The 72089-nt window shown below is 35.6% G+C and overlaps 4 protein-coding genes and 1 pseudogene across 4 annotated transcripts; 4 read left to right on the plus strand and 1 right to left on the minus strand.

Annotated features, from left to right (window-relative positions):
• The first annotated feature begins 12536 nt into the window (after positions 1-12536).
• LOC124082660 (olfactory receptor 10K1) lies at positions 12537-13478 on the plus strand. The gene has a single exon (XM_046429147.1). The coding sequence runs from the start codon at positions 12537-12539 to the stop codon at positions 13476-13478; it is 942 nt and encodes a 313-aa protein (XP_046285103.1).
• A 10335-nt stretch (positions 13479-23813) lies between these two features.
• Positions 23814-31944, plus strand: LOC124082488 (olfactory receptor 10R2). The gene is made up of 2 exons (XM_046428887.1): positions 23814-23840; positions 31003-31944. Exons 1-2 carry the CDS (start codon positions 23814-23816, stop codon positions 31942-31944), a joined length of 969 nt encoding a protein of 322 aa, XP_046284843.1.
• A 9326-nt stretch (positions 31945-41270) lies between these two features.
• LOC124082489 (olfactory receptor 10R2-like) lies at positions 41271-42189 on the plus strand (annotated as a pseudogene).
• Positions 42190-56006: 13817 nt separating this feature from the next.
• Positions 56007-59414, plus strand: LOC124082490 (olfactory receptor 10R2-like). The gene is made up of 2 exons (XM_046428888.1): positions 56007-56081; positions 58449-59414. The coding sequence occupies exons 1-2, from the start codon at positions 56007-56009 to the stop codon at positions 59412-59414; spliced, it is 1041 nt and encodes a 346-aa protein (XP_046284844.1).
• Positions 59415-68829: 9415 nt separating this feature from the next.
• Positions 68830-69798, minus strand: LOC124082649 (olfactory receptor 6Y1). Its single transcript, XM_046429129.1, has one exon. It carries the CDS (start codon positions 69796-69798, stop codon positions 68830-68832), a length of 969 nt encoding a protein of 322 aa, XP_046285085.1.
• Between the last annotated feature and the right edge of the window lie 2291 nt (positions 69799-72089).

Genomic DNA, 72089 nt, shown 5'->3' on the forward strand with positions numbered 1-72089 from the left:
GAGGTCAAATTATCTCTGTTTGGTGATGACATGATCTTATATTTAGAAGACCCACAAAACTCTACCAGACTTCTAGAGCTTATAAACAAATTTAGTAAAGTAGCAGGATCCAAGATCAACATAAATAAATCAATCCTCTTCCTATACTCCAATAATGAATCTGCAAAAAAAATAATAATATGAAAAACATCCCATTCATAATAATATCAAAAAAAGTACTTTGGAATTAATCTAATGAAGGAGACAAAGGGCCTCCTTATAGATACTGAGATTCATATGTGATACTTGCACATAAACTATTGTCAAATGAATAGCAACCTGGTTTTTGCTTCATAAAAGCTCAAATAGCATTGAGCAAGAAAGTCAGTGTCTAGAATAATGTAAAAGGTGTGAGTTTGTAGAATATGTGCTTCACAAGAGGAGAGTTTCTGTTTTATTTCTTGATGTGTTCTGAACACCTCACGGAATAGATAAAGCTTAATGTGTGCCCAATGAATCTGTTAACTTGAAAGAATTCTTAGGAACCTGATTTGGGAGAAAATGACTTGAACCATCAGAGGAACTGCCTAGGCAAGACATGGCTGTCATGACATGGCTCACTGAGTGCTCAGTGAACTACATGAAATTCTATTGATTAAAACATGGGGATCCAATCTGACAGAAGGAAAGAAGACTGTGGATTGCCACATTAAATTTCTTTTCTTTTCTTTTTTTTGCTATGAAATTTGAGACTTATAAAGTTTTCAGGGATCATTATAGAATTCGAGTAAGAAGGTACTTGGTTAAATGTACATTGTAATGTCCCCAGGACTGCCACTTATCAGCTAAATTGTTTATAAACCAATTCTCAGCTGTTCCTTGTCCTCAACACCATGCCTTCTTGTATCCATGGTGCCCAATTAACTCTGTATAATAATCTCCAATTGCCCTTCCCAAGAACAGGAGAAGAAATTTTAAATATACATGTAATTTCCTGCCTTAATTGTTCTCTTCTAAATTCTCCCTTCAGCCTTGATGATTAACGAGGAAATAAAACTGTAAATAAAGAGTGTCATGAAACATTTATTTTTCTTTTCAGAAACACTTATCTTCTTCAGATTCTATAGTTCTTCCTCTAGAGAAGAATCATTTGTGACAAAAACACTAGATATGGGAATCAGGGAGCCAGAAGAGGTAAAGAAAGTTTATCATCCATTAAGATGAGGCTGACTCAGTTGTTCAGCCCATTGATTTGTGTATTCCAGATCCATAGCTCCATTTGCAAGTCAAAGTAATAAATAAATATTAGTTGCAATCTAGCATTTATGTGTACATCTGCATACAAAACACAGAAAGATGCTCTTGAAGTAAATACTAGTATAATTTATCATTAACACAATGGTTCCAGGATAACTGGTGCTAGTCTCTGCACTTTACCTATGCTTTTGCATTTTATGCTCATGAAAGCCCACCTTCTAGATGGGAAAATTATATCAGAGAGGTTAATACTGCTCCCAGGTCACACAGTCACCCAATAGAAGAATAAGTACCCAAATGAAAGTCACCTGCCTCTGGTTCATAGTCTTCTTCTAGTTCAAGTACCACTATCTCTCTTAGCCCCATATTTTCATCTTGTGTTATGACTTACAAATTATCTTTCTATAAGTACATGTTTGTGTGTAAATCGGTTATAGTGAGGTAATTTCATACAGTGAAATTACTGGGATAAGGTGGATGAATATATTCAAGGAACACAATATATTTTCCCCATTTTTTGGTATAGGGGATTGAACCCAGTGATGCTCTATCACTGAGCTAAACATTCATATATATATATATATATATATATATATATATATATATATATATATTTTTTTTTTTTTTTTTTTTTTTTTTTGAGACAGATTCTTGCTAAGTTGTCCAGATAGCCTCAAACTTGTGATCCTTCTGCCTCAGCCTCCCAAGCATCTGAGATTACAGGTGTGTGTTTCTGATCCAGCTTGCTGAATTTCTTTGTGCAAATTTACAACTAATTTATAATCTTGTTAGTGAATATTTTTGTTGGTGGTCATTTAACCCAAATCACTGCTTCTAGTTTGATGAGTGTACATGATCTCAATTTGATTTTAAATGAAGTGAAATGAATTTTTATTTTGGGTGTATTTTATCCATATGTGCTTGCAACTAGTTTTAGTTTTAGATCCTTAGTGATCTTCTCCATCTTTTTGTAATATATTTGTTATTAACATTATAACAATAATTTTTGGTAATTTTCCATTGGTTGTTTGCTTTCTAACAGAGCAGATTGTACTTTTGTTGCAAATATGTGTCCTATTTCATATAGTCAAGTTGGTGCTTATTTACTGCTCATGCTATTTCATCATATTTAAGTTCCATTTTTAAAATTTTTGTCAGTGATACTTTTTCAAATCCTTTGAATTTTTTATATTTTAATAACAAAATAGTTTTTAACATTCTATGAGTTGAACATCTGATTTTTTAATATTTATTAAAAATGAGTTACTATAAAATGTCAGAAATAGTTTAGATGGCATTGAGATGATATATTTTGAAAACTGTCACTAAATTTTTTGCTCATGTAAAAATTAAGGTATAAATGTTCTTTAATCACTCCTTTAAATTTGGCTATATATTATAAATTGTGGATTATAATTGACATTATTTTCTACAACTCATTTCATTTTTACCTATTATTTTCCATTTGACTCAACAGGCATTTTACAGGTCTCTGGTAGCAAGACCTTCTTATATTATTGTCCAGTATTATAATGTCTATCGTATTCAATTAGAAAATCCTATCTACCTTTTCCGCTTTGTGACATGGTTGAAGTTTCTGTTGTAAGAGTCAACAATCACAAATATTTCATGTTGCTTGTGAACAGAATGTATACTCTTTCTGTAAAAAAAAAGTTAAGTTTCCATACATAACTAGAAGATATGCATTACTGATTCTGTTGTTCAGGTTTTCGGAATCCTTTTATTTTTTCCTTCATCCTTTATTCTTACCAAATTTGATATAAGGTAATTTTACTCATTGGAATTCTAAGTGGCTAAAATTATTCTGTGCTGCTAATTATCATCTTTATTTCCTTATGCTAAAAAATCAAAACTAATTTATATTTCCCTGCCCTTTTTCTACAGAAAATATTGTGTCAAGTCCCCAAACTCAGTTTCAACTTCTTTCATACCCTAGTGACCCATTTACCATTTTTTCTTCTAGATTTAATTTGTTTAACAAAAATCAGTAACTCTAGAACTGATAGATCCTGTTTTGCTCTAGCTATGGTGAAGTCTCAGTGCATCTGTAGTTAGAGGTGTGAGATGATAGATGGGTGAAGCAAGTGAAGGAGAAAGAGACAGGACCATTTCAAACACTTCAGAAAATAGTTATTCTGCACATAAATATAGAAAATTAAGCAAAAAAAATATTTTGCTGTTTTTTCTTGAATGTTGATGAATTTCATTGTTCAAGGGGGGTGAAAATTGAACAAGTTATGATTCACAGCGTAGCTAAATCCATTTGTATGTAATTTAATAGGACCTATCAGATTTCCCAAAGTGACTATTTTCCATCATTCTCTGTTCAGGGATGTGACCTTTTCTTTGAATGTATTTATGGCTACTTTAATTGGGAGTTAGGTATATGAGTAGGCATCACTTTTGTGATAAATGTTATAAGACTGAAAATCAAATAATGAAAAACTTAGTTATTTTACAAATAATTTCTGAAGATCTGTGAATTTTTTTCCAGAAATGTTCCTAGACAAAGACAACTGGGGCAACTTTTAAATGAAAAGTAATGCACCAATCATTTCCATCTATAGTTTAAAATGAACATGTATGCAAAAATTTAGATAATCAAAAATATGTTTGTGTGTGTGTGTGTACATACCCATGTAGTTGTGGTCAATTGAGTTTCAAAAGATAACCAAGGTATTTTAGAGATAAAAATACTTTGCTTTCAACATATAGTGTTCGTAATATTAGATATGCATATAAAAATATATTTAAAAAGAAGGAAACCTTTCTAAACTCATTCTGTGATTCTAGCATCACCATAATTCCAAAACCAGACAAAGAAACATCAAGGAAATAAAAATTCAAGCCAATATCCCTTATAAACATAGATGCAAAAATTCTCAATAAAATTCTGGCAAATCACATACAAAAACAGATTAAAAAGATAGCATACACGATCAAGTGGGGCTCCACCCAGTAAGGCAAACTGGTTCAACATATGGAAATCAATAAATATAACTCACCACATCAATAGATTTAAACACAAGAATCACATGATTCTGTCAATAGATGCAGAATAGAATTTGACAAAACTCTGCATCGATTCATGTTCAAAATACTAGAAAACTAGAGAGAGTAGGAACATCCCTCAACATTGTAAAAGCTGTTTATACTAAACCCAAGGCCAACAGCATTCTAAATGAAGAAAAATTGAAAACATTTCCTCTAAAAACTGGAACAAGATAGGAATGTCCTCCTTCACCACTTCTATTCAACACAGTCCTTGAAAACCTAGCCAGAACAATTAGACAAAGGAAAGAAATTAAACGAATATGAGTAGGAAAAGAAAAACTAAACTACCCCTATTTAATGACAACATGATTCTATATTTAGAAGACCCTAAAATTCCACCAAAAAAGCTTGTTGAAATCTTAAACAAATTCAGCAAACTAGAAGGATATAAAATTAACACCCATAAAGCAATTGTGTTTCTATAGAGCAATGATGAATCCACAGAAAGAAAAATTAGAAAAAGTATCCCATTCACAATAGCCTCAAAAAAAATACTTGGGAATCAAGTTAATCAAGCAAGTAAAGGACCTCTACAATGAAAACTACAGAACATTAAAGGAAGAAATTGAGGAAGACGTTAGAAGATGAAAAGACCTCCCATGTTCTTGGATAGGAAGAATTAATATTGTCAAAATGTTTATACTACCAAAAGCACTATACAGATTCAATGCAATTTCTATTAAAATTCCAATGACATTCTTCATAAAAATATAAAAAGGAGTCATGAAATTAATTTGGAAAACCAAGAGTCCCAGAATAGACAAAGCAATCCTTAGTAAGAAAAATAAAGCAGGAGGCATCACAATTCCAGGCCTAAAGTATACTACAGAGCTATGGTAACAAACAAAACATGGTATTGTCACCAAAAGAGACAACACAACCAATGGAACAGAATAGAAGACACAGAGACACACCCACATAAATACAGTTTTCAAATGCTAGATAAAGGCGACATGAACATGAATTGAAGAAAAGATAGCCTCTTCAACAAAGGATGCTGGGAAAACTGGAAATCCATATGTAGTAGGTTGAAATTGAACCCTTATCTCTCACCCTGCACAAAACTCAACTCAAAGTGGATCAAGGACCTAAGCATTAAGCCAGAGACCCTATGCCTACTAGAAGAAAAAGTAGAGCAAAGTCTTCATCATGTCAGATCAGGAGCCAACTTCTTCAACAAGAATCCTAAAATGCAAGAAGTAAAATCAATAATCAATAAATGGGAGGATATCAAACTAAAAATCTTCACAGCAAAGGAAACAATCAAGAACATGAACAGAGAGCCTACAGAATGAGAGAAAGTCTTTGCCAACTACACCTCAGAGCGATCATTAATCTTCAGGATATACAAAGAACTCAAAAAACATAACACAAAGAAAATAAATGACCCAATCAATAAATGGGCAAAGATATGAACAGACAATTCACAGAAGAAGAAATACAAATGGCCAAAAAATATATGAAAAAACATTCAACATCTCCAGCAATCAAAGAAATGCAAACTAAAACTACACTGAGATTCCATCTCACTGCAGTCAGAATGACAATTATCAAGAATACACAATATTAATACCAAGATACATGCTGGTAAGAATGTGGAGAAAGAGTTTCATTTATACATTTCTGGTGGACACAAACAGGTGCAACCATCTGGAAAGCAAAATGGAGATTCCTTAGAAAATTTGGAATGGAGCCACTTTTTGTCCCAGCTATCCCACCCAAAGGACTTAAAATCAGCCTACTACATTGACATAGCCAAATTAATGATTATAGCAGCTCAGTTAACAATAGCTATGCTATGGAACCAACCTCGGTGCCTTTCAACAGATAAATGGATAAAGAAAATGTGGTATACATACACAATGAAATATCAGCCATAAAAAAAATGAAATTATGGCATTTGCTGATAAATGTATGGAACTGGAGACTATTGTGCTAAGTGAAATAAGCCAGTCCCTAAAAAAACCAAAGTCCTGACGTTCTTTGTAGTATGTGGATGCTAACACACAGTAAAGGGTTGGAGAGGGAAGAATAGAAATTCATTGAATTAGACAAAGAGGAACGAAGGGAAGGGAGGAGGAATGAGAATGGGAAAGATAGTAGAATGAATCAGACATAACTTTCCTATGTTTGTATATGAGTACACAATGAAGAAAAGGAAAAAAATGATATAAGTAGAACATTACCAAAGGATAGTTGTCTGATAAATTTATGTAAAATATTCTCTCACTAATAAAGAAATGGAAAAGGAGTCAATTTTTATCATTTTTCGTGGACTAGAACATAGACAATTAAAAATAGCATTATATATGCCATAAAAAAATCAGCATCTTCACATAAAATTACTGAGAGCACAAATTTGTATTGCCTTTGAGGAAACTGTTCGCCAATATAATGCATGTAATAATTTGAAATGTTTTGTGAGTGATGAATTTTTGATCAAAGAACAATTGCATTTTGTTGTTTACAATTCTAAAACTCTGGGATATCTAATAAAATGGGATTTATAACATTGTTGCACATATGGACAATACAATAGAAAGTTTCTGATCTTTTGCAAAGTTTGAGGTAGGATTAAATAGAATTGCTTTCTGAGAGTAAATCAGAAACCTCTCTAGGTATGTATAGTCATAGGAGTTTCAGGGAAGAATTAGACTTGCATATGTGTTGAAATGCTAACATCATCAATGTCAAGAAGGATGTGCTTGACATTCAGAATTTGGGGAATCATAGGAAGCTCCCAAAGATGGTTTTGGCTATTGCAACACTGATGGGAGATTCTCAGGGAATTTTCACATCAAGGGCAAAAGCTGTATCTGTCATGGGACAAGTGTCAGGCAGAAAACTCTGGTTTTCTTATTCTTCTATCATACAAATGGCTCATGTAAGCCCTCAGTTGTGAAACTCTCCTGGCAAGGGAATCTGGAGAAATAAACAAACAAGTAAAGACCCATGGATTACTAGGATCTTTATTCCTCCAGAGCAGTGCCAAAAAGAATCTAGAAACATCAATATGATGTGAAAAATCAAAAAATATGGAGAGAGCAGAGTTTTCCTTTTTGGATACCCAGCACCCACATACACCTTGGTTCATCTTTAATTCCTAAGTAATAATAATGAATATAATATAAATATGCCTTTTACAGTGAAGTGCCCCCATCCATCTCCAAAACATGGAAGTCACAGAGTTCCACCAGTGAACTGGTTATTCTTCACAAGATTTTTCTTTAAAGAGGGAATTATAATGCTTATTATCAACCAACAACACACTTTATTTATACAAAACAGGGATATGGTTAACACATACAAGTATATACAGGATAACAAAAGTGAGAAACTAAAATACAGTCTCTGCCAATCTCATTTCTGTAAGTAATTATATGAATATAATTGATATTTGTGGATTTTTTTCTTCCACCTTTTCAGTATTCCTTGAACTCAGCCAGGGCTCTACATTCTCAAAGATCTGAGCCATTAGTGATTTTGTTCATATTAGGCTATGTCCATCTTGCATTAAGTTTTGCTTTTTCAGAAAAAGTAATAAGAAATTCTCTAAAAGATCTACATTTCAGGTGGACTCTTCTCTGCCCTTGCACTGTAGCCATGTCTCTGACTGGTGAAATGAACTCTGTCTGTAGAACAAAATAGATTGAAGTGGCCAAGGCCCAATCTCATTTTCCATTTTTGTGTTTTCTGGTGGAACGTACACATGGAGCAATTTCCAAATTCTCCTTTTTATCACTTTTACACTATTGACACTTTCCTGCACTAGTTTCCTGATCTTTTCATTATTGAGACATCTCACTACCAGGAAAAGGAGTCCCTGTATCACTTGTCCTTTTTCAAAATGGTGTTTTCCTTAAAAGTAAATTTATAAAAACAATTGTTGCTTGACTTCACAATTTATTTTGGTATTTTAATAGAATTATACTGACTTCACAGATTAGTTTGGATGGTAGTGACAACTATACTGTATATCATTATCTAAGCAAATGTATTCATACAAAAACAAGCATTTAATGATATATCACAACCAGATTTTAGATATTTGATAAAGATTTAGGTTTTTGAAGAATAAATCAAATCCAATGAGAATTTCTGGGGGCAAAATGATAAATTTGTGATAAAGCATATTTTGAATTTTTTGCAAAACCTAAAGTTGAAAGCCACTGTACAAATCTACCAGTCTCCTGGCTTAAAATTCAACAAACATTTTCTACTTGGTCAGCTGCTCTACAGTCTTAACTGTGGTTTAGAATCCCTGACAGATGGACTCAACTTCCTTAATTATACTCATGGCTCCTTGTCCCCAGGCTCTTCAACTAAGGCCACTTTTGAGAAACTGATGACATTATTTTTCCAAAATAAGCCTGATTTCTAATTAACCCCAAGACAATGTCTCCAGGGCAGTGGAACTAGCCTCAGGAGCCCAGTGATCACAGTACACACCTCTAATAACCACGAAGCATGCTGGTCAACCCCTCTGAAGATAGAGACTCATCTGGAGGAGCCAAGAGTCCCGATGGATGGAGGAGCCTCACTCCCGTGGTGCATCTGAGAGCCTCTGTCCTAGGGCAGATTCTCTTTGTTCTGCTCTTCTTTCAGGCTCTGATCTGTTGCTTACATTTTATTTTCCAAAGAATCCCTGATACTGAATAGCTGCTTGTCTTTGAAGGTCCTTGCTGAGCATTGGGGACATTGGAGGGACTTTGTGAGGCCTGGACACAAGTGATGGGTTGGACATGAGAACACTCTTCCTCTGCCCCTTAAAGGAATTTCTGGTAAGTGACAGGGATAAAAAGGAAAATCAGTGCCCACTTTTCTAGGTACAAAGAATGATTGGGAATGGGCTGTGCATTTCTCAGAGTTTTTTTTCTAGACGATTACACTGGATCATTTTGGCTCCCAGCTAGATTTTCCTCCTTGCTTTCCCTCTTCTTTCCTTTCCTTCCCCGCCCCCCATCAAGGGTTGACTCATAGATTAATGGAACAGGTGCCCCAGCTCTCTCCTTTTTAGTGTTCTCTGTTGTCTACTCAAGAATGTATATTTTTCACTATAATTGAAATATGATACTTACATTCAATTTTAATTAGGCAATTTGGCGAAATTAATTTTTTTCATGTGTATTTTAAAAGACAAAAATTCCACTTCATACACTCTGAGGCTATGTCATAATTTCTTCTACTAATTAGTTGATGGTTTTGTTAAGATAAATATTAGAATTTCTCAAAATTTTCACATATGAAAGCTCAGTAGATTGCTCCTTTTTTGAGTACATCCAGCTCACTTATGTATTGAGCTTTTATTTAAGTTCAGATTACATATGACCCTGTGGAACATCTGAGATTTGGGAACAAAAATAGGGAACTATCATCTGCAAGGATCACAACCTGAATTCTATACATGCATTCTAGAATATCATAATAAGGGAAATTTTAAGCATCTAAACAGAGAACTTTAGACTGTCTGAATCAAAAAATCTCAAGGGCTTTATATACTTACCTACTACCCGATGTTAAACATTTCTGCAAACTGTCATTCATGGACCCTCTGCTTTGGACCTTCCATGAATCTAACATTTTATTTCAGTTCTTGCTTCATTTGTTCACTTTAACATAAGAAGATTGAATATCTATGTTAAGTCCTTCTTCCTGAGTCACACTAAAACAAATCTAAAAATCTAGACATTCTTACTCTATATTGAAGGATTTTTTTCTTATTTATGTTATAACCTGTAGCTATTTGGCTGAAAGACCATTCTCATTTTTATTCTACCATAGTATTGATGATAAAATATTATGCGTGGTCCCTGATGTCCTCTTGAGCAGATGGGGCTGACTTCTCAGATGAACTGTGATGCTAGGTCTCTATATATCATGAAAAGTAAAAATAAATCATTTACACAATTCATTCAAGCTTGGGGGCTGTATTAATAACTATGCAAAAACCCACATCACTGAGATCGGCTGACTGACTGAGCCTGAGTGACAAATAATCAAACTTGATTTTCTTTGGTAGATACAAGTACTCTTTCAGAATCAGAGAATTTCAGCTTCTTTGCTCTACTTATTTCCATCATATTCATCACAGGCTATAGTGGGCATTAGAAGTGTATGAGTGCTTAGGAGACAAGATGAAAGTCTTCTGGGACAGCAGTGAGTCAAAATAAGCAAGGATCATAAGTTTTCCTCAGTGATTTGAAATGGACAGAAATTTGTTGTCCTAGGAGGTGGATGTTACGGGGGAAACCTTTTGATTTTCTTGGTATAGAAAAGACATGACTACTATGCGTATACAAACACACAATCATTCACTCTGCTCTCTTATACACATTCTTACGTTGAAGTTATAAATGTCATAGACCTTTTTATATTTATATGTATTACTAATAATGATAGGTGTTAATAGTGGAAAGGTAATAGTAAATAATAACAGTAACTAATAAGTTTTAGTTATGTCCTTACAGAGAGAGGTCAGAGACCATGTTTAGGGCCAGTTTTTAGTAAGGAAAAAATTATATTATCTCTAAATTCTAAGCAAAGATGCAATGAGTTTCAGAAATGTTCATAACTTAACTTAGGATCTATAAATAGAAGTATTGGTTTAAAAGATGCAAAAAAATTCCAATAGAAGATGAGAAAAGGGCTGGGGATATAGCTCAGTTGGTAGAGTGCTTGCCTCGCATGCACAAGGCCCTGGGTTCAATTCTCAGCACTGCAAAAAAATAAAATAAGTAAAATTGACTTTGGGCTGGGGATGTGCCTCAAGTGGTAGCGCACTCGCCTGGCATGTGTGCGACCCGGGTTTGATCCTCAGCACCACATACAAACAAAGATGTTGTGTCCGCCAAAAACTAAAAAATAAATATTAAAAATTCTCTCTCTCTCTCTCTTAAAAAAAACTCATAAAATTGAAAAAAAAGATGAGAAAAATTTCTCAGCATGAAATGATTTAAAAGTCTCATATGAAAATAAATGAAGACTGTATCCAGTTAATATATAGTAGATGATTTTTCTACTCAAAGAAAATTTCTTATTATTAGGTCAAACAGTTGGAAAATGCACACATGGAAAAATTATCTCATTTAAAGTCTGAAAATTATTTTAGAAAAAATTCTTTCTGGAACTTTGCAAACTAGTTTTAGTAGCAAAATGTTCCAAAGCATTCTTACTGGCCTATCAGTACATAAGAACTGATGGTTTCAAGCAGGAATGAATAACCTGTCAAATGGCAATTGTCCTACTGTCTTTCGTATTCTGTGGCAAGATGTGAGCCACTTCTGAAAAGCTCTATTTCTATAAGTTTCTCTGTGGAAACACAGAATGGAAAAACTGACATGTGCAAAAAAAAAAAAAAGTCACCAAGTTAGTCTCTCTCTACCACCTGGTGACTTATCTTTCCTGAATAAGAAAAAATATATTGCCTTTAATGCTATCTTCTGCCCCACTTTTTATTTGATGTACTAGTTTCTGGAACCTCAAGCAGTGTTTCCAGTTGGCTTCTTATTAGTCAGTCTGTTGTAAGTAAAGCTAATTTCTTTTTTCTTATTGTTTTGTGGACTATGTTAAGGTAATTGTAATGAACATATCAGCATATTCATAAAATCCAATATAATTTGTTTCCTTTCAAATGCAAGTACTTCCCATTACCTTTCTTTGAGTCCTACCTGTTCTAATCCACAGATTTCCCTTCTGTTTGATTCATTGTTTGTTTGTATATTTAGTTATTGAAATATGTGCATCATAATTAGAAAAAAAGAAGTATAATTCCTTCTGATGCATTCTTAGGTTCATGTAGCACAATATGATCAGTTTCACAATTCTTTCATTTTGCATTCTGATCAGGATCAGATTGTTCAAGCTAACAATGTTTACTCACAGAGACCTACAGTCCTTGGGTTTATATTAAACAAGAAAAACAAATAATGCACATAAAACAAAAAAGGGAAATCTTTTAGACATTGGTATAATGCTTGGCAAAAATGAGGAGCTGTTTTTCAAATTACAAAAAGCCTCCAAACTGGAGTCAGTTATTCTTTGGAATATTTAGCACCAATTCTTCTTTTAGCAGACATTTTAAAGATGGAATGAAAGAACTCTACCAAATATCCAGGAATACCTGTCACCTACAAGCTTCACGCTGAGTATCCTGTACTTTTCTGCTCTTCTTCCTGGGTCCTGGCCTCCACCTCTGTCCCTGGCACTCCTGTGTAGAACTGCTGTCTATGGAGTGGGTCAACGGGACCTGGGTGAGAGAATTTGTCTTCCTGGGCTTCTCAGCTCTGGCCAGCCTCCAGAGACTGCTGTTCATGGTCTTCCTGCTCCTCTACCTCTTCACACTGGGCACCAATGCCATCATAATGTCCACCATTGTGCTGGACAGAGCCCTTCATACCCCCATGTACTTCTTCCTCTCAGTTCTCTCCTGCTCTGAGACCAGCTACACATTTGTCATTGTGCCCAAGATGCTGGTGGACCTGCTGGCTCAGAAGAAGACCATCTCCTTCCTGGGTTGTGCCATCCAGATGTTCACCTTCCTCTTCCTGGGCTGCTCTCACTCCTTCCTGCTGGCAGCCATGGGCTATGATCGCTACGTGGCCATCTGCAACCCGCTACGCTACACAGTGCTCATGGGCCATGGGGTGTGCTTGGGATTAGTGGCTGCTGCCTGTGCCTGTGGCTTCACTGTCTCTTTGGTCACTACCTCCCTGGTATTTCACCTGCCCTTCCACTCTTCCAACCAACTGCATCACTTCTTCTGTGACATCTCCCCTGTCCTCAAACTGGCATCTCACCACTCCCACCTCAGTCAGTTGGTCATCTTCATGCTGGGTGTATTGGTCTTAGTTATCCCACTGCTACTCATCCTGGTGTCCTATGTCCGCATCATCTCTGCCATTCTAAAGATCCCATCCTCTGTTGGAAGATACAAAGCCTTCTCCACCTGTGCCTCCCATCTCATTGTGGTAACTGTCCACTATGGCTGTGCCTCCTTCATCTACTTAAGACCCAAGTCCAATTACTCTTCCAGCAAAGACACCCTAATATCTGTGTCTTATACCATCCTCACCCCATTGTTCAATCCAATGATATATAGTCTGAGAAATAAGGAATTCAAATCGGCCCTTCAAAGAACAATGAGCAAGACTTGGTTTTCTCTTAGCTAAAGAATCAATTTTAAACTCTTCATGGCTATTAATTGCCAAGAAAATCTGTTCTTGCATCAATTTTCTCATTTAATTATCCAAATACAGTACAACATAAAAATATTTTCTACATATAAAGTTTGATTTTCTCCTATTAGTGCTTCTCTAACAAGTTTAAGAATATATGGCATTTGCAGGTAAATGGATGGAGTTTGGGAATATCATGCTAAGTGAAACAAGCCAATCCCCCAAACCAAAGGCCGAATGTTTTTTTTTTTTTTTCTTTCTGATAAATGGATGCTAATCCATAATGAGGAGGGCATGGGATGAGTGGAGGAACTTTGAATGGGCAAAGGGGAGGGAAGGGATAGGAGGGAGCATGGGGATAGGAAAGATAGTGGAATAAGACAGATATCATTACCCAAGGTACGTGTATGATTGCAGGAATGGTGGGACTCTACTTCATGTACAACCAGAGAAGTGAAAAATTGTGCTCCATTTGTGTACAATGAACCAAAGAACATTTTTCTGTCATGGATAACTAATTATAAAAAATAAATTATTTTTTAAAAAAATAATATATTAAAAGGTTTTACTCAGTTCCAGGAAAAATTAACTACACCTTATTGCACAACATATTGTCATTCAAATGAAAGCAAAGGTACATTTATGAGAGCAAAGGTACATTCAAGCTGTTAAGAGCAATTGAGCAGAGCAAAGATGGTATCTCAACTGTCAATTCCATTGAACAGAAGCCGGTTATCTAACTGACTTCTCCTTTCCTTGAAGAAAATGCACAACATTGGCCCCTTCAATTCTGCAGCAAATATTAGTGACTTTTTTGCAACCTCATTCATCACCTTAAACTACACATTGACCTGCCTTTACCTGCACATGGGGATGTTGTGTGCTTGCTTTGAGACTGGAACTTCCTGATGGAATTTCTGTTCTGTTCATATGTATATCCTTCCTGGCTCTCCTTGTCAGCCCCTACCTACTCCCTGGATAACATACTTCTTCTATTAAAAGAAGCTACTAGTGTTGAATCAATTGCTAAAATTTCTCAAATAACTTCAAGGAAAGGGTTTGAATTAATATTAATGCAGAAAAACATCAGGAGTCTTAGAATGGCCAGAAAGTCCATGGAAAACACATCCAATAACTTCTTTGATCAAATGAGGTGAAACCAAGCATTCTTCATTAGTCTGAGTCTCTCCTGTGGTCTCTGCCTACCTCTCCAATATTATTATTTCTGAGGTTATCATTATGCATTTCCCTTCAGTGCCTAGTTGTGCATTCGGAAGTTCACCAAAATTTTGCTGGGCCTCTAATTGACATGATTGTATTTTCTCAAGTGTTGCTGGTTCTTTCTGGGAAAGCTCCTATTGTTTAACTTAGACATACAATCTTACATTTCAAGACTATCTCAACCATTCTTTCTTTCAAAACCTTCTTTATCATCTGCTGCCACCCACTGATGGGATTAAGCTCTACTTTATTTTAAGGCATGCAGGATATACTTTTTGTGTTTCTTATTTCAACAATTTATCTTACTTCCTTAATATACACCAGATGCTCTCTTAGCTACTGGATATATGTGATGAAAAAAATATGTGTGATCTCTGATCATAAATCTTATGTTCTGTTTCAAACCAATCCCAATATGCAGATAAATTCAGGGAAAACACTTTAGAACCAGTGTAAGTCTAGTTTATATAGAGAGTGCATGCACAATCTAGAATAGGGGAGACTAAAAGAAAATTTAATTTATTTTGATTATGGGACTAGCTTACCAAAGGAATAGACCTTTAAAATTTTTATTGATGCTTTATAATTATACATAATAACAGGATTCATTGTGACATGTAAATAGATGCACATAACGAAATTTGGTTCATTTTAGTCCCCAGTGCTCCCTTCCCATTCCCCCCACTCCCCCAATGTGCTTGCTGTGCTCTGCTGCTTTCCTATTAGAGGCTGACATTTCACCTAAACTCTGAAGTGTAAGAATAAGTCACCAGATAAAGTGGGTCATTGGTGGGAGAATTTCTTTAGATAGGGCAACATATCCAGAAGCCCTGAAACAAGAAAGAGCTGGATAATTTAGAGGTAAACAAAGTAGGCCAATATAAATTCTTATTTAGAGGTAATTTTTTTTGCAGTTTCTTTAATTTTTTTATTGATTTTATTTTTTTAAATACACGACAGTGGAATGAATTACAATCTTATACATATAGAGCACAATTTTTTATATCTTTGGTTTTTTATTTGAAAAAAAAAATATATATATATATTCATTGTATATGACATGCCGTTTTAATGTAAGTATACATTAAGTCATGGTTAAATGAATATATCAGCATATGTATTACCTCATACATATTTTTTTGCATAGGATAAAAACATCTGAAATTTACTATTAACAATTTTCAAACATGCAATATGTTGTTATTAACTATAGTCACCATGATGCACAACAGATCTCTTTAACATATTATTCCCATCTAACAAAAATTTTGTAGATTTTGACCAACATTTCTGCAACCCACCCAACCTCTATCCCTACCCATATCCCTCCAGTAAACATCCTTCTATTCTATGATTCTATTATTTAACTTTTTAAAATTTTATATATATATATATAATATATATATATATATATATATATATATATTATATATATAATGTTATATATACAATATTATGTGGAATTTTTCTTTCTGTAATTAGCTTATTTAACTTAGCATAATGTCCTCTAGGTTTATCTATGTTGCCATAAATGACAGGATTTCCTCCTTTTTAAATAGATGAATAGTATTATGTGTATATGTGCCATATTTAATTTATTTAATTCATTGATGGACCCATAGATTGATTTCATATCTTAGCTATTGTGAAGAGTATTACAATGAACATGAAAGTACAGATATCTTTTAACATAGTGATTTTATATCTTTTGGATATATACCCAGTAGAAAAATTACTGAATCACTTGGTAGTTCTATTTTTACTTGTTTTAAAAGCATGCAAAGCAAAATAAACCAATCCTGAAAAACCAAAGGCCCAATGTTTCCTTTGATTTGCAGATGTTAATTCACTATAAGGGGGGGGCTGCTAAGGAAAAATAGAGGTACTTTGGGTTAGACAGAGAGGACTGAAGGGAAGGGAGTGGGTATGAAGGAAGGAAGGATAGTAGAATGAACTGTATATTATTACCCTATATAAATGTATTATTACATGACTGCTGTGATTCTACCTTATGCACAACCAAAGAATGAGAAATTATACTCGATTTATGTATGATGTGTCAAAATGCATTCTACTGTCATGTATAACTAATTAGCTCAAATAAATTTTTAAGCAATTAAAAAATAATTACCATCATAGTTATAAAAAGCATCTATACTGCTTTCCATATTTGCAATATTAATTCATAACTCCATCAATAGTACATAATAGTTTCCTTTTCTCCACAATCTCTCTGTATTATCTATTTTGTATTGCTACAACAATACAAAATATAGGCAGACTATACCATATAAAGAAAAATTGCTTTAGAATTTCAAGGACATGGTACTGCCATCAGCTCAGCTTTGGAGAGGGGCTTCTTGGTTGCATCGTTTCATGGCAATGACAATGAAAGGTACACCTCTGGGAGGAAGAAATCACATTTACAAACAGGAGGCCAGAGGTAGAGTAGAGTCCCAAGACCCCTTCTGAGCACACTCCCTCAAATCACCTAAGTATGTCTCACTAGGCCCCAACACTTAGAGGCTCAACAGCAATTCCCAACACCAGCATCCTGAGGACCAAGCTCAAGATGAACCTTTGGAGGATGTTCAAACTGTATCAACCATAGCACTCCTCAACCCATGTCTTTTGTTTTTTTTTATAATAGCCATTCTAACAGATGTGAGGTTTTCACTTGAATTTCCCCGATAGTTAGTGCTGTTTTTTTTTTTTTTTAATATTCATGTTTGCTGTTTCTGTCTTCTTTTGAGAAATATGTGCTCAGGTCACTTTCCCATTTTTAATATGGTTGTTTCCTTATTATTGAGCTCTTTGAATCCTTATGTATTTTGAATAGTAAGTCTTATTGACTATGGTTACCAAATATATATTCTCTCCATTTGATGATTATTGACTTTGCTATGCAGAATGTTTTTTATTTTGACATATTCTGTGTATCTATATTTGTTTTTATTACTTGTGTTTTGGAGCATAACTAATTTTTTCTTATCTCTTGTTACAATAAATTTGAAGTTTCTCCTATATGTATTTGTGTATTGACCACAACCTTGTTATAATCCAGGTTCTTTTGTAATTTCTGCCGTGACAGAGATTCTAGTCATATCAATGATCTTCCCATCCAACTCTCAGCTTCTTCTGCTATCTTCATGCCCAAGCTTGGGGAAAATTCACTCCACCACACACAGTGAAGACACACAGGTGGATGTTGTCTTCACTACTGTTTTGAAATCTCTTATACCACAAATCAAATTAGTCATTAATTCCTGATGATTCTATGGGTAGAAATTTCTTTAACCATATTCCCGTTCTATGAAATTATCCTGTATCCTTTGCATTACTGCAAGAATGAGTCTGTTTGTCCCCAAACTAGTTTTCTCACTGAGACCAAAAAGGCATGAGAGTTATCCTGAAGATTGAATCAGATAAAACATGATGAGCACTTAGAACAGTGTCTTCCTATCCAAAGCACTATTTATGTGTTTCATGTTACCATCATCATCTTTCTAAATTGAAAATATTGTTAGATAATTTCCCAGATTATAAACTCTATCAGATATGAAGGTAAATTTTAACTTTCATCATCACAATTCACACCAAAGTGCTTGCTTTTCCAAATGATGGCACATTGTTTCATGCCACTTAAACGTTGCACACATTATTCTGAAATGTATTTTTCCTATATTTTGTCTGCATACTATTCAGACTGCAAAGCTTCACACAAGCACAGCTTCTTCTAAGAAGTTGTTAACCTTAATAATCAAATTCATAATTATTTTTCTTTCTCTGATAGTGACACGATGCATTTCTCTCTCTTATAACCCTCTCAGGGCATTCTGCAGTCAGTGCTTTCTCTTGCCTCATCCATCAGAGGTTAAATTTCTTAAGGTGGAGACTATCAATCCTGGTAACCCAATTCATAAGAGAAACTGGCACTCAATATAGGTAGGCTTTGAAATTAAAAGATAAATAAAGTGGTTCTGGGTCCTGCATCTGAGTGTTCCCACGTGATGTTGCATCTCCCAGATTTGCTCTTTGCTGTGCTCAGTGTGGATCTTTCAGGCACCTACAGATCATTGCTCTGTCTTTTCTCAAACTTATTCCTTCCCTTGAAATACAGGATAGAATTCAGAAGTAGAAAAGCGAGAACATCATGCCTCCAGCCAAAGGATAAAAATCAGGAACCATAGGAGGAAGGCCAGGGAGAGGATTACCAGGACTTTTCTGTTGACAGTGACCAGCAGTCTCACTATAGAGTAAGTCATCACTCCAGTGGGTCCCAAACAGGAAACCAAATAATTCCCTAAGTCTCTACTCCATAGTTTATCATTTAGCAAATGGAAGTTGTTGATATTTCCTTAAAACTGGGCCCTCAGGCACAGGGGAGTGAAGGAATGCAGGGCGGTGACAGGAATAATAGCTGGATAGTGCCCAGGAAGAGGTCTTCAGGTAAAGAAGAAAGAACAACTTTGGAGATGCTGCAGAATGGTCTCAGGAGCTTCCCTATTATCCATATTACAATAAGAGAAGGAAGAAAGAAAACATTTTCAATTTGTTCTAATTAGTTACACATGACAGCAGAATGCATTTTGATTCATTGTACATAAATGGCGCACAACTTTTAATTTCTCTGGTTGTACATGATGTAGTGTCACACCACATGTGCAGTCATACATGTACTTAGGGTAATGATGTTCATCTTGTTCCACCATCTTTCCTGCCCCCATGGCCCCTCCTTGGACCTCCCTCCCCTTTGCCCAAAGTTCCTCCATCTACCCACACCATCCTCCCATTATGGATCAGCATCCACTTATCAGAGAGAACATTCAGCCTTTGTTTTTTTTGAGATTAGCTTACTTTGCTTAGCATGATATTCTCCACCGATTTACCTGAAAATTCCATAATTTTATTCTCTTTTAATGCTGAGTAATATTCCATTGTGTATATATACCACAGTTTCTTTATTCATTCATCTGTTGAAGGGCAACTAGGTTGGTTCCACAGTTTAGCTATTGTGAATTGAGCTGCTATAAACATTGATGTGACTGCATAACTACAGTATGCTGATTTTAAGTCTTTTATGTATAGACCAGGGAGTGGGATAGCTGGATCAAATGGTGGTTCTATTTCAAGTTTTCCAAGGAATCTCCATACTGTTTTCCAAATTGGTTGCACCAATTTGCTGTCCCATCAGCAATGTATGAGTGTGCCTTTCCCCCCACATCCTCACCAACACTTATTATTGCTTATATTCTTGATAAATGCCATTCTGACTGAGGTGAGATGAAATCTTAAAGTAGTTTTGATTTTCATTGAAAGAAAATATTTAATTAGGGCCTCTCATGTATCACTTTGGGCAATATTTTTTTAAATTATGTTGTCTCTTAATCCTCATAATACCTCAAATTTTAGAACAGAAAACTAAGATCCAGAAAGATTAGGTTATTTGCCTAAAGAAAATGCTGAAATAAAAATGTGAATTTATACCTTTTTCTTCTATCTCTAGTGATTCCTTCAGAATATACATCAGAATATACATCTTTATATTTTATCTGGTCACAGGAAGTACCTTTACCACCAATATGAGAAATGCCTAAAAATCAGTTTAATGATTTATACCTGATGTATTGATTTGTTTAGTCCTTGTTTTTGCAGTTAGACTTTGAGAATTTGCCAGTTAGCATGAAGTCTGATGCTGTTGGACTAAGTGAGATGTGTATGAATGCATGGTACTTGCACATAAATATTTGTCAAATGAAAAGTAACTTGGCTTTTGCTTTTCAGAGCTCAGATAGCACTGGGCAAGAAAGATCAACATCTAGAATAATGCAAAATGTGAGCATTTGTAAAGTATGTGCTTCAGGAGGGCAGAGACTCTGTTTTGTTTCTTGACGTGTTCTGAACACCTCATGGAGTAGATAAAGCTTAATGTGTGTCCAGTGAATCTTTGTTAACTTGAAAGAGTTCTTGGGAACCTGATTTTGGGAAAATGATTTGAACCATCAGAGGATCTGCCTAGACAGAGACATCACTGTCATGACATGGCTCATTGAGGGCTCAGTGAATACATGAAGTTCCATCCATCAAAACACAGGGATCCAATCTGGTAGCTGGAAGAGAAGGGTGTGGAAGCCTTTGCTTTTCTCCTCATTTCTTGCTGCAGAATTTGAAATCATAAGGATTTCAGAAATCATTTTTGGACTATAAGTAAGAAGGTGCTTGGTTAAATGTACATTTTAAGTCCCCAGGACTGCCACTTCTCAGCTGAAAATTTACAACACCCACTTTGCTATTTATTCTATCTCTGCCATCTTCTCAGCTGTTCTTTGCCCACAATACCATTCCTTTTTGTGTACCAGCTGCCCAAATAACTCTGGAAAATAATCTCCAATTGCCCTTCCCAGGTCAACCTAAGAAGAGGTTTTAAAATGTTGGTAGCTTCCTGCCTTAATTTTTCTCTTCTAATTTTCTCCTATCAGCCCTGATGATTGAGGAGGAAACACAAACAATATTGAAAATAAAGTGTGTGACACTCCTCATAGAAATAGAAAAAGCAGTCATGAAATTCATCTGGAAAAAATAAGAGACCCAGAATAGCTAAAGCAATCCTTAGCAGGAAGAATGAAGCAGGTGGCATAACTATACTAGACCTTAAACTACACTACAGAGCAATAATAACAAAAACAGCATGGTTTTGGCACCAAAACAGACTGATTGGCCAATGGTACAGAATAGAGGACACAGAGACTAACACACAAAATTAGTGCAAATACATCCAGTGCAAATACACCTGCCTCTCTTAAACCCAAAACTTTTGTGTTATGATTTACAAATTATATTGCTATAAGTTCATGTTTGTGTGTAAATTTGTTACAGTGGGGTAATTTTATAAAAAATGAAATAACAAGGGATAAATTGAATAACAGGGAGCACAATATGTTTTGATGACATTTCCCCCCCACTTTTGCTTTTCTTTTCTTCTTCTTCTTCTTTTTTTTTTTTTTTTTTTTTTTTGTGTGTGTGTTAACGATTGAACCAAGTGGCATTCTATCACGGAGCTAAATTAACAGCCCTTTGTATTGTTTTTTATATTGAAACAGGTTCTTCCTAAATTGTCTAGATAGCCGCAAACTGAATCCTCCTGCCTCAGTCTCACAAGCAGATGAGATTACAGGTGTATGCCTGTGCATCCAGCTTGCTGAATATCTTTGTGCAAATTTACAACTAATTTACAATCTTGTTAGTGACTATTTTTGTTGCTGGTGATTTATCTCAAATCATCACTTCTAATATGATGAGTGTATATGACCTCAGTTTGATTTTAAAAGAAGTGAAATGAATTTTTATGTTGGATACACTCTGTTCATATTTTACAAACTGTGTGCTTATGTACAGTTTTAGTTTTAGAGTGCCAGTTATCTTCCCCATCAGTTTGTAAAATATTTTTAATTAACATTGTAACAATATTTTTGGTACTTTTTCAAATTGCTCTTTGCTTTCTAACATTTCTGATTATGTGTTTGTTGCCAATAAATGTTCTACTTAATACTGTCAAATTGTTGCTATATACTACTAATATTTCAGTTTTAAATTTAGGTTTTCAGATTTCTTATTCAGTGATACTTTTCTTATTCTTTGAATTATTGTATTTTAATAACAAAATAATTTTAACATGTGAGTTGAATATTTGATTTTAAAACTTTTATTAAAATGAGGTACTCTAGTATGTCAGAAATGGTTTAGATGGCTTTGAGATGGTTTATATTTTGAAAATTTTACTACATGTTATATATGTAATAAATTTTCTTCTAAGCATTCCTTTAAACTTAGTTGTATCTTACAAATTAATGGAGTATAACTGACATTATTTTCTACAACTCATTTTATTTTACTTATCATTTCCTCTTTTACCCAAAAAGGCATTTTACAATTCTCTAAGTGACAGAACCTTCTTATTTTATTACTTAGTATTAATCTATTATATTAAAATTAGGAAGTATTGTTTGTATCCTTTCCATTTTGTGATGTGGTGAAATTTTTGTTGTGAGTTAATAGTCCACAATCACAAGTGTTCTTTGAAAAAAATTGTATACTCTTAAAAAAAATTCAAAACATACTAAGAAAATATGTTTTACTGATTTTGTTGTTCAGCTTTCCTTAAGCCTTTGTTATATTTTTCCTCTTGATCTCTTTTGAGCAGTGGTGCATTGCCATTACCATTAATCAGTAGAGTTGAGAGAACGGAACAGTGGGGGGAGATGAAGGGAAAGGCAAAGTAGTGAAGATTGAAGTAATGCAAATTACACTTCATGCTTTTATTTATTTATGTATTAAATGTTTCTATTTGTTGTTTTCAGTTATACAGTAAAGGAAAAGGCAGTAGAATGTGTTTTGACATGTCATACCTGCATGGAGAGTAACTTCTCATTCTTGTGGGGTTGTACATGATGTGGAGTTACCCTGGTCATGTATTCACATATGAACATAGGAAAGTGATGTCCAATTCATTCTACAGTCTTTCCTTTTTCCATCCCACCTCCCTTCCTTTCATTCCTCTTTGTCTAATCCAGTGAAATTCTATTCTTCTCTCCCCCCTCCCTCTGCTTACTGTGATGTTCTATGCTATTACAATTATGTCCAAATGAATCCTAATATTATCTATAACCAATAAAATGGAGAAAGAAGAAGAGCAAGGGCATTATTGTCTTTAACCAAGAGATAAAATGCAGGAACTATAGGAAGAAGACCATGGAAGAAGGTTATCAGGACTTTTCTGCTGACAGTGTTCCACAGTCTTACTATACAGTTACAGTTGGTTACTTCTCCAGTGAATTCAAAACAGGAAACAAACTCATTCCCTGAGTCTACTCTATGGTGAATATTTGCCAAACTAGACTTGAGGTCCATTTTCCCCTAGGATTGCAGTTCCTAATTGGAAAGGGAGGTAGAATTTGTGCCACTAGCAATATAATAATGGCTCCCTAGGGTGCTGGGTAGTAAAATAATGAAGTAGGGCATTGATGTTAATGCTGATGGCCATGGGAGGAAAAAAGCATATTAAGAACAGTTATTGGAGTTGTAGTTGGCCAGGCCATACAAAGAAGCACAATGACCACTCCATTGAGGAGTGACGTGGTGAGTCTTTTGTTGCTGGTTTGAAATCTTTTCAAAGAAAGGGAGGAAGATGTGCAATAAACTGAGAATGTAGCAAATTAATAAAATACTTCCTTGAAGGCCTTGGGTCATGATTAAAAAACAAGACTGCATTCTCCAGAACCGTGTTTTGGGGATTCTGAAACTCTTTCATTTTGATATTTAGTGTTTTTTTTAAATGTCATAAGTGGCTCAAAGAAAGTAAATTATCCAAAATCTTAAGGAAGCACTTATGCGACCTGAAAGGTGATAGCAAGCTAAGCCATTTAACTTATGTTCAGTTCTAAAATTGTAGAGACCTTAAAATTAGAGTCCACAAACAGAATAGTGATGGATTGCAGGACAGCTATAGGAAGTATAGCTGGATAGTGACAAGAAAGAGGTCTTCAGATTAGGATAAAGAAAACACATCACACATACTTCAAGATGGTCATAGGTGTGTTCCTTTTTATAACTTTTGCCAGGAAGGAAGGGAGAAAATATTTAATTAGGACCTCTTATGTATAATTCTGGAGTAATTTTTTTTACATATGCTGTCCATTAATTTTCAACATACCTTCAAATTTTAGCATAGAAAATTAAGATTCAGGAAGATTAAATGAAAATGCTGAGATAAAAATGTGAATTTATGTCTTTCTTCTGCATCTGTAGTGCTTTCTTCAGAATACAAATCTTTGTCTTTCTTCCCTGATCACTGGAAGTATCCTTACCCTCTACATGAGAAATGCCTACATATCAGTGCAATGATTTACTCTTGTACTGATTAGTTTATTTCTTTCTTTATTTTTCTTTTCTTTCTTTCTTTTTTTTTTTTTTGCACATAGACTTGAACATTTGTTATTTACCAGAAACTCTGATTCTGCTGGCCTTAGTGAGATATATATGAATACGTGGCACTTGCACATAAACTTTTGTCAAATGAATAGCAACCTAGTTTTTGCTTTATAAAAGCGTTCAAATAGCGCTGAGCAAAAAAGATTATTGAATAATGTAAAATGTGAGAGTTTGTAGAAGATGTGTTTGGCAAGGCAGAGTTTCTGTTTTGTTGCTTGACGTGTTCTAAACACCTAATGGAGCAGATAGAGCTTAATGTGTACCCAGTGCATCTTTGTTAACTTGAAAGAGTTCTTAGGAATCTTGGGAGAAAATGATTTGAACCATCAGAGAAACTGCCCAAGCACAGGCAGAGGCATTGCTGTCATGACATGGCTCCCTGAGTCCTCAGTGAACTACATGAAGTTCTGTGGATTAAAATGTAGTGATCCAGTCTGGCAGCTAGAAGAGAAGAGTGTGGGTTGCCACGCATGACTTTTTCTTTTCATTTTTTTGCTATGAAATTTGAAACCTTCTAAAGTTCTCATGGATCATTATAGAATTCAATAAGAAGGTGCTTGGTTAAATGCACATTTGAATGTTCCTAGGACTGCCACACGTCAGCTAAAGTGTTTCAAAACCAATTCTCAGCTGTTCCTTGTCCACAACACCATGCCTTCTTGTATCTATGCTGCCCAAATAACTCTGGATAAAAATCTCCAATCACCCTTCCCAGGTCAACAAGGGAGGACATTTAAAACATACCTCTAGCTTCCTGCCTTAATTTTTCTCTTCTAATTTCTCCCTTTAGCCTTGAGAATTAATGAGGAAAGAAAAAAAATGTAAATAAAGAATGTCATGAAACATTTATTTTTTCTTTTCAGAAACACCGATTGTGTTCAGATTCTATAGTTCTGAATGTAGATAAGAATCCCTTATGACAAAAACACTAGATATGAGTATCAGGGAGCCAGAAGAGATAAAGAAATTTCATCCTCCGATATGATGTGGCTGACTCAGTTGTTCAACCCAGTGATTTGTATATTCCAGATCCAGAGCTCCATTTGCAAGACAAAGTAATAAATAATTCTTAATCACCACCTAGCATCCAAGTGCAAATCTGCATACACGAACACAAAAGATGTTCTTTAAATAAATACCAGCATACTATATCACAGAATGGTCCCTGCTTAGCTGGTGCTGTTCTCTGCACTTTGCCTGTGCATTTGATGCTCACGAAAGCCCACCTTCTAGATGGGAAAGTTGTATCAGAGAAGTTAATACTGCTCTCAGGTCACACAGTCACCCAATAGAAGAATAAGGACCCAAATAAAAGTCACCCGCCTCTGGTTTCATAATCTTCATCCAGTATAAACACAATACTTTTATCCTGTTATGACTTGCAAGTTTTCTTACAATAAATACAGCATTTATATAAATTCATTATAGTATGGTAAATTTTATAAAATGAAATAAATCCCTGGGATAAACAAACAGGGTGAATATACTCAAGGAGTACAGTATATTTTGATGACACTTTCCCCCTTGTTTTGGTATTAGGGGTTGAATACAGCAGTGTTCTATCATTGAGCTAAACCATCAGCCCATTTTATTTTATTTTATTGAGACAGATCTTTGCTAAATTGCCCAGGATGACCTTAAACTGGTTATCCTCAGCCTCCAAAGCACCTTAGATTACAGGTGTGGACCACTGCATCCAACTTGCTGAATTTCATTGCATAAATTTACAACCAATTTATAATCTTATTAGTTATTTTTTTTATTTAACCCACACGACTGCTGAAATTTGATGGTCGTACATGATTTCAATTTGATTTTAAATGAAGTGAAATTAATTTTTATGTTGGGGGCCTTTAGTTCATATTTTATAGGCTGTGTGCTTACATCTAGTTTTAGTTATAGATTCTTAGTTATCTTCTCCATCAGTTTGTAATATATTTCTTGTTAACATTATAGAAATATTTTTGGAAATTTTCCATTGGTTGTTTGCTTTCTAAGGTTGCAGATTGTCCTTTTGTTGCAAATAAGTGTCCTATTTCACATGGTCAAATTGTTGCTAATTTACTACTCATGATATTTCATCACATTTACCTTTAGATTTTTGGATTTTCTATTCAGTGATACTTTTTACAAATCCTTTGCATTTTTGTATGTTATTAATATATGGAATAATTTTTAGCATTATGTGAGTTGAACATTTGATTTTTTTTATGTTTATTAAAAGTGAGCCAAGGGTGGTGGCATGTGCCTGTAATCCCAGCAACTTGGGAGGCTGAGGCAGGAGGATCATGAGTTCACAGCCAGCCTCAGCGAAAGCGAGAAGCTAAGCAACTCAGTGAGACCCTGTCTCTAAATAAAATTCAAAATAGGGCTGGGGATGTAGTTCAGTGGTCTTGTGCCCTAGAGTTCAATCCCCAGTACCCATGCCCCCCCAAAAGAGTGAATTACTATAGAATGTAAGAAACAGTTTAAATGGCATTGAGATGATATATTTTGAAAACTGTCACTAAAATTTTTGCTTATGTAAAAATTAAGGTTTAAATTTTCTTCTAATCACTCCTTTAAACTTAGCTCTATATTATAAATCATGGAGTATAATTGACATTATTTTCTACAACTCATTTTGTTTTACCTATTATCTCCTCTTTGACCCAACAATTTTACAATTCTCTAATGGCAGAACATTCTTATGTTGTTACCCAGTATTAGTCTACTGTATAAAATTAGGAAACTGTTGGTATCATTTCTGCTTTTGTGTCATGGTTGAAGGTTCTGTTGTGAGTTAATGGTCAAGAATCACAAATATTCCATGTTGTTTGTGAACAGAGTGTATACTTTTTTTTAAGTAAAGTTCAATACATATTTGTAAGAAATGCATTACTGATTTTGCTGTTCAGGTTTTCTGAATACTTTGTCTTATTTTTTTTCTCTTGCTCTCTTTTTAACAGTGGGGGGTATTGGTATTACCCATTAGTTACTACACCTGTGTCTTCTGTACATTTGGTATGGTATCTTTCTTATGATGGTTGTACCTATCAATTTAATTGTGAATTTTAACTATTAGTCTTTTTTGTTGTTGTTGATCACTTAATGCTCCTGGATTGAATTATAAATTGCCAAATATCAACCAACCTAGATGCCCTTCAATAGATGAATGAATTAAAAAAATGTGGCATATATACACAATGGAATATTGCTCAGCAATAAAAGAAAATAAAATAATGGCATTTGCAGGTAAAGCTAAGTGAAGTTAGCTAATCTCAAACAAATGCCAAATGTTTTCTTTGATATAAGGAGGCTGATTTATAGTGGGATAGGGAGAGGGAGTACGGGAGGAATAGATGAACTCTAGATAGGGAAGAGGGGTGGGAGGGGAAGGGAGGGAGTATGGGATAATTAATGATGGTGGAATGTGATGATCAATATTATCCAAAGTACAGGTATGAAGACACAAATTGTTGAGAATATACTTTATATACAATGAGAGATATGAAAAATTGTCCTCTATATATGTAATAAGAATTGTAATGCATTCTGCTGTCATATATAAATAAAAAAACATTATTTATTTTTTTAGAATAAAAATAATTTTAACAATAACTGTGGGTAAGTGGCAGAATGATCAGTAGAGCAGAGGGAGAGGTCAGGATCTGAGCAAGGGAAGTGAACTGGAGGTACTGGGGACTGAATTAGAACATGTTATATTCCATGCTTTTATAATCATGTCAAATGGATTCTTTTGTCATTTACAGCTAAACAGAACCAATTAAAAAGGACTGTAAGTGATGGTTGATTTCTACTTGTTAGAACTTGAATAGGATTAGTGCAATAAGCAGAGCAAATTTGATATAAGCTAATTTTACTCATTGGAATTTTCTGTGGTTAAAATTATTCTTCACTAATTAATCATTATTTTCTTATGCTAGAAAATTAAAACTAGTTTCTATTTCTCTTCCCTTTTTCTACAGAAAATGTCAGTTCAAATCCCTAACTTCAATTCGCATTGATTTTTTCATGTCCTGTTGACCCAATTACCATGTTTGTTTGTTTGTTTGTTTGTTTCCCCAGATTCAATCTGTGTAACAGAATTCAGTGACTCTGGAACAGATTGATTGTGTTTTGCTCTAGCAGGTGAAGTCCCAGAGCATCTATAGTTAGAAGTGGATAATGACAGGTGAAGAAAGTGAAGGAGAAAGGAGATAGAACAATTTTGGACACTTCAGAAAACAGTTATCCTGCACATAAATATCCAGGCATCACTAGCATGGTAAATGTTATCAGATTGAAAGTGCAAATAATTAAAAACTTACATTTATTTTTACAAATAATTTTTGAAGATCTGTAATTTTTTTTCTAGAAACATTCCTAAAGAAAGACAACTGTGGTGACTTTTAAATGAATCCTAATGTACCAAAGACCTCCAACTAGAGTTTAAAACAGACACATATACAAAAATTAGATAATCAAAATGAGCTTTAAAATCCCCCCAAATAATCCTTTAAAAATAGCATGATATCTCATAAAACTAATCCATTTTGATTTTACAAATTGATAGAGGTGGGTAATCATCACTGCAATCCAGTTTTAAATTATTTTATCATTCCCCAAAACCCTTTCTGCCTGCTTGCAGTTAAATCCTGATCCCTAAAGTCCAAAGTTATAATTTTTCTGCTCTCAATTGTGTAGATTATCCTTTTATGGACATTTCATACAATAGAATTTGCAATGTGGTATTTTGCACCTTCACTTAGCTTAATGTTTTTAAAGATTATTTATGCTATGGTATGTTCCACTAGTTAATTTATTTTTAATGCTGAATAGTATCCATTTTTTTGGTTATACTAAATTTTGTGTATTCATTAATAAGTTGACAGACATCTGGATACTTTCATTTTTACTATTATATATTATGCTACTATGAACAGTCACAGAAATGGCTTAGTTGGAGGGACTTCACTTCTCCTTTATAGATTCTTATTGATAGTTTTTGTTTTGATTTCTTTTACCGCATGGTGAATATAGCTAATAATTGAGTACTCTACATTTCAAAATTACTAAGGAAATACATTTCAAATGATATCATCACAAAATTTTAAATATTTGAGATGATGCATATTAGCTACCTTGATTTAGTAATTCCCTATTGTATTAAAAATAATATCATCTTGAACCTCATAAATACACACAACACAACTAGAATTTGTGAATATGTAATAAAAATAAATTGATGGGTCATGTGATAATTTATTTTACCATTTTAACAAAGTGCCAAACTTTTCTTAAGTGTGACTGTGTTACTTTACCTTTCCTCCAGCAATGAGTGAACATTTATTTGCTATATCCTCAAAAACACCTTTTCTTGTTCATCTGTTTAGTCACAGTTCTTCTGGTGCATGTTTTCCATTGTGCCTTTACTTTGTATTTCCCTAATGACTGGTGATATTTTGTGCTTTTTCAAATGCTCATTTCCTACCCATTGATACCATTTGGTAAAAATGTCTGTTATTTTTCATCTGGGTATTATTCTTATTACTTAATCATAAGAGTTATATATGTGTATTAGATGCAAATCCCTTATTAGATACATGTTTTGGAAATCGAGTCTTATCATCTCTGGTGTGCCTCTTCACTTTCCCATTGGTAACTTTTGGAGTGTTTAATTTCTGGGCTCCCAATTCTGCCCATTGACCTATATGTGTAACTGTATGCCAGTACCATAACATCTTGATCACTGTATCTTTAGAGAAAGTATGGAAATCTGAAAATATACAATCTTTCATCTTTTCTTTCCTTATTGACAATATTTTGACTATTCTGGTTTCTTCCATGTTGATTTTATAGTAATCTTTATAAGAAAAGCCTGCTCAGATTTGGTAAGAATTATGTTGAATCTATTCATTAATTGGGTAGGAATTGCCTCTATTATTTTTTTGTTTACTTAAATCACCTTTAATTTCCCTCAAGAGTGTTGGTCAAAGAATATAAAATTACAGTGTGAGAGGAGGAACGATATTTGGTAGATTTCTGTGTATCTGTCTTGCACTTCTTTTGTTAAATTTAATACTTTTTATGTTATTATCAATAAAATTGTTCTCTTCGTTTTATACTTGGATTGTTTATTGCTAGTTGTTAGCAAAATTGTGCACCCATAAAGATGTCTATGACCAATTCCCTAGAATCCAAGAATAAGTTATTTTATTTTAAATGGAGGGATTAAGTTTGCAGGTGGAATCAGCTGATAGTAACCCAGTCCCTAGATTTTTACATGAGGTTCCTGAATAGATCTTAATTCTTTCTCATTTTGCTGCAGGTTGTGGCTGAAAACTTCACTGTGATCGCCGAGTTCCTACTGCTGGGTTTTTCAAGCCTTGGTGACATTCAGCTTGCTCTCTTTGTGGTCTTTCTCTTTTTATATCTAGTCATTCTTAGTGGCAACGCCACCATTATCAGTGTCATCCGCTTGGACCAAAGCCTCCACACGCCCATGTACTTCTTCCTCGGCATCCTGTCCACATCTGAGACCTTCTACACCTTTGTCATTTTACCCAAAATGCTCATCAATCTCCTTTCTGTGGCCCGGACGATCTCCTTTACCTGCTGTGCCGTTCAAATGTTCTTCTTCCTCGGTTTTGCTATTACCAACTGCTTGCTGTTAGGCGTGATGGGTTATGATCGCTACGCTGCCATCTGTCACCCTTTGCATTACCCCATCCTTATGAGTTGGCAGGTCTGCGGGAAACTGGCAGCCGCTTGTGGGATTGGAGGCTTCTTGGCCTCACTGACGGTGGTCAACTTAGTCTTCAGCCTCCCTTTCTGCAGTGCCAACAGAGTCAACCATTACTTCTGTGACATCTCACCAGTCATTCGCCTGGCTTGCACCAATACCGACGTTCATGAGTTTGTCATATTCATCTGTGGGGTTCTTGTACTCGTGGTCCCCTTCTTCTTGATCTGTGTCTCTTATCTCTGCATTCTGAGGACTATCATGAGGATTCCTTCAGCTGAGGGCAAACGGAAAGCCTTCTCCACCTGTGCCTCCCATCTCACCGTCGTTATTGTTCATTACGGCTGTGCCTCCTTCATCTACCTGAGGCCCACAGCAGACTATGTGTCCAACAAGGACAGGCTGGTGACAGTGACGTACACCATTGTCACACCATTACTAAATCCCATGGTATACAGCCTCAGAAACAAGGATGTTCAACTTGCTATCAGAAAAGCACTGGGCCAGAAAGGGTCTCTAAAGCCATAGATAATAATAATATAATAATAAAGTATTAATATATTTTGGATTTCTTAATAAATGACGTTTTCCTTTATCACATGTATATTCTACCTGTAACAGGGTCCTTGAAGTCATAAGACTCTTTAAGATGTATGTCATAAGATGGTTTGCTTCTCATCATCCCCTTAAATCCGATATGTGGGCTAATATTTTTAAAGTTCTCAGATGGAATGTTAGAAAACTTCTCAAATGTAAATGCCCAGTCCACTGTAATAACTAAAAGTCTAAGCTGGCAAATTGTGGCACATGCCTGTAATCCCAGCGACTCTGGAAGTGGAGGCAGGAGAATTGCAAGTTTGAGGCCAGACCAAGGAACTTATCAAGACTCTGTCTCAAAATAAAATAATGAGATAAAACAAAATAAAGAAGAAGGGCTGGGGATGTTGCTTAGAGGTATAGTGTCATGGGCCAGGCTGTATGGGCAATGACCAAACAGACTCCATTTTGCCCTGAGATTCCACATCATGCAAGAAATGCTTCTCCCATGGAAAGCCCACCTCTGGTGAAAAGTTCTGGTCACAAGTTGCTTAGCATAGCATGTTTGGCAACACAAAATGGCAATTCTTACACAATGTAAAAGTATTCTCTCTTTAGTTCCCATTTTTTCTTGGACAATGTACCCTGTCAGAGATGGATTGTCTAGAGGTTGGTGAACATTCTTTAACTTGTACTAAACTAGGGACGTTTTGGCCCACTTCCTTTTCTGCTTATGATTTTAGATCTCATGATGTTTGTTTATGGTTTTGAATCCCCATAGCAATAGCCACTTATGCTTTAAGATGGTTTTGGACTATAAAAGGTGTATTCAAAGCCAGGGAGGGGGTTGAAGAGTATAGACTTGCAGCCGACCCCTTGGCCCGTCAGCTGGTGGGTCTGGACCACCAACTGGTGAATAAAGTTTCTGTCTCCTGCTTTAAGATCGAGTTGGTGATTTATTGCAATCTCACCTTAGCAATAGCACCCCTGTGTTCCATCCCCAGGATCACACATACACACAGCCACCACTTCTCTCTCTTATTGCAGTGACTGGTTCCTCAAGAATTCCACCGGGGAGGGAGGGAGCCAGGAGGAAATTTCTCATTTAGCTCCTCAGGTACTTTCAGGGCCTTTCGTATTGCACACTGAGTCTTCCTCTTGTGGAATGGTTTCATGGTTTCTGGAATAGTTTCCTCCTTGAAACTTATACCACATTTCTTGTGATACAGTTAAAACCACCTCTTCTGAAAGTTTATGAATTTTCTTCTTAGTTCAGAGAGCTCACCACCTTTCTGGGTCACATATCTTCTGGAGAATTTAGTGGGTAAATTACTTTTTAACTGATTCCAGAATGATTTTTTTTTCTGCTAGTTTGCTCAAAAATGATCCAGAGTTAAGAACTGAGCATCTCTGACACCCATAGCAAGCAGAAGAACAGAGATCTTTTTCTATGAGTTGGCGTTTCAGGCCAATAGACACAGACTCCTATATTTAAGTTTCTCAGGTAGACTCAGTTTCATTTTTTAATCTCTAGGAAATACATATCACGGTAATTCCCTACTCTGGCTGCATCAGGGGAGTGGGAGAATAGGTAAAACATTAAGTAATCTGATAGTGTCCTTGTAAGACTATATTTGACATTTTTTTAACTCAACATTTTTTATAAAGTAATTCAAACATTTTCTTCCCTCAACTTTCGCATCTCCATTGAAACTGAGACTTAAAAACCTCCTTTTTTAAAAAAATATGTAACACTCTTGCCTGTTTTTCCTATAGAATAAGTTATCATGATTGTATTTATTGGTAAATATTAATTTCAGAAAGCTACTGTCTGTAAAAAGAGTCAAATAGTTGGCCTAGTTAATGGTATGGCTATAGATTAATCACCTTACCCATTCCAGATCACATATTGCAATTATTTGAGAATCTGTTGAAAACTATGTACCCCACACATAAAATTGTCCTCATTCACATAAAGAGAGGGGGGAAAACTCATTATAATATAAAGAGTTTACAGAGTCTCCACAATCATTCAGGGATTCAGTTCATAAGCATTCTTTTCTCAGAGCAAACTTATCTAAACCATTTAATTCTATTTTTACTCTTTTATCTTCATTTTTATTTATAATTTGGTTGTAACATTTTCTTTTACCAGCTTGACAGATTATTTATACCCTGTCACAGATTTTATATATTTTATAATTGATTATGATGACAAGAGAAATTAACTGGCATCGCAGCTGCCATTGTCTAGATCTCCTTAATGGATTTAACTATCCCTTCAATACTAAATTTCTGAAACATCACTATGCGTTAAACAGAAATTATCCTGGTGAAGATAGTGCAGACAATTAACTGGAATAGTGCAATTTAATTTCACATTCGTTAAAAAAATCTTAGGACGAGCTACTGTGTATTTTAAAAACTAAGGTTTCTGAATACAGAATATTGTAGAAATTAGGACAATTAAATTCTATACTGCAGAAACTTGTGATAATTATGAGTCTCCAGATATGGACTTTACATTCAATGCCTTGACAGATTTTAATAAAAAGTGGCTAAGACTAGAATTCAATACTAGTATATAGAAAATTCCCTGCAGAATTCTGTCATTTATAAGGTTTTAAATTTTCTACTGATTTTTATGTATCCTAATTTTCTATAATCCTCTTGGTATGTGGATCTCCTGAGTCTCTTTTTATCAATAGAAATATGGAAGAGTCAAATTATCTTTAAAAATAAATTATAATAGTAATTCAGAAGATAATACTCCTTCAGGAAAATAGATAGCAGTGATAGAAGGACCCATCAGCCCCTGCCACACTTCAAGTGTGAAAAAAGATAGTATAAAATATACTTGAGGTTTCCACACTGGACATCACACCCTTCCCTGAGGGTTGTAAGGGAGGACCCTCGTGAAGACTGATCCTGTGCTGGCCCAGGAACCAGAGTTTGTCATTTGAAAGGTCCATCATCTTCTGTTAGTCAATGTATAACCTAGTCTACCATAAAATTCCCTTCCCTCTTATCAATTTCATGAAGTACATGTATTTCCTGATTTTTATTAAAAATACTATAGTAATTTAAGCCTCCTTAGACGTCATACTGAGCTCTGACTTAATCAGGTTATTAGGTCCATATGTCATCTCCTCTACCAGACTATTAGCAATGTGAGAAGTATTTTATCCTGTTCATACATTGCCTAATCCCATTTTCATCTGTGTCCCTGAGAGAGATCAGTATGCAATCAATGACTAATAAAAATCTTCAAATGAAGAGAGACTCCTCTACCCACTAAACAGAACACATGAAAGTACAATAGTACTTATGTCCTCTAGAACTCAGTGATTTGAAATAACAATCATTTATTTTTGCTTATAAATTTGGGGAGAACTTATGAGGATGGCTTAACTCTGGTCCATATTGTGTCAACTTCTTGACTAGTTTTAGGAACTATTTCCAAGTTGGCTCACTTACATGGCTAGCAAGATGGTACCACTTACGGCTAGGAGATTGAATAAAGCTGTATGCTGTGAGTTTCAATTCCTCTCCACATACTACTTTCCAAGGAGTTCCTTGGAATTTCTCACAGCATAATGACTGGCTTCAAAGATTAAATGTTCCAAGATACAAGAAGTGGAAGCTTCTAGTATTTTTAGGCATATCACTACTGTAAGAGTTTGGATGTGAGATAACCCCAAAAGTTCATATGTGAGACAATGCTAAAAGGTTTAGAGGAGGAATGACTGGGCGTTAGATCCTTAGCCCAATCAGTGAATTAATTCTCAGTCCTGTCAGGGGATTAATTCACCTGAAGGTGTGTAGGCTGTGGCTGGAGGAGGTGGGTCCCTGGGGATGTGTCTCAGGGGTTTGTATTTTGTATCTGGCTAGTGGAATCTCTCTGCTTCCTGATCATCATGTGAGCTGCTTCCTTATACCACACTCTTCCTTCACGATGTTCAGCCTTAACTCAAGCCCTGAAGAATGAAGCTGCCTGTCTGTGTACTGAAACCTTTGAAACTGTGAGACCTCAAATAAACTTTTCCTCCCCTAATACTGTTCCTGTCAGGTCTTTTAACAGTGAAAAAAAGCTGACGAAAACAACCACTGACTTGCTGTTCCTGACACCCCAAAATATAATTGAAAAAAAACATAGGGTAAGTGCCACACACACTCCTTTTTGAAAAAGCAGGAAGGAAGTACACGGCAGTCACATCCACATTTTTTCTTTATTGCGGGTCAATTGTGAGCCTGTGATGTGACAATTTCCTTAATTGTTTTTTAAAAGACATATGAATTAGTTATCGGTAGCGCGCTCGCCTGGCATGCATGTGGCCCGGGTTCGATCCTCAGCACCACATACAAACAAAGATGTTGTGTCCGCCGATAATTAAAAAATAAATATAAAAAAAAATTAAAAAAAAAGACATATGAATTAACCCAAGATTTATGCCTTTAAAATACTTAGAAATCTTACTAGTCATTAAATTTCTGACAAAGTATTATATAACCAGATTCTGGCGATCTTTATTTTAGAGGCAAGAGTTTCCTGACAGTATTGTGAATTTGATCTTTTTCTTGAAACCATTTCATACTTGAAGAGTCTTTGTTGAGGGTGATTTTTGTATGAGAAACACGTCTATTTCTAAACCCAGAAGTTTTTGGACTCTTTATGGTTTCTTTCAACTCTTATCAAAAATTTAAACACCTTCTTTCAATCATCCCTTTATATCCTTTTACCATTGGTGTCATTTTTCTATTGTCTCACGAGAAATTTCCCTAAGAAAATCTGAGTTTACTAAAAGTACTATTTTCCAGGCTACAGTTAGAGATTACTGCCTTCCTTCCCAACAATGGATAATAATCATTTTTAACAAACTCCAACAACATTTTACTCTTTCATTTTTAAACCTTTAAAACTGTTTCCTCAAGGACCTTCCATTTTTTCCACTACAAACTCCTTTAAAACCTTGTAGATTTCCATATCATTAGTTCCAAAAAATAAAAAAAGTGCTTTAAGTTTTGATTACAATCACACCATGCTTTTGAATGCCAAATTCTGGTCCCATCATTTATTGCTGTATAACAAACTACATGGAATCTTATCTGCTTAAATTAACAACAATTATTTATTTTGCACATAAATCTGCAAGTTGGCAGGAACTCAGTGGAGTATCTGTTTGTGTCTGTTCTACGTAGGTTCAGCTTAGATTGTTAAACTGGGCTAAAAGTTCTACTTCTAAGATTACTTATTTATGTGGCTGATTGGTTCATGTTATTATTATTTGTATGCTTAGCTGGAGATTTTGGCCAAGAGCCTTGGCTTCACACCAGAGATTCTCAAAGGGTTGTCAGGACTTCCTCCAACATGGCAGCTAGGGAGCAAATGGATGCTCCAAGAAACAGGAAATAGAAGCTGACGAAATCTATGCATCAAGTTTGATAGCATCACTTTGGCTAAAATTTGTTGATCAATGTAGTTACCCAACTGGCTTAGTTTCAAGGGAATGGGGCATATTTACCACCTCTACAAGTCAAAAGTGTGGGAAAAAGGTGTGACTATCATTTGTGTACCTGGAGAAAGTTAAAGCCCAAGGATGAATCTTCTCAGTAAAGTATTCCCAAAGATCTATCCATTATCTTAATTTCTGGTAGAACTAAAGAATAAAGGAGTCTCCAAAAGTTCCTTTATTAATAACTTGGACTTTATTCTAATTTTTCCATACTTGCAACATCTCTGACATTGTACATGAGCCCCTGAGAGAGACATCAATGAGTGTCTAGAATTCACTCCATTTCCAGCTCAGCTCAAATGTCTAGACTCGCTGTCATAAAGAAAAATTGTGCAACCTAAAATATGCAGAGAGTTGCTGAAATCTATACCAGCATGCTATCACGTTTTCCTCCATAACCTCAAATTTCTTTTTTTAAAATTTATTGAACACATATTTACCAAACTCATGCTATATGCCAGACACAAATGAACTTGTTTCCTAAGTGCTGAAAGATTTATGGTGACTCTCCCATTCTAATATTCTGTCCTCTGGTTTTGGTTTTTGTATTTTTTTCCCTCTCTTCCAGATTTTGGAAGTGGACATATGAAATGATCTAATAAAGATCATTTCCTCTAACATAAGAATGAAAACATAGAGGCATTGGGTATGGAAAATCAAAGGGGACAGTTACACTTGTGTCTGTTTTAACCAATGGTGCCTGGCAAACTTCAACTCTCTAATGAGCACCCAGAGAATTTCTAAAAGGGAGTCAACAAATCTGCATGGTGTATTAGAAAGGCCCTTCTCTTTGGCCAGCTAATTTTGTACAGTGTATTATCTATGTTTCTACTTGCTAATTAGAGAAATTATGGATAAATATTGAGCATAGTGTGGTAATCTCCTGTGGAGGAGGGGATCTCCCTTAGCAACCAAGGCATTGAGGTCATGGCTAATGTGAACAGGAAAGACCACAGGTAATATTCATTGAGACTAAACTACCCAAGGAGAAAAGGCTCAGGTGATACTTTTCTGTGGAATTAATAGTGTTCTTATGTGAGTCGGAGATTTCTTGGAAAATGAATAAGGGCTCATGTACATCAAAACAGGGATGTACATGAGCCCTTATTTACTGCTATATAAATTTTGGCAAATTTCACCTAGAAACTTGCACATAAATTTCTTGGAGGTTTCCAAGAATGAAGAAACCTCCTTGCCATAGAGCATTAAAACTCTGACTTGACGGAATGTGACATTTTATTTTACTAAGGGACTTTGAATTTCTTAATTGAAAAGAGTAGTAATTGTCGAGTAATTCATTTGTGTGTCAAATTTTAAAATTATTGCTTTCCAATAACCTAGCTCTGTTTCCCCCTAGGTACTGGTACCAAAAAGAAGAGCAAGAAATGGAAAGGTAGAGGTGATTTTTCAGGAAGAACAGTTAAATGCATGGTGTGTATGCCTATTCATTTAAAAGTTTAGAACAAGGCAATTAAACTCCTGGTTCTAGTCAAATTTCAAATTTTATTAAATGTTGCTAAGAAAAAAGAACAAACCATGGCCGTTTATTTATGTGCAAAGGTGTTTAAACTTGAAAGTAAAGTATTTTTAAATGCACATAAAAAAAGCTTAATGAGATAATGGAGAAGACCCCTTGGTAATCAAAAATGATAATGAGATAGCTGAAGGTTTTAAGGGATCTTTTGCTTCTTCATTTGTAAAATGATGTCAGAAAGATTTTTCATCCCAAAATATTAAGACATAATGTTAATATTGCATGCTAAATTTATATTAAGGAAACAATTTGGGAAATTCCTCAAGTCAAATGCCATGTATCTGAGAGTTTAAAATAATTGTGAGAAATTGGTCATCTAATTTTTCAAAAACTTTCCAAACACTTATCATATCCTGGGGACTATTGTGTTTGTGGAAGATGCAGTTTTGGGTATCTGGCAAATAATAATTCAGAGTTAAAGACAGAATAGTAATGTCAAAGCAAGTAAAATTGTGATGATTATTTTTTTTTCAAATATTTATTTTTTAGCTTTAGGTGGACACAATATCTTTATTTTATTTTTATGTGGTGCTGAGGATCAAACCCAGCACCTCACACATGCCAGCAAGCACGCTACTACTTGAGCCATATCCCCAGCCCCAACTGTGATGATTATTAAGGAAAACTAGAGACAGTGGTAAAGTATGGAAAGATTCCATGAGTACAGTCTTTTTTAACTAAAAATTGAAGAAAGTCTACAAAATTGAATGAAAATAACAACAAATAAAGCATGGGATAATTCTAGATGTTAGAAGTAATATGAAAAAATGGCTTGGTTGTTAAAATTTTCTTCAAGTGCATGTGAAAGTAGAAAGGTAGATTTTGGAAGACTATGAAACACCTAGGATATCTTACAGATAATGAAGCTCATTTAGTTTTGTTAATATGATCCAATTTGTCCTATGTAAGCAGAATTCTTCCTGTATGGTAGGAAATGGTTCAGAGTGACAAGAGAGTCTAGGGAGTCCATTCATAATGGTCTGGTAATAGTTCAGGCAAGAGCTAATTTCTTAAAAAAAAAAAAAAAGCAAGGAAAGACAGAAATGGATTTTAGAATTTTTTTTAAATAGATTGGATGTGAAGGCTGAAAAAAAATAATGAGTTTAACATTTCTTAGTAATGTACAGCTTGAGTGACTAGGAGTATTTTTGAAACATTTCATTGAGATATGGGTTCTAAGGACCCACTTGGACAGGAGGTGAAAGAGGAAAAGAATATTTTGATTAAAATTTATAAAAGCTAATGCCAGCCATGATAACTGGGTTAGAGGTGTTAGGGGAAGTATCTTATACAGAGGTCCTGGGTGTGACAATCTGGTGGCCCTCCATCTCAGGTTTATCAAAGGTAAGCCGTATAACTAAATGGCCAACCAGTGAATGCTAATGAAGCACTAAATTATTCTAGCAGTGTGTTTTTGTAAGGAGAAATCAGGCCTAGTATCTTATAGGAGTTTATAGAGCAATCATAAACTAGCAGCAGTTCAAAACCAAATTAGTTTAAGGGGATGACTGCATAGAAATGGGGTAGATAATTATTTCTGAATGTGAACTGTCCTCTTTTAAAAACAAACAATACAAAGGTAGATCCGTGGAATGTTTCCCTAAGTGAGGGATGCATTAAAAGGAGATGTGTGTGTATTGGAATGTGAATCCTCCGATGTCAGTGCTATTGTATATTGACATAAGTACAGGAAATCAGGATAAAGGTCTGACCCTCTGAAATGATAATGTAGATAAAGGCTTTTATGAGGATTAATTCACTAAAAAAATTGAGTGAAAATTTCATAAGTTTCCAAGGAAGGGACTTGGTTTCATTTGAGCCAATGACTACACATTTTACATAAACAGTGTCCCCAGATTTATGGCTAAAATCATTGGCAGAAGAATAACAGCTTGGGCTCCTATATTTACACACACACACACACACACACACGTTATCTATCTATATATAGTTTATATATATAAACACACATTATACTACTATCACTCCACTGCCCACTGTAGAACCCCATGGTATATAGTCTCTGGAACAAAGTGTGTATAGCTAGCCATTGGAAACTGATTGGAAAAGCTGGGTTTTCTTTTAATAGAGAATATATATATTCTCGAATAATTCCTGGTGGACAGTTTTTTCTGTCCCCCCATATCTGTTTGTCTCTCATTCAAACAAGACTGGCACAGCTACTTTTTGAGGGTAAATTTCTCTGATTCCCAATTTGAAAGGTTTCTGGACCTGATCATATTGATTTTATTCCATGGGAGCAACTCTTCATGGATAACTCCTCCTCTGTCACCGAGTTCCTACTGCTGGGTTTCTCCAGCCTTGGGGAATTGCAGCTTGTCCTCTTTGCTGTCTTTCTCTGTCTCTACCTGATCATCTTGAGTGGAAACATGACCATCATTTCCGTCATCTTCTTGGATCGCAGCCTCCACACACCCATGTATTTCTTTTTAGGCATCCTTTCTACCTCTGAGATCTTCTATACAATTGTCATCCTGCCCAAGATGCTTATCAACCTGCTGTCTGTGCTGAGGACAATCTCCTTCCTGAGTTGTGCCACCCAGATGTTCTTCTTCCTGGGTTTTGCTGTCACCAACTGTCTGCTCCTGGGAGTGATGGGTTATGATCGCTATGCTGCCATCTGCCAGCCTTTGCACTACCCCATTCTCATGAGCTGGAGGGTATGTGGACTACTGGCCGCAACTTGCATTGTTAGTGGATTCCTGATATCTCTGGTGGGAACATCTTTGGTCTTCATCCTCCCTTTCTGTGGCTCCAACAAGGTCAACCACTACTTTTGTGATATTTCACCGGTCATCCGTCTTGCCTGTGCTGACACCTACATCAATGAACTGGTCATCTTCATCTGTGGGGTCTTGGTGCTGGTCGTATCCTTGATCTCCATCTGCATCTCCTATGGCTTCATTGTTCGCACCATCCTGAGGATCCCATCAGCTGAGGGCAAGCGCAAAGCCTTCTCCACCTGCGCTTCCCATCTCATTGTGGTCATTGTCCACTACGGCTGTGCCTCCTTCGTATACATCTGGCAAAGACAGGCTGGTGACGGTGACTTATACTATTATCACCCCACTGTTGAACCCCATGGTATACAGCCTCCGGAACAAAGATGTGCAGCTAGCCATTCGGAAAGTGATTGGAAAGACTGGGTTTTCTCTTAAGAAACTATGATAGGAACACTTTTCAACAGTGCACACACATTTGGGTCAAGTGTGTTACTAATTTTTAAAGTCATGACAATATCTAGTTTACTCATTGAACTCTATGGCATTGAATGAGTTCTTTGACATCTTGGGCCTTCGTGTTTTCCTATGTAAATCAGGGAATTTTTCTTCTCAGCATTAGGGTAAAGATCAAAGGAGATACTTTTTCATATATAGCAATAAAGAATACCTGTCATTCTCTTTCTCTTTTTTCTTTAGATTTATAGCTTTCATAAAAGTCTTAGCCATCATTATCTCTTGCCCTATAATTGTCTTGTTTATCTTAATCTCCAATTTTAGACTTTAAGTTTATGTCCAGTTTAAAATGAGATTTCCAGACCTGAAGGTGCCTTTGGCTAGTAGCACTGTGTGGCAGAGAGCAACATTACCCTACAGTAATTGGATGAGTTAAGAATCAAACATTGGTTCCGTCATGATTTCATCTATGATTCTTCTGCATCTAAATATTAGTACATGGAAAATAGGAAAATCAAATTTTCCTTTTCTGTTTCACAAGGAGTTTGTGTCTAATAGATGATGTAAAAGCATATGTAAAACAGAAAACTGCATAGACTGTCAGACTCATATGAAAGGCTTTGCTCATTTCCATGAGGATTCTATTTCATTCAGATTCTTTGAACAGTCAGTTCAGGCTGCCTGTTCTGACTAGGCCTTTGAGCCTCTCCGTAACACAGAAGTGAATGGATAAGAATGATCAACCATCCTGTCCCATCTCAGGCTGAAAATGTCTGCATGGCCTGCCACACTGAATTCATTAAGGAAAGGGAGCTTCCAGGCCTCAAATAGATCATAGGACTAGGTAACACTAGAGAAGGAAAGACTTGGATGTTTGTCTGTTTCTACCTCTCCCCTGTGTAGAAATCCCTTTATCAGTATCTCCGAGGGAAACCAGAAACACTGACTGAGAATCAGCTACTCCACAAAAATGCCCATTGCTGCTGTACTCTGCTCTTATTTCCCCTCAACTCAGTTGATATTCGCCTCTGGGACTTTCATAGATTCTGTATTGTATCATAGAGTGAGTAATAATCCAAGTTTACAAAAAATATTTGAGATAGTTGTGGTGACAATCTGGGCCATTTATTTTACCCAAGTCCTAAATTTCAGACAGCTCACCATCTAGGGTACAGTCTTCAGGATAGGCCGCCGTTCACCAATATTCTTTTTAAAACCCAGTGAATGCAACTGACACACACTTGTCCTGTGTGACTTCTTTTTCCAGGTGTAGTAAAACTGTATCCTCCCCAATAATTAATTGTATTTAGGTTTTCAAAGTAAAATATAAATACAAATCACAAGTTGTGTTTCTTTTGTTTTAAATATTACTACCGCTATTCCTATTTTTGTCTCCTTTGCTTCAGTTGGTAGGTAAGTCATTTTATTTATTTTTATTCTTCAGTAGTTAATAAGGTATCTCAGTACTACCTGTCTCTATAAGTACAGTGGTGGTCACCTCCATTACTTTTTTTCCCCAGTAGGCTTCTTGATTCCCATACTTTCTAGGACTGGAATGTTAATTTATCATGAATATTTTTCTTGCTGGTATTTAAGTAACTTCTGCTATTTATTTCCAGTTTTGTCGTGTGTTAATGGGACAATGTGATTGACATAGTTCTATTTTTATAATTTAACAAATTTTATTATTGGCTGTTTTTTTAATTATGCCTTGTAAAGAAACTTCACTTCGATTAAAACTTTTGGATGTGTACTAAGGATGTAATTATGTTATGGATTCGTTTTTATTGATTAAATTCTTTTAGTTTCATTACATCATTTATTTGGCACATATTATGTAAAATACATGCAGGGATTCATTGTGCTGAATTAAAATATTTTCCTTCATTTGTGCTCATTAGCTTTTTCATTATATTTCTACCATCACCAACTTGTGAATATATTATAGCATCTTCTTTTTAAAATGCTAACTAGAACTTTTGTGATTTAACATCTATGTTCTACCCATAAACACACTCACATGATAGTAAGGGCACGAGAAACACGTGAAAGCATTCAAGAAGTTCAAGAGGGGAAGATAGCACATGGGAGATAAACAACTATACATTTTTAAAAAAATTTAAAAAGGATGATTGGCAGGGTTCTTAGCAGAAAAGAAACGTCTGAAAATGCACCTGCACAAAGGGGACCCTGGGGCTGGTATTGTGGCTCAGTGGTAGAGCACTCCCCTAGCATGGGAGAGGCCCTGGGTTTGATCCTCAGCAACAGATAAAAAGATAAATAAATAAAGATATTGTGTCCATCTACTACTAAAAATATTTTTTAAAAAAGGGGGGGGGGACACCAAACAAAAGTGGGCCAATTTACAACACACTGCACATCTGTACAACGGAGCCACCCAGATGGCACTGAGAAGAGTAATATTGGTTTAATATGTGAATAAAGCAACACAGCTTCTTGATCCGTGCATCCATCTCACACAACTGCCATGAAGGAACAGATTTTCTTTTCCCATTTCCTACAAAAAACAATGCTTTGGTAAAATATTACAAAACAAAAACAAACAAAACAAATTGCTCAGTACCAAAGAGTGGATATTAAGTGCTCTTGCCACAAAATGATGACTATGTGAGGTCATGTGTACGCTGGATTTAATCATTCCCTATTGCATATGTACTTCAAAATATTCTATTGTACATGATACATACAATGCTATGTGTTGATTATAAAAACAAGTGAAAGTGAAAACAAATTACCAGCAAAATGAAAAACTTGAACTATTGTGTCTTCTATTCCAACAGATTTGTCCGATGATTGTGTGCCTGTGTATCTCAGTAATATTCACCTCCAGAAAGGTTGCCTCCCATTTACATTCAACTTCTACACCAATCTCATCTCAAGCCAATAATAGAAATCCCATAGACTGACAATAGACCGCAGTGCCCCTGGAGTGGCATTGTTCTATGTCTCATTCATTCCCAGTTAAAACTAGAGGTTTAGTTGTATGACAATAAACCAGAGGAGTTTAGGGTTAGAGACACAGGGCAGAATGGAGGCACATGTGAGAGCCTACATTCAAAGCCAAGGAAGAAGTCAATGCTACTTCAACCACAAACAAAGCATTTGTTTGTGTGCTCTCAAAGCATGGAGCATCCCCAGCCTCTTTCCCACCCACAGGTGGACGCCTGGAATAAACCCCTCAGCCAGAAAACAGGAGCACCTCTTTCTGGAGAAGCAATGGGGGTTAAGGGTTACCTCCTCCGGGAGATAAATAGCATGGTTTTGCCTAACCCTTCTCCACAAGCATTTCTCATGTACAAAGAACTTCAAACAAGCTTTTTATGTGCCATGGTCTTGAATATATTTAAACATTCACCTGTTATTGGACGTTCGGAAAAGGCTTGAACATGAAATACAGAGGAATAAACATGAAATAAAAATAAACTCAGGATAAATACAGAAAATTCAGAGTAGAAAATAAAATGATTACTATCCTCATATAAAATATATTGAGTCTATAAAAATATTTCATGTATACCTTTTTAATCAAAACACAAACACACAGAAAAGCATACAAATCATAATTGACACATGGGAGGATTATCACAAAGTGAACAATGAATAGGTCTAAAAACAGAGCATTACAAACATTTCCTTTTCTCCCTCTCTTCCCCAAAAGAAACAACTTTCATGGCATCTGATATCATGCCAATCATCATTTATGATTACAAATTATCACAATAGAATCATACAGAAAACATTCTCTCTTATTATTTTTAGAATTGTTTTTCACTTTATATCTCTTTTTTTTTCCTGATTGGCTTATCTAGTCAATTTATTCAGTATTCTGCTCCTCCAAGTTTGAACTTTATTTATGAAACGATTTTCTTTTCATTTCTGCTTCCTGATCTAGCCCCCACTTTTAAAACATTTCTTTCTCTAATCATTCTTTTAAATTCCAATCTTTGCTATTATTTCATAGTTTCTATCACTTTAGTTTATTTTAACTCATTTTGAAATGTTTGCTTAAAGTTGTTGAGAGCCACAGCCAAAGGGGCCCCAGCAAACTTCCAGCTGCTGGCAGCTGGAAGTTTGCTGGAAGTTTGCTGGGGCCCCTTTGGCTGTGGCTCTCAACATAAAGTGTTCATCTTTTATTTTGTTCTCATATCTTCTGGGCTCTTGCAGGTTGTATTCTGTGGGAAGCACACTTGGCAAATAGGGTGTTTATTAATAAACACACAGGAGCAGGGCATATTGACCAGAGGGAGAAGTCAAATTCAATGCACTTCTAGGGCCAGGCTTGGCTGAGCCAACAGAGAACTGTGTAGCTAGAATAACCATTCAGAGTAGGCCCAGGTTATGCTTTAAGAATAGCTGAGGCTTTATGGACCTCATTAGTCTGTGCGTAGGTAGAGTTTTCTCCAGAAAAAGGGCTCACTTTGGACAAGGTGTCTATGTATTTGGTAAAATGTGGAAGTCTCCCTACTGAAAACACTACCAAAAACAGGGGTGACAAGGCCCCTTGCCTAAAGGAGTGTCTGGGTACATCAAGGTTTCCACTACACTGACACAGTGATTTTCTAGAAATATTCTACTGATTATATTATAATAACTTCATGAAGACATGTATGTGATCTTTTTCAGAATGCATGCTTATATGAAATTGGTTTTCTACTGTTAGAAGGGAAGGACAGTCTGTGAAAACAGACCTAGATTCGTAGCCATGGAGCTCCCTCTTGTGTTATTTTGGGAATGTTGAACTGGGAGTGGAACTTCTCAACTTGGCTCATTTTGAATGTTGACATATCTAATTTTTTAAATTCTTTTTAGATATACATGATATTAGAGTGAATTTTGTCATCCTATACATACATTAAGTATAAGTTATTGTAATTAGGATTCCATTCTTGTGGTCGTATGTGGTGTAGGGTTCTGCAAACTAATTTTTAAGTTATCACCCCTGACTGTTGATTTCTTTGTTCTGGCTGTGCACATCATACTAAGACCATCAAAACATAGTCTTTCCTTTTCTCAACTTTAATACTATATTTTGAGTTTTGAGTACAGTTTCTTGATCAGAATTTTTTTTTAAATATGGCCATGGGAGATTTACAATTTGCCTTTTGCATTCACTTCTCTCCTTATCTTATTTTAAATTTTATAATTTGTTCTAGTTAGTTACACATGACAGTAGAGTGTATTTTGACACATTGTACACAAACGGAGCACAGCTTCTCATTCCTCCCGCTGTACGTGGTGCAGAGTCACTCCAGGAGTTTAATCATACATGTATATAGGGTAATAATGTCTGTCTCATTCTACTGCCCTTCCCATTCCCACAGCCCAATCCCTTTCCTAACCCCCCTCTGCACAATGCAAAGTTCCTTCAACTTCCCACCCACACCTGCCACACACACTATAGATCAATATCCGCTTATGGGAGAAATCATTTGGCCTTTGGTTTGGGGGGATTGTCTTATTTCACTTGGCATGGTATTCTCTAGTTCCATCCATTTACCTGAAACTATCATGATTTCATTCTTCTTTAAGGCTGAGTAATATTCCATTATATAAATGTGCTGCATTTTATTTATCCATTCATCTATTGAAGGACATCTAGATTGGTTCCAGAGTTGAGCTATTGTGAATTGAGCTGCTATAAACATTGATGTGTCTGTGTCACTATAATATTCTGCTTTTAAGTCCTTTGGGTAATATACTAAGGAGAGGGATAGCTGGGTCAAATGGTGGTTCCATCCCAAGTTTTCTAAGGAATCTCCATACTGTTTTCCGTAGTGGTTGCACCAATTTGCAGTCCCAGCAACAATGTTTGAGTGTGCCTTTTTCCCCACATCCTCGCCAACATTTACTATTGCTTGTATTTTTGATAACTGCCATTCTAACTGGAGTGACAAGAAATCTTGGAGTACTTTTAATTTGCATTTCTCTAATCGCTAGAAATGATGACAAAATTCAATTATTTTAAATATAAGTTTTTGAAGTTTCACAAATAAATATACCCACTTAGCTACAATACCAATGACGAAATGCAATATTTCTGACACCCTCCAAAAAATTATTTCATGATACTTTCCAGTTGACTTCTTACTTAGAAAAACACAGTGTTAATCTTTATCAATGTAGTTGAATTTCCATTCATTTAACTAAATTCATAGGCAATAGCGTAGTATGTGTTCTGGTGTGTCTAACTTCCTTCACAAAATATAATTCCAATAGAAATCCTCCATTTCACAGTGCGTAGATTGTTCTTCTCATTGCTGCATACTATTGCCATTAATGAATATGCAAAACTATCTTTATTCATTTACCTGCTGAGGGGCATTTTGCTTGTTGCTACCTAATGGCTATTATGAACAAACTTGCTAGAAGTATGTTTTGAGCAAGTCTTTTGTAAACATTTGTTTTCATTCTTATCTGTTATGTGTCTAGAAGTAGCACTGTGGGTCATAATGTAGCTATGTATTATATAAACTAACTACCTTATGACCCAAAGTGTTTTCCAGAATGGGTGCAATTTGTCACTTCTACAAGTTGTTTCACAGACTCTTAAACTTTCAGTACTGGTAGTTTTGCCGTGTATTTTTAACATATTGTCATTTTAGAGGGGTATATAGTAGTAGTAACTCATTTAGTTTTATTTTGTATTACACTTTTTTTCTAATTATGTTGAACAAGTTTTTCATTTGCCTATTGGCTCTTCCTATGTTTTCTTAGGAAATTGTCTTGGTTCTGCCCATTTTAATAAATCATTTTTAAATTATTGCATTTAGTTATTTATATTTAATAAATTGAATGCTCATAAACAAACAAAATTCTCTCCAAGTACATGTATTCATAGTTCTGTCTTCTCAAGTGTCTTTCTTTGTTTCTTTTTTTTTTTTTTTTTGGAAATGGGGTTTCTCTATGTTTCCCAGGCTGTTCATTAACTTGTCAACTTGCCTTAGCCTCCTGAGTGCTGGGATCAATAGTATCCTTTAATATGAGTGAGCTTTTTTTTATATTGATTAAATTTTACTTATAATTTTCTTTTATTTAGAATACATATATAAATATATATGTGTATATGTTTAAATATATGTATGCATAACTACCAATATCTATGTATATATCTGTATATATATATACACACACACATACACACACACACATATCTATGTATAACTCTATTATCTATCTTCCCTCAGAAACATTTTCCTAAGCCACGATTAAAGAGATATTCCTTAGCATTAGCCCTTCTGTATGATTGCTTGTTTCATCTTTTAAGCAGATGTATTTAGACATGAGTCACATGCAATAAAAGGAATCCATTTCAAGTACATGATTTGACATGTTTTTGAAGCCAGAATTAGACAGGCAGTCAGTATAGATAAGTAAACCGAGTCAGGTCAGATCCTGTCAGGCCGATTTTGAGTGAGTCCTAGCAAGATGGAGACTGTCCCCTGAGGGACTGAAATGTTAATTCCTTTAGAGCCCTTCCTGCTCCCTTGTCAAGAACCTGCCCCTGCTCCAGCCTGTTGCTAAGGTAACCTGTCCCAGAATTGCCCCTCCCCACATAGAGCTATAAGGTGGTTAATACGTGTCCTGGGCTGCACCATCCTGCCCTTCCCCCTTCAGCCCACCAGTTTCCCACCTTTTGACCCTCCCACTGAGCATTCCCAGGCCTAGTTGCTTATGCAGGAAGGAGAAAGATAGGGGAAGAGGGCAGGAGAACCAAGGACGCCTAGGACAGAAGACCTCGCTTCTGGGGATACCAGGATACTAGCCATGGCCCCCTTCTCCCTCCTGGGGGGAAGTCTGTGTTACCCCTTTTAAAATAAACCCTGCTTTATATGCTTGCTTCCATATGCTTCTCTAATGTTCAAACTTCAACATCTGAGGGAGCAGGACTCGTCACCTGTAACTGGAGGTATCATATCGACAGTATGTGCATACGTGTAACCACAACTATGATCAAGATTCAGAGTATTTCTGTCACTCTTGCTCATTCCCAATTATTCTCCTCTACCACCCCAAGTCCCAGGAACTAGTGATCTGCTTTTAGTCACCAAAAACTTAGTTCAACAAAATCACTTAGGATGTTCTTTTTGTTTTCCATCTTTCAGGTTGACTTTTTTTTTTCTTTTACTTTTCGCACCTTGAAAATATATCATCTTACTTCCTTCCAGCTACATGGTTTCTGCAGAGAATTCTATTGACAGTATTATCATTTATGATTTTTGTAGGGATAAAAATTCCTTTATTAAAAGTTCAGAAGAAAACAAAACTTAGAATTGCAATAATGTGTAAGAAAAGTAATTTTCTTTTGCTGGTGCCGCTAGTAAGCCCATCATTCTCTGTGTAACTGTGAGATAGGAATTTGGGGATACAGGATAAAGTAAGATAGACTGAGTATTCAGAGAAGCACCCAATTGTCGTTGCAATGCAGAAAACACCCATAAACACTTCTAACTCCTGAGCAACCCAGCCCACTCCCTAGGCCCAAACCCTTGACCCATGCCCTTGACTTCGAAAACTAACACAAGGGTAATGCACAAGCACAGGGAAAACTCCTGTGAAATTGTGTAAATATGCCCTGGCTCCACCTCTAGGCCAGCCTCTGCTATTCTGTAAATATCAGCACTCCACACCTAGGGGTTTGCTGCCTCTTCCTCTGTAGATTGCCCACATTTTCCCTTGGAAGTGTATCCCTTGCTTGACCCCCATAGCATCTCACTCTTGAGATAGCACACATTCTCCCCAAGATATGCCTTTGCTTTCCTAAAGAACGTTTTGTCTGTGTTTCTGAACAGCCTATGCTGAAATTCTTTTCTCTCACATAAATCAAGAACTTCACTTTTGCTTCATCAAGGCCTCCTCTCTGGGATCTCCTTGGACCTCTGGGGACTAGTGGGCACAGTGATCCTTATTTTTTAAAAATCGTGTTCTACTACTCTACATTGAGTTATCACTTTAATTTAGAATGGGCCATATGTCATGGTTAGTCTTATAAGAAATAATTTGAGATTTTATCAGGTCTTGGTGAATGTTATGTAAAGATTCTGTTATATTAACGTGGCAATTATTAGTCTTTTTTAGTTTTAACAGGCAAGGAACTTGGTCAGATTCAAATTGAGATCTTGTTTTCTTGGATGGTATTTCTTTTGTTTATTTAACTATTTCATACTTCTGGGTTTCTTTGTATATATTCTACCCACATGTGGTTCACAGTTCAGCCAGATATTTGGCCAAACTAATAAATAGAATTGGAACTTTGTCTCTCTGTTCCCTTTCTCTCTCTAGATCTTTCATTTCCAGGATTTTCTCCAGCTCTGGTTTCTTTGAAATCTGTTCCCTGATTTGAAATTTGCTGGTTTTGTATGTTTTAACCTTTTTAAAGAGAGTATTCATTATGACTTTCATTCAGATTAAAAATGTTATCATGGCTACATTCCAGAATCTGCCTGTTTTTATAGTAACTCAAAGGCCTTCAAGTGCCTTGTACAATGTGGTTCTTTTCCAGTGTGTAGTCATTATCTTCAAAACTATTGGTACACTAGGGAACTGCTAAGATTTATTCCTTTTTTTCTTTAATTCCTGTTTTCCTTGGTTTAACTTTATAACATTAACAAAATATTATTTTATTTAAATTTTTCCTAATCCTTCTTAATCATTGATTCATTTGGAAATTATTGTAGGAAATGTAATTTTGTAAGTATTTTACAAAGAAAATTAAATTCAGCCTACCTCCAAATTATTGGATAGTCTGAAAGAGTCAAGAGACTGTTGGTGGAATTATTGATTTGAGGAATGAGCGATAACTGCAATCTATATCAAGGAAACACTGAACATACCTTAATATCACCAGATACCTTTGTGTAACTCCTATGATATAGTGTCAATGCTCAGGTTTCTATTATTTTGTTTCTCTGTAGAGGCAAAATTAAAAAAAAAATTACCTTGATTTTGTCCCCTATTATTTATATATATATATATATATATATATATATATATATATATATATATATATATATCAGATAATATCCTAGAGATGGGGCTAAAACACTTAGTAAAACATGGAGGGGAAGGATCATCCTTTGGAGAGAGAAATAGAGATCAGTTCAGGAAAATAAGACCAGAGATCATGTTAAGAAGAACAATTTGCGAATAGTAAATGAGGATGTTACTAAGAGGTTGATCCAAGAACCAAGACTCAGCATACTGATACAATGTCCCTGAGTGGAGACATATCCAAAAATATCTGCCTTGAACTTATAAGTTTTCTAAGAAAATACATTCCCTTTCCCTGTGGGAGTGCCAGGTCGTATAATACTTTCATGTGAAAAATCAAAGGTACTACACACACACACTCTCTCTCTCTCTCTCTCACACACACACACACACACACACACATACATACATATATACTGAGAGAGGAGAGAGAGATTATGAAGAATTGGCCCATATAATTATGGGGACTGAGAAGTTCCGTCTGCAGTCAATAAGCTGAAGAGACTGGAAAGCATGTAGTTTAAATTCAAGTCTGAGGCTCAGTTCAAAAAAATAGGAGCCCAAAATCACACCTCACACAGGCAGTAGAGGGAATCCTAAGAGGGATCTTTTGTTTACAAAAGCTTTCAACAGATTGGTTGAGGCCCACCTACAGTGGGGAGGCAATCTCTTTTTCTCAGTGTGTGAATTTAAATGCTAATTGTTAATACAAACACAGAGTGGTTTAATCAAGTGACTGTGCCCTCTGTGGTTCAGGCAAATTGACACATAAAATTAATCATCACAGTAATATCGATGCCCAAGTATCAATTGCTTTTACTATATCAAATACATTTATTTTTAGTGTAAGAATATTTTTTAGTATCACTTATTAGAGATTGTTTTTTCTTCAAGATTTTTATATTTAAAAGTATTTTAACTCTCCCTTTGAAATACACCATCTTTTCATCCACCTGTTGGTTTTTTTTCTTTTGTCTTCAATACAATGCAATATTTCTGATTTTTTTTTTCTCTTCTTCACTCTTTAGGGTAGAGAAAGAGAAGCAATGGAATAAAGATTCTTGGGAGCATTTATCTCCTAGAATCCAAAAAAAATGGTAACTTATCATAAGTCACAGTTAGAATTTATTTATGTCACATTAGAATTTATTTCCTGTAGCGATTGCTAGAAAATACAACTGAAACTTAGACTTTACAGTTTTCATATGGTATATTTGGGAGGAGTTCCTGGTTATGTGGAAAAAGCAAAAAAGTCATTTTGACAGTAGTATGGAACTGATTGATGGCTTGGGGATTGAAGCCAATGGAGATAATGGATAACATCTAAAAAAAAAAAAATTGCTAGACATTTTCAGCTAAAATTTAATGTATATATCTTTCTCTGGATATAGAAATAAATATTATACTTTATTTCCATACATGAACCCTATTGAAATACTTGAGATGGACTATTTCATACCTAGTTTATTAGAAACTCAAGTTTGTACTCCAGTGGGGGGGGGGGGGAAATGATTAATTTAACTTAAAAGACTGAGTTAGGAATCCTGTCATTTGGGCAATTTCTGCTGCTCTGAGGGCAGCCGCTGAGAGCCACTGATAGATAGCAAATAGAGTCAAGTGGAGGAAGAGTTTGTGGCTATGGGCCTTTAGTTCTCCCTACCATCCTCTTGTGACTCACTCATGAAATCTTAAGACAGAGCAGTGAAGGTGGATTTCTTTTGTATCCTTTTACAGAGGAAGAGTAACAATTTCTAGGAACTTGAAGGTCTAAAAACGGTTGCAGGACTCCAGCAATAGACAGCTTAACTTTTAACCTAATTTCAAACTCAGGGCAGGCAAACACTAGCACAGACCTGTAAATAGGCACTTAATTTTTCTTTCTCCGATTTCACAGCCCCTCTCGTCTATTTTGACTCAGACTACCAGAGACCTGCAGAAAAAAATAAGGATAATTGGAAACAATAGCCAAGCTATCTAGGATATTTTATCCATGATCCTTTACTCCATTCCCTCCTCTTGGGACAGAGTCTTGGAAGGTAATCTTTCCATTTCTAGAAAGTTAGGAAAAAGCAGTGTATCGCCTCTGTGACTTGTACCTAAATACTCCACAACTTCCATGAGCAATCTCCAAACCTAAATTCTACTGTTTGTTCTTCATTATTCTAGCTTTGAAAGTGAAAAATACTCTTTCCCCTGTGCATCTTCCTGTGATCCTATTCTCCTCAACTTAGTGCAGCAGTGAATTTGCAGGTTTCTAATAAACCTAGACTAAAAGGGAAAACTCTTGTTTCTTCTTTGGCAATGATAAAGCATGGTTTTATTTGTCCTGGTGAAGTCAAAGGAAGGAAAAAAAAGTTTCACCTTTGCAAGAAAGACCTGAGAAATAAAGGGAAGGGTAAGGGAATAGAAATAGGAAAGATAGAATGACTGAGACGTTACTATCCTATGTGCATATATGAATATACAACCAATGTAACTCCACATCATGTACAACCAGAAGAATGGGAAGTTATACTCCATATAGGTATAATATGTCAAAATACATTCTACTGTCATGTATAACTAGTAATTACAAATTTAAAAAAAAATACTCATGTTAGGGCTAATGATTTAATTATCTAAATATGAATTTTATACAAAAAAAAACCCTGAACACCTGATGTAGTTCCAGGGTTCCAACAATGAGACGTGTCTTAAAATATTCTAAAATCAGATTTGTTTGTAACATATATGTAATAAACATATGAATATAAAATATATTTTAAGAGAGACCTCAGAAAAGACAGCCCTGTGCTACCTCCTTCGTAATGCAGCATTTTCCAAATTCACTTTTCTTTCCTTAGTTTGCATCAGCCTTCAGTTTCTAATGAGATAGCCAGAAATTTGGAAAACCAACCAACTAATGGCCAATGCCAATTTTTTTCCCCTGTTCCTTTTTCCCCTATTGGACCTGTGAGATTTGAATCCTTGATGTTTTCTGCATCCTTTTTTGCTTATTGTGAGAAAGATGGAACTGTTCCAAAAATAATGTTGCAATAATGGCTCCCTGGAGTTTTTAAAAAGTATAAATATCTAACAGCATATTGAGGCCATAACTAATAAGAGACAAAAGAAGAAATTTTTCCATGATGCTTTGGGGGATAATTCTCAGAATTCTCAGCAGAGGAGGTAGGAATACAGGTTGGGGCATGGAGATGTCAGTGGTAGAAAAGAGAGGAATACAGTCTTTTAGAAATAGAAATGGTTGTGATACTACTGGACTTAATTGGATTTTACCAGTTAAGAAACATAGAAAATACATACAATGTGGGGCTTAGGAGGGATATAAAATAGAGCATCACCAATTCGACCAAATTCCACAAAATAAGCTTTCCAGAGACCACAGTCCTGACTCCCTCTATATCAACCATCCCTGAATCCTTTAGGAAATCTTCCCTGGATAAGAAAAAGAAAAGACCATAGCTCTCTGTTAAAAATGGGCTTAGGATATTCATCTTCCATTCTTAAACATCACTTGAAAATAGTATTTTTTGACAAAGGAATATTAGAAAAATCTCATTAGCAAATGAATGTCTAATGGAGCTGCCTTTCTTTACAGACCTTCTGCTTTCCTTGAATCTCACTATTCTAAAATTCTGTGGACAATAATCTACTGCATAAATCTCAGAAATGGGAGCTGAGGAGGTAAATAAATTGCATTCCTCAAGGATGAACCCAGTGGTGTTAGTATTGTTATTCATTATTTTATGTATAAAGTATTGGGAACAAAGGTAATTTTTTCAAAGGTAATTGAAAAAAGCAATGGTAGGGGAATTCATGAGCACCGGATCAAGCTGTTTACAAATCATTGACTGTGTGACAGATTATGATTCGCTGGTACAATTATAGCTATGCAGTGTGATCTAATAGTCTACAGATGGGATCTCATAATTAGATCTAATAGGCTGCAGACTGGATCTCTGGTCTCATATATCTCCTTCCAAGATTAAAAATACTACCATCTCTTTCATGAGCTTGAAGGATACCTTTTACAGATGCCCTTTCTAAAAGACTTAATATCTAATGGAATATTCATCAAATAGTTAATAATTGATTAAACAAATAGCTTTTATGTGGCAATTTGTTTTTCCATTGTTCTGGGGATATAAACTTACTGCCAAGTCATTTACATTCTGGTACATAAAAAAGTAGAGACAACTATGCTTCATGATACAGTCTAGAATACAATATCTTTCTTTTAAACTTTCTTTGTTAAAAGAAAGTTTAAAAGAAAGATAAGCTTATATCACTCTTATCTTTGGAGACCAGAGTAGCCAGTTGTTGCAATTTTCAGCTGGGTGATCAGGAATGGATTCAAAGTAAATGAAAGTTTTTCAGGTGTAAGAAAAATGATGAGTGAAATCACAGAGGAGAGATGCTGTTAGATTAAAACACATAATCTTGCTGCAGAAAAACCTCCATTTTAAAAAAATTGGCACATTTGTGAAAAGAAGAAAAGAGTTTGTGAAGAAGATAAGGTGACTTAGCATCATTCTTGCCAAAAATGCTGTGTAGTTTAAAAGATTTGTGTACTATAGACAATAAATGCTTATTAAATGTGTTCACTCATTAATTTAATTTAATGAGCAGAATAATTAAATGAACACAGTATAAAATGAATAAATTAATGAAAGTAGTGACTTTATTCAGGGAACATGATTTTACATATTAGTCTACCCGTCACTATGATTCATTTGAATAGAAAAGCAGAAATGATATTTCTGTTCCAAACCCTCTCTTATCAGTGAGAAAGACTTAAGTGAAAGCACTCAGAAATGGTAGTGAGTGAAAGAATTATACTTCAAATGCATAGGATCAATTGCCAGTTGGTCTCCTAAGTTGAGCTACATTGGTAAAATTGTTTTCATCTTGTAATTCACTTCTGTGCTTTCATTTTATTCAAGACTTCTTATTGATTTATCAAATTCAAATTTGATTTTAGTTAAGCCCTTCATGATTGTGCCCACCTGCAATCCCTGCAACTCCAGATGCTAAGACAGGAGGATCCCAAGTTGAAGGCCAACATGAACAAGTTAGTGAGACCCAGTCTCAAAACAAAAAATAAAAGATTGGTGATATAGGTCTGTGGTAGAGTGCCCCTGGGTTCAAACCCCTGTACCAAAAACAAAACAAACAAACAAAAACCTTTGTTGTTGTTGTTGTTGTTGAATCAAAGGGGAAAGAATTTGCCCACCCTTTAACAAGGTGAAATTGGACAAGCTAGAAACCCTTCAAGGTCAGGTGTGGTAAATGCAACTGTGAGTTGTGTTGGAACTCCAGGGAAAGGTGAGGAGATATAGTGGCTCACATTGAGGAGAGGTCTGATAGCTTGGACTTACTCCTTTTTGAATTTAAAGCTATAATTCCATCAGAACTTTAAGTCAAGTCCATCTTAATGGAATGACACACTGTGTTGGACCAAGTAGCCATGAGAACTTCATGTTTCCCTAGAACGATTTAAATACGACAAAAAAGCATTCCTATGCCAAGGTCCTTTTAACTCTCTTCTATCAAGAGGGTCAATCAAGTAGGTTGTGTCATTAAAGGAAAGGATAAAGTGCAATCGGTCTAATATTATTATCACTAAAAATGTACCCCAATAGGAACTGGGTTTAGATGTTGGTCCACTCGTTTGGTTAAAATAAAGTAATAGGGTTTAAAAATACAAATTAAAACCTCTGGGTATATATACATTTACAGGAAACAAGAAACAAGAAAACTAGTAGTCACTTCATTAAAGTTAAGTAACATACACAGCAGAAACTGACAATTATTAAGAGCTTAGAAGATGCACATATTCCATTAAGTGATTGAATGTTTGTGAAAATCCTAGGAGAGCTACTATTAACATTTCCACATTATAGATGAGGAATCTGGGACACAGCGGATTACACAGATAGTAAATGGCAAAGCCAGGGTCATTATACAGAGTATTTCTATTTTGATTCCTTATTATTTGAATTGGCTGTATGAGAAAGAACCAACTAAACTTACACACATTAAAAGATGCAGAAATGTCACTGAAGACAGATGTAATCACAGTATTTTGAAAGAATACTACCAAGTGATGTGATCAACATAGTATTTCTTTTTAGCACAGGTCCTTATACTTTCTCTGATTTATTTATTGTTATTCAACTTACAGTGAAACTAACTGTACATTTGAAGGTACACAATCTCTTCTTCTATTTCTGCTCTCTGTAGGTTAATCTCTGGAACCATGTCAACCAAGCTAATTTCTCCTCTGTCACAGAGTTCCTGTTGTTGGGATTCTCCAGTCTTGGAAAAATCCAACTTATCCTCTTCGCTCTTTTCCTGTGCCTTTACATGCTTATTCTAAGTGGAAACATCACTATTGTTACTGTCATCCGACAAGATCGCAGTCTCCACATACCTATGTACTTCTTCCTGGGGGTCCTCTCCGTCTCCGAGACATGCTACACCTTAGTCATTCTGCCCAAGATGCTCATAAATCTGCTGTCTCTGCTTAGGACGATCTCATTTACCAACTGTGCCATTCAGTTGTTCTTCTTCCTTGGTTTTGCCGTCACTAATTGCATGCTCCTGGGGGTGATGGGTTATGATCGCTATGTTGCCATCTGCCATCCGCTTCGATACCCTGTCCTTATGCGCTGGCAGGTGTGTGGACTACTGGCAGCAGCTTGTGCTGGGGCTGGTTTTCTGTTCTCACTGGCGGGCTCCCTCCTAGTCTTTGAACTCCCTTTCTGTGGCCCAAACAAAATCAACCACTACTTCTGCGACATCTCACCAGTTATCCGGCTTGCCTGCACTGACACCTCCATCAATGAGCTATTAATCTTCATTGGGGGAGTTCTAGCTCTTATGGTCCCCCTGACTTTCATCTGCATCTCCTACGGCTTCATTGTTCGCACCATCCTGAGGATCCCATCAGCTGAGGGCAAGCGGAAAGCCTTCTCCACCTGCGCTTCCCATCTCACAGTGGTCATTGTCCACTATGGTTGTGCCTCCTTTGTGTATCTACGACCATCAGCTAAGTACTCATCTAGCAAAGACAGGCTAGTGACAGTGACCTACACAGTTGTGACTCCATTGTTAAACCCCATGGTATATAGCTTTAGGAATAAGGATGTGCAGGTGGCCATTCGGAAAGTGCTTGGCAGAGTAAGATTTTATCCTAAAGCTCTGTAATGAGAATATTTCTCACACCTAGGGAAACATCCTTTCTGAGGATACAGAAATAATTACAGTGCTGACGATCTCTTCCATTTATTTAGCACTTTACTCACCTCATAATGCAAGCTCCCCATGGCGTTATTTTGATAGACTTTGTGGGGTACAGATTAAACTTGGGTTTCTTGAAAATCAGTTCCAAACTTCAAACACTTTTCAAACTTACACCAATAAGTATTTTGCTTTCTCAGGACACTTAGGGGGTGATTTTAGCCTGTTTATTAAAGGATAAGTAAAACGTTAAGGGCAGTTTGTATAGAAGATCCAACTATTTCTACACAGGTTAAAAAGATTTCAGTAGGGCCCTTCACAAAATGATCCATATAATAGAAAAGTATTCATTAACTTTGAGCTATTTTGGAAAGGACCAAAGGTATCATTATCACTGCTCTGTTCTTGTAGGATTTTCACCTGAAGCTATGCAATCTTGGTTCATTGCTAAATAGGGAGACCTATTAAATATCTCTAAATGATGTAAAGTTCTACTTTTATATGCCCTCCTTCTTTTATTCCTATGGTCTATAAAAATGTAAAGATGTACCTAATATTTCACTGACACACAAAAAAAATTAAAATATTTGAAAATTGATAATAAGTGTGTCCATTATAATGTTTAATATAGCTAAAGGGTTTTTTTTTGGGGGGGTATGTTTTTTGTTGTTAACCTAAGGATGAATTAAAGTTCACAGAACTCTAATTTTTATCTGGTTTCTTCACTAGATACTTTCCATTTTGTTTAAGAGCACTCTTAAAATGTGTCACTAGGTGACTTGGAATGATTACCTTCCTTGATCTGGAATCAGTTTTATCTCAATTCAACCTAAGTTTCATCACCTCTCTATCAGATCTACCCACACGTGATTGCTTAGACTAGAAGTTTAATGTTATATATCTTCAATCCTATAATTATGAAACATTGTTCTTTGTTTAGCTTAATTTTATTGTTTATCCAAATATTTTTGGATTTGGCATTTGTTCCCTTAAACTTCTTCCTTTGATATGAGGCCTATAATTTTAGAATATCCAGGGTTTTTCTTCCCATGTATAATGTTCAATTTGCTGATAGTTTTTCTTATGGCTCCTTTCTGACACTTCTTCTAGGTTTGAATAGCAAACAGTATTCTATTGCATGAAAGCACAGCTCACAGTGGCCACATGAATTCCAATACTTATTTATACTCAATGGCAAAGAGCGTTGTGATTAAATACCGACTGATGTGAAAGTGATGGTAAGAAGGTCAGATGTTTCTTATCTTTGTTTTAGTTAAAAAAATAAAGTCACCTGTAAGTGAATCTCTAGAAGCTCCATTTGGGAAGACTTTATGCTGAACTTCTGCTCCGTTGCATCATGGGAAGCATAGGAAATATGTTCTTCATTCAGTTACATAAAGCAGCAGGTAACCCCTTTTAAAACCACATTCGTGGGACTGGACACAGTGGTGTACACCTGAAATCCCAGCAACTCAGGAGGCTGAGGCAGGAGGATAAAAAGTTTGAGGCCAGACAGGGCAACTTAGCAAGATCCTGTCTCAAAATAAAAATAAAATAAAATATAAACAGGGCTAGGGAGGTAGCTCAGTGATAAAGCTCCTTGGGTTTCATTCTCCACTCCTCCAACCCCAAAAGCACATTTTTATGGAGATTATAAGCTTGGTGGATAAAGTAGAACAGATTAATGTGTGATGCCATGCAAATTCCTTGTACTGCAAGAGTACCTAAGCAATTTTATGACAATCAGAGAGGTAGAAAGAGTGGGAAGGTAGGAAACATTCCCATGAAATGGAATTGAAAAAAATCTCTTGAGGTGATTAGAAAAGTCCCTTTTGTTGTCACAGAGACAAATTCTATTTTTTTTCTCTGTCAAGTATCTCATGCCTCCTACCACATTCCTCTTACAATCTACATTGTGGTAGCAATACCCTCAGTAATTAGACCATTTATTAACTATTCTTAATGCTTACGTTGTATGTTTCATTGGTTAAGACTTCCTCTTCCTCTTCACTTTAACTAAAATCTGTTCTAAGGAAAATGAAGTAGACAGGAAAATACACGGGGTGCTATTTCTCAGATCCTGAGTTCCTCCTGGGAGTTATACCTTGGTATGAATATAATTTCACAAAACATCAGTAATAGACATCACTGTCTGAACATAAGGGAAACAAAAATAAGTTAAAATTTTAAAGGGATTAAAATTGGGCATTTCGGGTTTGTTTGTTTGTTTTTGTTTATAGAGAAGGGGTTGTTTTCAAGATAGAAGACTAAAGAGATGGGATTAGCATAAACAGAGGAAACTAAATATCTGCAACAGGATACCCTCAAGTCTTTGAAAGAGTACTAATCTGCACATCTGTCAGAAGACAGGGAAAGAACTGCTGGAGGAAATAGATCAACCGACCCCTAGAACTCATACAAGAAAGAGTTCATGTTCCCCATAGCCACCAAGTATTACGTATGGAAATGAAAAATAATATACTGTCTGAACTGAAAAAAACACTAGATAGCACTGACAGCAGATAATTCAGAAGAAAAGTTCCATTAACTTAAGCACCTAGCAATAGAAATTACCCACAAGTTAGCACCTACGGAAAGAAAGCAAGGGAAAACCAAACAAGAGGACTGATTGTAGGAACTTGTCAAACTTGCATGTAATAAAAGTCCCAGGAGAGAAGACAAGAAAGAGTGAAGTAAAAAATTAATTAATTAATTAAGGAAATAGTGATTAAGACGTTTCCAATTCAGGGTAATGTTATAAACCCATAGATCCAAGAATCTCAACATAACTCAAGCAAAATAAAAACTGAAATCACAACAAAGTACATATAAATCCAATTGTTGGTAATCAGTGATAAGAAGAAAGTGTTAAAAATGGTGGGGGGCAAAAAGAGACATTGATGGACAGAAACACCTTCTCAGGAGTCTTGGAATTCAAGTAGTAATCTCTGAAATCCCACTGGAGACCAAGACCTAGAAGGGACATTTTGGGAATAAGACCCAATTCAGAAGCATGTTTGCCAACAATAGCCCCAGATCAAGTTCTGGACTTGACAATGACCCAGTGTTTCTTTTAAACTATCACCAAAACTGTCTGACAGTGGACTCCAGAGAAGCCACATAATAGTAATGCTTCTGGGGAAAAGCCTGGCAAAGATGTCCCCACCTTGAGACTCTGAAACAATCCTGACCCTCAGCTCCAGACTCTCTTAGCTACAGTCTGACAGCCACCTTGCCCACTCTAGGACTGTGTGCTTGGACCTCCAGAGGCGGACCTTCAGCCCTCGGTCTCACAGCAGATCCTGACGTGGCTCTGCAATTTGGCTCAAGTCCTCTCAAGTATGATCTGAAAACAGTTCTTCTTGCCAAGAAACCCATGCGGACACACGTCAACCCCTGACCTCTGAGGCAGGGTATAGACCTTGGTATTGCTGTAGTCTTATGACTTATATTCAGACCCTTTCAGCCGTGGGCCAGGGCCAGTACTACCAGCAAAGAAATTCAATGACCCATAAGTAGTCCTCCCAGAGACCAGGAAGAAGCTATTTTGATATATCAACCTGGTAAGAGACTTTAACATATGGACCCGGAGGCAGACTCTCATTCCAGCACCAAGCTGTGGTTTTGACATCCTGAAGGTGGACAAATCAGCTGAGGGAGCACATTGAATTGACACCCACTAGAGGCCCCCATAACACGTCTGTGGAACACAGACCCCATTGCAGACCCAAAAGGAGCCATGTGACATAGCTTCAATCCCATGCAACCAGGATCCCAGGGTTAATTTCCTAAGCCTGGAGATCAAACAGGATAAATTGTTCTGTATATGTTTGTTAGGTCCATTTGGCAAACATTATTATTCTAGTCTACTATTTTCTCATTGATTTTCTCTTTGGATGATCTATCAATTGTTGAAAGTAGGATATGGAAGTCCCCTACCATTACTGTATTCCATTTCTCCCTTTGGTTCTCGAGCTACTTGCTTTATATGTTAAGGTGTTCCAATGTTCAGTATATATATATATATATATATATATATATATATATATATATAATAAAATATATATTATATATAATCATATATATATGATTAGTTATCATCATTATGTGTACAAGATGATTTGAGAACTTTATTATTATATAATGACCTTTTTTGTCGCTTGTGACAGTTTTTTAATAAAATCTTATGTTTTCAAATATAGCTAGCTCTACTGCTTTTTGCTGTATTTGCAAGGACTATCTACCCCATCTCTTCAGTTTCAGTGTGTGTATGTCCTTCAGGCTAAATTAAGTCTCTTATAGTCAGCAAACCATTAGATTTCTTTTTTAATTAACCATGCATCTACCCAGTGACTTTTGATTGAAGAATTTAATCCACTTATATTTTAATAGAGATAGGTGAAGATTTACTACTGCCTTTTTAATTGTTTAGTTACAATTCCACAGTTACTTTGTTCCTTTTAATTTTTTTCTCCATTCTTGAGTATTCCTTTGTGATTCGTTGACTTTGTGATTTGTGATTTGTTGGGGGTATTCTTCAATTCTTTTTCTTCGTCTTTTGTTATTATACTAGTGGTTTTTTATTTGTCATTTTTATTTGTCATTACCATGGTTTCTACATAAACTATCTGTTAGTTACAACATTCTAATTTAATGATGACTTAAATTTAAACACATACAAAAACTACACATTATTACTTCTTTTACACATTTTATGCAATCAGTCACATCTACATCTTTCTATATTGTGTCCCCATTAACAATGTACTCTTGCTATAGTTATTTTCAGTGCTTCTGTCTTGACTTTGGTACTAGAATTAAAAGTGATTTACACAGCACCGTCATAGTGTAGAGTATTTTGGTCTCATGGAATGAGTTGGACAGTACTCCCTTCTCTTTTGTTCTTTGAAAATTTGTTCAAGTTTGATTCTTATTCTTCTTCAAATGCTTGGTAAAATTTACCCATGAGGTCATCTATACATGACTTTTTATTTGTGTAGAGTTTTCTTGGTTATTAATTCAATATTTTTCTGGTTGTATGCCTATTTATATTTTAGATTCCTTATTGAGTCAGTTTCAATAGTTTGTCTTTTAAAGAATTTGTCTACTTTATCTATGTTATCCAGTTTTTGACACAAATTATATATAATATTCCATTATAATCCCCTTTTATTCATCTACATCAAGAGCAATGTCTCCTTTTTATTTCTGATTTTAGCAATTTGAGTTTCTTTTCTTCCTTTTCTTATTTAGTCTTGCTAAAGATTTGTACATTTTGAAGATACTCTCAAAGAATCAACTTTTGCGTTTGCTAATATTCTCTACTTTTTTATTCTTTATTTCATTTGTCTTCTCTCTGATGTTTATTATTATCTTCCTTTTGCTTGCTTTGGGCTTAATTTGTTCTTCTTTTGTAATGTCATAAGTTAAAAGAGTAAGTAGAGATCTCTTTCCTTTTTAAACGTGGATCTTTACCACCACAAATTTGCCCCTAATCTCTGCATTAGTCACATAATATATATTGTGGCATTTTTGTTTTCATTTTCACTCATATCCAAGTATTTTTAAATTTTCTGTTTGATTTCCTTTTTGATCCATTAGTTATTTAGTTGTATATAGGTTGATTTCTGTATTTAATTACCGCACTCTGTGCATAATCCACAATAATTCATAATACTTAATAATTTCATTTTAGTGTGTGTCCGAGAGCATGCTTTGCATGATTTCTATCCTTTTTAATTTATTGAGGCTTAATTTATATACTAATAAATAGTCTATCTTTAAGAATGTTTCATGTACATTTAAGAAAAATGTGTATTCTGCTTGTTGTTTATTTATTTAAAATATTGTTTAAGTTTTATGTGTTCTTCCTGACTTTCATTTTGCTTTTTCTATCAATTATTGAAAGTGAGATATTGACGCCTTTGACTATTGTTGAATTATTTATTTCTCTCTTCAGTTTCATCAGTTTTTGACTCTTATGTTTTATGGCTCTGTTGTTTGGTGAATATGTTTACATTGCTCAGTCTTGATGAGCTGTATCTTTTATAAGGTATCTGATTTCACCTCTAGTAGCCATATTTATCTTAAAGTCTATTTTGTCTGACATGATATAGAAAAATTCAGCTCTTTTGGTTACCATTTTACAAAGCATGGCTTTTCCCCTTCTTTTACTTTTGATTTATGTCTTTGTGTCTAAATACATCTTTTACAGAAACATAAAGTTGGATGTTTGTATCATTCTTGTTTACCACTTGTGGAAGGGGTGTTACCACCATAGGATTATAAGGATGACTGCACACATAACATCAAGTATATTCTGTTAATTTTTACCTTCATGTTGTAGTATTTAATATATTATGTTTGCCATCTTTATACTTCTTTATGTCTTATGACTTTTTGTTTTTCAATTCATACATTACTACCTTCTGCATTAAGTTATTTTATTGTACACACTTTTAATTTCTTATTATTTCTTTTACTGCATATATTTTTAATTTTTCTCATAGTGATTGCCCTGGGGATTACAATTAGTCTCCTAATTTATACAATCTAATTTGGAATAATATCAATTTAATTTCAATAGTACATAAAAACTTTTGTCTTATTGTATTTCTTTTATATCATCTCTATATTATTATTGTCATACAAGTTTTATCTTCATTCGTAATAAGGTTATCAACATGGTTTTATAATCATTCTTTTTGCACTGCAAATATTATTGTGTATTATGCACAGAGAAAGTATTTCTCTCCAATTTTTTTGCTTTGCACAAAGCAAGATTTTCCATACTCTGGTCACTTGCCTCTTCTAAAAAATGGGCCCATACATATTTTTATTATCTTTTCCTCTCCTTAGGAATCAACTAGTCATAGGAAATTAAAAAAATGGTGAAAGACCTGAACGTGTCTGACTACTCTGGTTGATTGAGTGCAGAAGTCTGTATAGTTAGAGGATTCAGTAAAATTTTATACTTACTTATTTTATACTTCCAGCCACTTCTTTCAACCTACTCATAATTAGTAAAACACAATATTTAGATTTCCTTTTGCATATTATTTTTCTTATTTCTCAATTGAGTTAAAATCTTGATAAGAGATAAGCATGGCGAACTTTTCCATACCCCTCAATATATTATTAATTATAATCAAGAATTACAATCCACTAAATCTTTAATCCTAAGGCTGTTTAAATGATAAGAGTGCATTCAAAGAGAACAGCAACACCAGGAAAGATTTTTTCCCTATGTAAGTTAATATGTTATGTGGCATAATAATTATAAAACTAATATGTTATTATTATAGAACTTTGAGGAAGTATAGGTAATTTTAAAATAAACCATAAACTTGAGGGAAAAAAACCTTTAATATAGATTTAAAATTTTTCAGGAATTTTTTTCATATACACACATACAAATCTACCTGTATACCCATCAATTCTTTATCAATTTCCTAATTTCTTATAAAATTAAAGTTTATACCATATTATTTGATATTCTCCTTTTTCATTTAATATTATAATTCTTGAATGCCATTTTTTCTTTGGAAATGTGACTTCTAATATCTGCATAATATTTTCTCATAGATAAATGACAATTAGCCTAAATATTTCTGTTTAGGGATTTTTACATGGTTTTAATATTTTATTAAAAATGCTGAATTTAATATTTTCATCTATATATTTTTCCTAAATTATGTCCTGCCGCAGTCCGGCTGCAGCAAAATAGCCAGGGAGTGATGAGCAACTTGTGTAGATTGATACAGCAGGAGTGGGAGCCGTTTATTGAAGGACAACATAGGTATTTATACATTCCACACAGCTTATCTAATTAACATAAACTCGATACAGCAGTCAACCAATAAGGAATCTCCACACTTAATGGCTCGATGGCGTTACTTCACAAACCACTCCCTCTGGCAAAATGCCAGGCACCATCCAGACTTGTTTTCAGACTCTAACAATGTCCCCAATATGGAACCTAGATTTGAAATTACAGAACCAGTGGGCCTGAATATTTCCACTTAAGTTTAAGAGAGTTTGAAATAATTTGTCTAATTATAAGTAGTCATTCTCATAATGGTTGCCCTGGGGATTACAATTATTCTCTTAATTTATACAATCTAGTATAAATTCAAAATATGTGCTTATACTATTATCCACAATGGGTAATATGTTTATATAAATAACCAATTAAAAATTGGGGTATTTCAATATTGTTCAATATTTTATTTTTGATATTAAATATTACCAAAGTTTGTTGGTTTCTATGTTAGTTTTCTAGGGCTGTTGTTACAAAACACTAAAATGTGGGTGGTTTAGAATAACAAAAATTTGTCGTCTCTGCTCTGGAGATAGGTAGAAGTCAGAAACCACTGTGCTGGTGGGACCTGTTCTCTCTCATGGCTCAGAGAGACTCTTTTCTTGCCTCTCTGTCTTCTGGTGTTTACCAGACATACTGCTCATCCCCTGGCTTGCAGATGTTTCACCTAGTCACCTGGTAGTCATCTCCCTGTGTGTCTTCCCTCTGTGGTCATTTGTGCTGGGTCCAGATTTCCCCTTTTTATGATGACTCCAGTCATTCTGTGTCAGGCCCCACTTCAATGAGCTCATTTTAGTTTGAGCATCACTGCAAAAATCTTACATCCAAATTAGATCATGTCTTTAGGTACTAAGGGTTAAAACTTGAACATATCTCTTTTTGTAGGACACAACTCAACCCACAGCATCACTTAATTTTTCTTACACTTGTATTCTTAATCTATTTTCCTACTCAGGGTTCAATTTTTAGAGGTTGATTTGAAAGGACTTTTAATATTTAACGATGGTGTATATGGGTTGAAAATATTGTCTACTCTGTTATTCTGATTTTTATCTATTATTTATTATTTGCAAAAATTAACAATGAGGAATTAAAGTGATTTCATCTTTATTTTTTATTTCTCCAAGACAAAGAGAGTCGTCTTTTCCTAACCTAAAAACAGAAAGATAGTTTTATTCTTTATATTAGCTTATCCTGTCTGGAATTTATTTGGTAAGTTGTATGAAGAAAGTGTCTCCCTCCCTCCCCTCTCCTTTTATCCCATGCATTCTTCTACTGTAGCCCCCTGCCCATATTTAAGATTTTTTAAATGCCTGAAATTTGTCTCTTGACTTGGAGTGATCGAGGCTACTTCTCAGGAATATGGTTCTCCTATCGTAAGTATGTATATATGAGTATATACCTCTAGGACTGTATATTCATATCTACATGATATACACATATACACATATGAGTGGTATTTGAGTCCTGGAGGTTGATGGATAAATAAAGGCGAGACTGAAAAGGTGTTATAATCCTCTTCCTATTCAGGCCTAAAAGTAGCCTATAACTTTTTTAACGACTTCAATCTCCCTCTTCCTTTGGCCCACTTCCTTTGCAAAGTACGGTCTTTTTGAGCGCGGCCTTCACTTCACGGTTCCTCAGACAGTAAATGATGGGGTTTAAAAGTGGGACAATGACCGTGTAGAGAACAGACACCACTTTGTTGGAGTTATAGGCATACATGAGCTTGGGGCGGGCATAGGTGAACAGGGTGGTGGAGTAGAAAAGAGTAACAACGGTCAGGTGAGAGGCACAGGTGGAGAAGGCTTTTTGGCGACCCTGAGCGGAAGGGATCTTGAGGATGGCAGTGAGGATGGTGGCATAAGATGCCACAACCACACCCAGGGGAACCGCAATGACCATGAGTGCCAAGAAGAAGTCCACCAGTTCAGCCTGGGAGGAGTCCTCACAGGAGACATTGAGGAGTGGAGAGATATCACAAAAGTAGTGATTGATCTGAGGTGTGCCACAGTAGTGGAGCCGGGCTATGAAAACCATTTTAATCATGGCTGTCACGAGTCCACACAGCCAGCACCCTCCGGCCAGTGTACCACAAAGCTGGTCGGTCATTATGACCGGGTAACGGAGGGGATTACAAATGGCCACGTAGCGGTCGAAGGCCATGACTGTGAGGAGTATGTACTCAGTGCAGACAAAGGTCACAAAGAAGTAGAGCTGAGTCATGCAGCCGTTGAAGGAAATGCTCTTGTCGTGGCTGAGGAAGTCCACCAGCATCTTGGGACTGATGACTGTGACATACCACATCTCCAGGAAGGAGAGGTGGCTCAGAAAGAAGTACATGGGCTTGTGCAGCTGCCCATCACTGCGAATGGCTAGGATGATAAGAAGGTTCTCCAGCAGAGTCAGCAGGTAGGCTGCCAGGAAGACACAGAACAGGAGAAGCTGGAAAGCTGGTCGAGTTGGAAATCCCAGAAGAATGAAATACGTGGTCATGGTTCGATTATCCACTTCCAGAATCCTGGTGATCATGACTGGCTGTGGACATAGACAAAGTCAGTTCCTCCCATGTTCTAACCACCAGCCTAGGGTTAATTACATTGAGAACCCACCACCAGCAAATTCATCTCAACAGGAGCTTTGCTACCTTTATATATTTCCTCTCGAACTGGGATGAGAAACAATACTTTTGAGAAAAGAGTAACTATGGGAAGCTTATGTTTTAATTTTTTTTTCAGATTAGTTCACAGTCACACAGACATGAAATTAGAACCTTCTGATTCTCAGTTCTGTGCTTTGTCCATCTGTCACCACTGGACATAGGAGAGTGGCATTTTTACTACCCTTTTGCTACAAGCAAACCACTGTAGTTCACTGTAGGTGTAAAGAAGGCAGAGACCCAATATCTCATTTTCTATGTATCATTTATGTGACTCTAGAGTGGTCACATGATCTACTAATCTGTAAAATGTAGATAATCCTCTTGTTTTTCTCTAACAAGGTTGCAAAGTTTGAATGAAGGAAATAGTTAAGCACACCCACAGGATTAAGAGCAAAAACAACTTTGATGTGAATATTCACCAGCTTCTCAGAGAACGAAATTGAATGAATAATGTGAAGGGTATTGTTTCCTTTGATCCAATCCATTGTATAGAATGCTTGATGAGGCGTTTGAAAAAAGAGTACATTCAAATTCTTCTCTTGTGTATCTATACCTAAGCACATATGTTACATAAGCCTTCAGAATAACTAAATTTATTTCTCAGGTGAGTCTAATAGGTTAATGCTCATATTTTGTAAACATCAAATGAGTTTTTGAGTTTAATTCAGTTTCTAAGTGTATCTGCTATTACCTTTCCAGGCCACTCTACCTACCCACACACAGCACCTCCTCACTGAAAACAACACATACTCCACCTTACACAATCCCTGTCCCTAGGGACACCATGAACCCCCAAACAATGAGGAACTAAGTGGTCAACACACAGTTACAATTAAAGAAAATGGGGGAGGCTATTTCAGGACCTTTTCAAGGATGTTAGAAGAGAGAACTCATAATCTGAGAAGAATATAGACTAAGCAAAATAAATAGATAGTAGATAGATAGATAGATAGATAAAAGGCAATCCTTCCTATTAAGTGACTCTTCTGCATTCCTGTCCAGATATTCATCAAAATGTCTGTTCTCTTTCTTGGGCAGTGTGAGAATCGTTCCAGAACCTACTAGGCATTAAACAGTCTACCATTTCCACCCTTCCCCTGTGTCTTACTGCTTGAGACCTCTTCTGCTTTTCTCCAGAGCTCATTCTCGCCCTCCATTCCTCAACAGCTTACTTCTGTGGCATAAATATGGAGAGGGCTCCTTTCTTCCTTAAGGAAGTGGCCATGGGGAGAACAGTTGGAAAATTACTGTCTGCCCCATTCATTTCTCTCTTCCTACTTAGATCATAGCTTTATGATCCTGAAGAAAAGCACAAAAATTAACTCCTAATTATCTACGTTTAGAAAGACAGAGATGAATAACCAAAAAAGGCAATAAAAATTACAATAGAGAAAATTCAACAAATCACTGTTTCCTGTTGGAATACAGTTTCTTAAACACACACACACACACACACACACACACAATTTGACCTTGTTAATCATAGTCTGGTATTTGCTAGTGGAGCGTTGGGACTGTTAGGCTTATAAACAGGTAAGGTTTATGAATCCTCCCTAGATTTTCTTTCATTCTGGTTTCTTTTAACTCCTTCAGTTCCACATTTTCAGTTCTGCAAATATTTCAATGAAATAGACACAGGTGCATTAAAATTGATGGGAAATCATAATATAGAGACTATTCATTATTATATTATTATTATATTGTGATGTAACAATAATAATCTTATTACATGCTACATTTGAGTTTTTTTAAGTGTCCTATATTTGGGACAATTGGACAAAGTTTAATCTATGAGTCCAAGAGTTAAAACTAACTGGATATTTATTTATAAATACTTTAGGCCAGTCTGCATTCTGGCTTACTCTCACCATGTCTCCATCCAAAGTAACATGCTTCTGGTTACCAAGGAGTGGTACTACTATTGGAGATGCAATTCCTTGGTCTACGGTAATAGGAAAAAAGTCTCTAAAGCCATATTCTTGGGTTCAGTCCCTGAGTGAAATGGTTACATTCCAGAAAATGATAGGAAAATGATTAGTGTTTCTTCTTCCTAAAACCACCCCCATTTGTCCCTAAAAATTATAGGCTGAAAATATAGTTCTAAGAATGACTTTAGAAAACAATGCAATATGTTCTCAGTACATTACAAAGTCAGGTACAT

Source organism: Marmota monax, unplaced genomic scaffold (assembly GCF_021218885.2).
Source record: "Marmota monax isolate L192 unplaced genomic scaffold, Marmota_monax_Labrador192_F-V1.1 WCK01_AAM20220418_F8-fsc00145, whole genome shotgun sequence".
NCBI lineage: Eukaryota > Metazoa > Chordata > Mammalia > Rodentia > Sciuridae > Marmota > Marmota monax.

Bases quoted from the DNA above. Each gene is read 5' to 3' on its own strand.
- LOC124082649 (XM_046429129.1), bottom strand. From the start codon at position 69,798: ATGATCACCAGGATTCTGGAAGTGGATAATCGAACCATGACCACGTAT.
- LOC124082488 (XM_046428887.1), top strand. From the start codon at position 23,814: ATGACCACTCCATTGAGGAGTGACGTG. The intron at 23,841-31,002 runs GTGAGTCTTTTG...ATTTTGCTGCAG, and splicing joins CTCCATTGAGGAGTGACGTG to GTTGTGGCTGAAAACTTCAC.
- LOC124082490 (XM_046428888.1), top strand. From the start codon at position 56,007: ATGGTAGGGGAATTCATGAGCACCGGATCAAGCTGTTTACAAATCATT. The intron at 56,082-58,448 runs GTACAATTATAG...TGCTCTCTGTAG, and splicing joins TGACAGATTATGATTCGCTG to GTTAATCTCTGGAACCATGT.
- LOC124082660 (XM_046429147.1), top strand. From the start codon at position 12,537: ATGGAGTGGGTCAACGGGACCTGGGTGAGAGAATTTGTCTTCCTGGGC.